Source organism: Zeus faber (assembly GCF_960531495.2).
Source record: "Zeus faber genome assembly, chromosome: 6".
Lineage (NCBI taxonomy): Eukaryota > Metazoa > Chordata > Actinopteri > Zeiformes > Zeidae > Zeus > Zeus faber.
Genome location: NC_137201.1, coordinates 32477036 through 32548674, shown reverse-complemented (window position 1 = coordinate 32548674; position 71639 = coordinate 32477036). Strand labels below are relative to the sequence as shown.

The window sequence follows — 71639 nt, the reverse complement described above, 5'->3', positions numbered from 1 at the left end:
CTGGCCCCCTGCCAGGCGGTGGCATCGCCGTGCTCCGGCGCCGGAGGCTAAATGTCATTATCATCGCCGGCGGATGTCTCCCGGGAGCCGGCGGCTCCTGGTTTTAATTCCTCGAACAGCCTGGGAAATATTTGTTGCCTCATCGCGGTAAACATCTAGTGCCGCTGCGCAATTAACGACATATATCATTTACATAGTCACAGAGCAAATTTTCATAATGTTCCCTTTATTATCAGAGGAAGAAAATTAACCCAGGAATGTATTTACACACCCGCTGCAGACGGTAACAGTGTGCTAATTGGCTGTTAGATGATTAATAAGCTTACAGCACATGCTAATGAATAGTGCGCTCGGTGTTTCCGAGGTGCTCGTGCTTTGGCAGCTTAATTAGACGGATAATTATGTATTTGTTGCTTTTGCTTTCGAGCAAATACCATCAAACATTTAAAAGAGATTAAACTGCTTTGCATTAGCGGCGCGGCGGCTCCTGAACGGCGTCTCCGCTCCGTCACCCCCCCCCCCCCCCCCCCCCCCCCGAGTTGAATGTTTTAAGTTGAAAGGTTTTGGGAAGCTGTTTACGCCCACGCTGCAGGGTGATCTCGCCGCTCGCGGGGAGTCATCAGAAGACATCTTTAGCTGTTTAGGGATGATGTACTCGTTATTCTGCTGCACATGTGTTTATTATTTTTTTAATTATCCTTAAAAAAAAACAACAGTTCGAAAAAGGGGTTTTATGGTGCTGGACTGGAGGACCTTGGACCTTAAAGTCTTGGAATCGCCTCGTTAAGCTCAGCCTTGATCCAAAACACACCGATCCATCTGATCTGTTTAAAAACACAAACCATCCCGCTGCCAATGTGCGACCGTAGCGCCGCGCAGCTCGGTCTTTCGTGCGGTTTTCTGCCGGTGGTTTTTGTTTTCCATCGGTTCTGTAAAAGCCCCAAACCCCGGCGCCGGCCGTGAATATTTGTTGCCATTCCTCTTTAAAAAAAACAAAAACCTTTTTTCCACCGCCGACACGGCTCCGAGCGGTGATCACATTGATCTGCCGTTTTAATCACGGATATATATGATTAGGAGGACGCTGCCCGAGCCCCGGCCCCCGAAGAGAGGCTGCGCTCGCACGGGGTCTGGAACAGACGACGGGCGGATCCTTCCACGCGCAACCGGCCGGCGACGGCGGGGGCCCACGCCCGCTGCTCATTAGTTCACGCGGTTTGCGTCGTTCCCGGGAACAACGTCCCCTGAAGAGGTGGCAAGAGGTTTTCTCCAACATTGTTCCCGGTTTCTCTCCGCTCGTCTGCTTTTTAAAAACGCGTCCAGTCACGCGACGCTTCGCTCCGTCTGAAATGTATCTGCGCCCGAACCCGAAGTTCGGAAGGAAAAGGAAACGCGAGCCTGTGGTCGCCCCGCCGCCACGCCCCCTCCGGGCCCCTGCGCTTTGTGACTCTGAACCGTGCCCTATCCCTCACCCCTCTTTCCCTCACCCTCGATCCCTCACCCCTCTTTCCCTCACCCTCGATCCCTCACCCCTCTTTCCCTCACCCTCGATCCCTCACCCCTCTTTCCCTCACCCTCGATCCCTCACCCCTCTTTCCCTCACCCTCGATCCCTCACCCCTCTTTCCCTCATCCTCGTCCCCTCCGTCGGGCTCGGGGTGCAGCTGAGGTGACGCCGTGCGCCGAGACGCTTTCCGCCTCGTACGGAGCGTGAGGCCGGGCGGCGCGAGCCAATCAGACGGTTCCATCTCCACGCTCTGCTTCTCCGCCTGATTAACGTCTCAAATGAGACCCGCGCGCTCCTCGCGGGGCGGATCCGCCGGGCGAGCGCAGAGACCTGGCGGCTGCACGCCCATAACTCCAAACTCGGTTCCCGGCGTCTTTAATTACAGGCGATCCGAGGCCCGGGACCTGCGAGCACCGTCACTCGGGGGGTGTGAGAGACATATTTTGTTCATGCTCCATCCTTATCAGATTAAATTTGGCTTGTTTTTCCTCATGCGTGTCCTAAAGATAATGTGTTCCAGTGCCCAGAATTATGATTATCCCGGTGGCAAGGACGGAGCGATAGAGAGGCAAAGCAGCGCGGAGTAATTAAATTAGCCCCGAACAGCTAATTGGATCAATTTGGAAGGCAGACACTGTCAAGGATAAGAGTAATCATCTATGCAATAGCGATCTTCTTTGCTCAGACACGTCTTGTTAAAAGACAAGGTGTGATCCAGAAGGTTAATGTAATTACTGTCCAATTCTCTCACTCACTTTGCACAATAACGCTAATTAATCGGAGTTCTGACAGGACAGGTGACGCTGAATTATAGTATTTAGCGCCACGTCCTGCGGAAGATGTTCCTATTATTCTTACAGGACGTTGCGGCAGGTACATGTTCAATCTTCCTCAGAGTGACGCTCCTTCATAGAGCTTTGGTATGAGAGTCATGCATTTTACCTAATAAAGCAGTGATTTACATTTTATCCAAGACAAGTTTTCCGGGCTCAGCGAGGTGTAAAAGCAGCGTAATGAGAAGGAGACTCGGCTTATGAGCAGAGCATTCATATTCATTAGCAGCGGGCATTAACATATGACACCTGTGACAGATTGGTGATGCATGTTTTATGAGTGCAGTTAATGGCGCGCCGTCAGAACGCCCGGCCTTAAAGGAGCGGCGCGATCCTGGGCGAACGAAAGCCCACGGAGTGTCGGGGGTGTTATTGATTCTCCCCTGTGTCCTATTGATCGCCGATGTTTTCATCTGGCGCAGAGCTGCTAATCTGCTGTGTATCTGAGAGACACCACAGTTCCGCCCAGTGACTCTGCTATCAATAGCCACAACGATGGATGTCATTAAATCCTCATCTCTGTGTTTCCCTGCGGCTGCGGGTGGGGGCCCGGGCTCTGTTTATGCTCGCAGTGGGTTTACTGGTCTCCTCCTAATGGGACGGGGAAGCGCCTGATATGAAAACGCAGTTTGATTCACTGCGCACATGGAGCAGGTCACACACCATAAATCCGGGGAAATCTGCTCACGTTATGTCAGCAAACATTGACTGGGGCAAATGTTGGAAGTAAATTATGATCCCATTCATGGCTGGTCGTTACTTTGAGAGGAGTAGAACGCGGATGAGGTCAACGCTTCAAAGGGGTCAACGACGCCTGTTGAATGACTGTTTTGCTGTTGACCCTCTGGAGTCTTTTTTTGTTTTGCATCTGCTGTGCATTCACTTTTCTCTTTGTTTAGCACCCACATAAACTGTCTTACCCTTAATACATGCAACCATTCCGTGGTTGTGGGGGCGGTGTCGTTTAGGCGGACACATCTGTCTTGGGTGGAAGTACGGTAAGTGGTGATCGGGGTGGCTGTGCGCCTGTTGCACGTCAGAGCAACCAACGCGCTCAGGTTAAATCAACCCATCCCCACACACACACACACACACACACACACACACACACACAGGGAGAGCCTCTGTCATGACATGTTTTCCATCTGCTCCCGGCTTGTTACATCTTGCCCACTCTCTGCAGTAAACTGGCACATTTCAACACCATTGCCTGTGTCTGCGTCGGAGGAAACCGCCAATCGGGCGGCGTGTGACAGGTGGAACTGCCACAGATTGTTTTCCCCATGGGTCTGATTTAATATTTTACCAACTCAATAAACTCCCAGTCACTGCCAATAGCCAAAATATAAGAAGAACTATAGGAAAAATATGTCTTTAATTGTGTTTATTTCAAGCGACAGATATCTGTTAAACTTATACAATATATTTTCATTGGGCAATAACACAAGTTTTCAAGCAGAGCAAGAATTTGTCGTCAAATGCGCATGATTAAAATGTCCACGACCGTTCCATTTACAGACAGAGATGTGGGTTTTGTGTGACAAGTTCCAAATCTCCGTTTGTTTCTTCGAGCTACGAGCAGAAAATGATCGTGGGAAAAATGAAAACCACGAATTCAAAGGGTTAGAGGCAGGTGAGGTGAATATTCTGTGCATTGTTTCCAGCTGCCGGGGTCCTGCTCAACGCAGGTTTTTAAAAAGACGAGGAGGAGGAGGTGGCGGGGGTGGGGGAGGTGGGGGGGTTGGGTTATCAATGAGGAGCATATTTCAACTCTGACAGGACCCCACCCCCACCCCCTCCCCCCCACCCCTCCCAGCGGTACAAGGACGGGTGACACGGGGATCGATGGTGGTTAAGGTGGCGGCTTGACAAGGACAGGAGTGGGGGAGCGGCGCTGGACTCCATTAGAGACGGGGTGGGGGAGGTGGGTGGAGGCGGGGGCGGGGACCTCCCCACCGAGAGCAGCAGCATGATAAACAGCCTCAGCTCTGATAATAGTCCAGCTGATCAATAGCCTGTCCGCCCACGGCCCCCCGTGGGACCAGAGGCCCGAGCCGCTGACCCCCCAGGTCACAGTGTGTGTGTGTGTGTGTGTGTGTGTGTGTGTGTGTGTGTGTGCGTGTATGTGTATGTGTATGTGTATGTGTATGTGTATGTGTATGTGTATGTGTGTGTGTGTGTGTGTGTGTGTATGTGTGTGCGCCCCCCGTCCTCTGACCCAGCCCTGTCTTGGAGGTGTAATAAAATCAGCTGCGCGTATCCAATTAGACGCTGCGTTTCAGCGTTTTTAGCGTCTCGGCTTCTCGTGGTTAAATCACCGTAATGAAGTAATGTGAGATGTTTGGTTTCAAACATCCGTAGCTGTGGTTTTCCCAGACGTCCTGTGGACCAACAGCTGGACGGGCGGCTCTCCGTTTTGTTAAATTTTCTGATGGGGACTTAATGACATTGTTACCGGCCAATCTATTAATGGATCAATTATAAGACATTAACCATTAAAAATATGTGATGTTTCAACTGATAGTCTGTGAATCCGACCTTTGACCCCAGTTAAGTTAGTCCGAAATGTGTGACGGGATGTGTTTAAACTGTACAGTTAGAGGTATACGGTAACGACGGCGCCCTGGCATGCCTTCTAGTTTTGTTCCAGTTTATTAGGAGGGGAAAGAACCGGAGGGATTATAAAATCCTGCAGTGCCATGATGGCTGTGTTTGATTGGGAGGTGATAAAATACATATTGTCAGGAGGATTATCCTGTGATAACAGACCGGGCGATAACCTTTGGTTTATTGTGACTGGAACGTCACCACTCAATGATCTGATCCAAGATTATAACGCATTACTTCAGTGTTTTCGCACCGTGAGGTTGGCTCCACCTGGTTCCCCAAACCTTTCGTGTGTTATTCCCCCACCGGGCTTCAGCGTTCCCCGTTGAACGCCACCACAGCAGCCGGTTAGAAAGGTACTTTTCCAAAACTCAACCTGAAAGCATCATATTTTCCAAATGAAACCCAAATTCATTCAGGATTCGGTGATAATTGGATAACAAAATAATCCGAAAAGGTGGATTGGAATGTGCGGCAGTGCAACAAAAAAAAACAGGAACAGCACAACAGACACAACAGGTCAATGAAAAACACACAAACACATGATGATGAGGGACGTGTGGAATGTCCCTTTAGAGTTCACGAAGCTGGTACGGATTAACTGATGAAATGTTATTTTTTTTTTTCATTCATAGTTAATGAATTGCATTTATTGAGTCCTAATTTAGTTTGCCAACTTTTATGGCATTGTGTAATTAATTGGTCTTGTAGCAGCGTCTAAACGAGAGCAGCTCGCCGTACGAGACGCTGGTGAGCGCACGAAGCCATGAGAAAAGCACATGTGCGAGGATGAAAGAGCGGCTGGTTGGGGCGGATTTAAGAGGAAGTAATATCACTTCAGCAAGTGGTTGCAATAAAGAAGTGTATCAGTAGGCGGGTGTGGAAAAGCACAAACTCAGGCGCTTGCACACATGCGCACCAACCCACGCACTCACAGGCACACGCGCGCGCGCACACACACACACACACACACACTCTGTGGTGTTGTCACTCACTGAGTCAGGACCACATGTCTCCTCTGAAGTCTTTCTTCCAACGCGCCGGCGTTATCTCACCGCTCCAGTTGTGGCTTCAATGGCGGTGAGACATCCTGCCTTGGAAAGTGAGACTCCATATCTTGTGCAACGCCACAAACCATAAACCGCAGGCAGCAGCTTCTGCAGCCCGGCTCGTTGCGACTTCAAACACTAACAAGCTGGAATAACATTTTGCTTGGGGTGGCTTCCCTCCACGGCTCCCAGCTGCTGGCAGAGCTGCGGAGGGGAAGAGTAGATTTATTACAGGCCTTGTTGCATTTGGATAAAACCAAACCGCATCGTATAGAAGCTGCGGGGTCGCAGGAAGCCTGATTAAAGTGTCTGCGGACGGGCACGGAATCCGGAGCGTGTATCAATCTGTTGGAAAATCAATTTGCATCCCACCGGCTTGCGCGCCGCTGTCGTTTGTTGTTGAAAGCCGTCTGTGGAATTAAATTGACATTTGAGGTTGTTCTGAAATTGCTTTAAAACGACTTGCATTTACATGAGACGGGAGACCCGGCCCCGGTGGCGGCGCCGGGGCTCGGGCCCGGGCCCTGGCACCTCCAGCGCACCTCCTTTGTCGAGATCTGCTTCACAGCTCCCTCGCCTGCGCCAGGTGTCACGCCCCTTTCATAACAGGACGCGGGAGGTGACGATAAGCCCGAGCGAAACCCTCTCCTCTACCTGCGACCGCATGGTGCAGCTGGGACGACAGAGCGGCGGTTTTACACCAAGCATGAGCTTCGGGGAAACCCATTCAAACCGGTGAATCACTTCGGGAACGAACACTGAGTCCACACCGTAGCCACTTGCCTGTCATCCGTGTGTGTGTGTGTGTGTGGGTGTGTGGGTGTGTCAGAGTCAGGAACCGAAACAAGTGCAACATCTGCAGCGTGCTGAAGTTGCACCACAACAAAAGAAAACAGGAACAGGAAGTGGGCTGGAACCTATGTCAACACGCTGTCAGTTACAACAAGGGTTTCAGGCCGTCACCCACACTGTAGAGAGGTCATGACAGTGTGTGTGTGTGTGTGTGTGTGTGTGTGTGTGTGTGTGTGTGTGTGTGTGTGTGTGTGTGTGTGTGTGTGTGTGATGAAACTGCCTGTATGTATGTGTGTGTGTGTGCATGGACCACACCTGCGTGTGTCACGGCATCCAACGTTCTTGGCGGCAACCAAAGTGAATCTATCAGCGATTGTGTTCAAATCCTCGTCTTTCCTCGGGTGAGTCAGGGCCACGCCTGCCTCATCCGGCCACACCTCGGGCTGGATGTGGAAATCCTCCGACAAGCAGAAGGCGTTACAGTGTGAGAAAGTTGTTAATGACTTTGCAGCGTTCCATATTCGCGGCCCCAAAACGCCCCTGAGGCATGGCGATATCTTCAACCGTCCCCCAATAAAGAAACGTGGTGGAGTTATTGATTGCTTTGGGCCGCGCGCTGTTTACCAGCGCGGGGCCGCAGAGCGAGACCACCCACCTGGATCTGGAGGCCGGGCCCGGCGCACCAGACAAAACCCCCCCTCGCTTTCATGAACCACATAAGAAAGGATCCGCATCTGAGAAACATTTCAGCCGGCGTTTAGACGCAGTGGAACTTACAACTCAAACATCACAGGGCCGCGGAGAGAGCGAGAAAACTTGGATTTGGCTCCGTGCGAGAGAGAGCCACGTGACTCAAACCGTCCCCGAGACGATGGTTTCCTTGAGAGAGGACCGAGGTCCAAATGTCTTCAAAACAAATATAATGGGATGAGGAGCTCGGGAGTCTCCAGGATCTTCCGCTGCGTGCGTGGGACTAGCGTGCACGGGATGGTTTGAGCCCGAGCGCTTCTGGAGTGCTGAGAAGAAATACTCGAGTAAAAGTGTGAATTCACGTGTGAATGGAGGAAGCTTTGCACTCTTGAGTAGGGCTGGGAAGGTTTTGAGACCGAGAGTAACTCCAGTCCCCGTTACACCGAGTTGATCCCGACACTTTTCAGAGCTCAAACAAGTGGTATCAAGAGACCTGGTGTTTTTGGGGCTTATACTGTGTTTTATGATTCGTGGTTCACGGTGAAGTTGTGACCTCACTGAGGGAGGAACAGATCTAACGTGGAGACCGGCAGGGAGGGAGAGACGAGGGAGGGGTGTGGCCCAGTTCAAGACATAAACATATACGGGGGAATGTCTTCCGGCGGGGTTCGGTGCACTTCAGTACAGACCATAAGCATTAAAAATAAAAAAAGCTTCACAGGCCGAAAAAAGTACAAAAAAACAAAAAAAACAAAAATCTACAAAATTTGTAAAAACACAGAAAGGTTTTTAAAATTGGTCAATTATTTTTGTTATGTTTTCTGTAGCTGCATCCACAATGACTCTCAATCATCTCAATAATTCAAACGGTTACCGAGGTGATGTGACGCTGTGTCGCCTGTCAGAAAGCTGTTAGGATCCTCGTCCTGAGCCCGGTGCACGTCTCACCTGAGCCCCAGGTGTGCGTGCAGAGATGTGGGCAATGTGTGCATGTGTGTGTGTGTGTGTGTGTGTGTGTGTGTGTGTGTGTGTGTGTGTCTCCTGGAAAGGCTAAACGAAGTAAATAAATTGGTGTTGGATGCTTATTTTTTATTTTTTTCCCTTTTGGCATTACTTTGATTTATAACTGCGAGGCGGGGAAGCAAGGCACTAAAATTACCAACGGAGTGGAGGCATCACTCGTGTGCTGTGATTGTATTGATTTGGCTCTAGTGTTTGTGCAGCTTGAGGCGTATTTTATCCAGAGCGGTAGAATAACAAAGGAGATGGGCTGGAAGTTCTCTGTGTATACCAATCAGAATTTATAGATTGCTCCATTACCCTTATTTCCCTTGGTTACTCTGGGAACATTAGCAATTATTCTCTCATGGGCTTGGCTCATAAAACTAATAATCTGGTGATTTAGTGCCTGGTGGCACGGTGCGCCCAGGCTAGCCTGCTTTAATCCATTCATCTTACCACCTATTAGTTTTATTTTGGAAAGACAAATTGCTTTCCAACAGAAAATGGGTCAATAGGTGTCCTCTTTACTAACAATGTAACAGTGTTTTCCCTCTGTGCTGCAGCTGATTATCATTCCATTTGCATAGTGTGAGCTCCCTCAATTATCTTACTTGGGCCGCGTAACAAAATTACAAATAGCTGAGGTTAGAAGAAACACTTGATCCATTTCGTTTTTCTGTTTGTGTTTCTGGGGTTTGTGTGCGTTTGTCTGTCCGTGTGCGTGCGTGCGTGCGTGCGTGCGTGTGTGCGTGTGTGTGTGTGTGTGTGTGTGTGTGTATAGGTGTGTGTGTGTGTGTGTGTGTGTGTGTGTGTGTGTGTGTGTGTGTGTGTGTGTGTGTGTGTGTGTGTGTGTGTGTGTGTGTGTGTGTGTCCTCTGCTTGTCCTGCCGAACAGCCTCCTCCCCGTGCTGCTGCCTCCTGGTCTGGGGTCCTGGTCCCAGTTGGATGCAGCCTGTGTGGGTCCAGACCTGGCGTTGTCCCATTAGCAGCAGCTCCCAGGGGGGGGTCCTGGCCCGGCCCGGACAGGCGGCTCCAGATGAGCTCATAAATCACTGCTCCTGGGATGGCGCAAGACAGTGACATCACGACTCTGCCGTCCAGCTGACTGTTCCGGAGACGCTCTGATGGAAGCCGAGACGCTGCGTTTAGAGTCTAATACAGAAAAAAGCCGCCATCCTCACGTTAGAAGTGACTGGATAAGAGAGCAAAAGATCATAGTGTACGTACTGACGGACCTCTGTATGCCACGAGGGTCTGGATTTGGCTATTTGTAAAGGCGGCTTTATTAATAGAACACAACACATATTTTTTACACAACACAGGTATTCTCCTGCTCCAGCGGCTGCTGTAAGTAGCTGTTTGTGAGGCCCAGTCAGGCTCCCACCCTCCCACACACACACTCAGAGGTCTGTGGTCACACAGCTGGCCGAGTTTGGCCGACCACTCCAACCTCACCACTTCCCCTCTCTGGGTGGGATGTGAGAGAGACGGAGAGGGGGAAGGAGGAGGAGGGACGGAGGGAGGGAGGGGGCGGGCCTCTGCCGAAAGGACGCCCCGGCTCGGCCCCTTCGCCCGGATGTGATGCACAGAACGCCGGGAGCGCAGCAAGGCGGGGCGAGGGGAAGGGCGTGTCTGCGTCTCCCAAGACGACCCCGTTCCACCCGCGGTGCACCGCCGCGTCACCTGGAGCACAGAGGCCTGTTCCCCTGCGTGGGCTTCCTGGTTTGATGCCAAACACCTGACAGGACGTCTGTTTCCGGCGCACACCACCCGCCAGCTACAGCGCTCTTTGATCCAAGATGGAGTGCTCTGTCGGCGTGCATCAGCGTCGCCGCCCTCCTTCCCAGCCGACAGCGAGAGCAAGCGCTCTGGGGTGAACGTGTCCGACTTAATTGAAGTTGACGGTTTTAATCTCGTTTTTTTTTTTTTTGTTGTTTTTTTTAATGTTGTTGACTTGCGCTAAATAGCTGAGAAGAGCTGCTTCACTGTGACAAACTGGGTCTGTAAGTGCGCGGAGGTTGGAGGAGATGCGTTTTGTCACAGGAGGGGAGTCGCGGCGGTCCCCCGGCGCTCTCGGCCCCCTCTTCCCAGCAGGATCTGCCGATGTAATCTGCACAACTAAACCCTGCATTTGCGCAGGATCCGCAGATGCGATCGGTGGCCCCGAGGTTTCCTCATGCGCTGCTATCAGAGCGGAGAGGAGCCAACAGCCCTCTTCCCCCGGCTTCGCCCTGCAACTCTGTCAGACTGCAGAACATTCGTGTAATGACATCAGAGACAGAGACAGGCGCCCGGGTCGTAAACCTAATTGGTGGCTGTCGTAAGTTAACTGCACAGCAAATTTCCATGTTCTGGCTGTGACCGTGGATGGGTGTTTGTGCAGCTGAGTTGAGTATTTTACAGCAGGAGCGTTGATCCACTTTGACGCCGCCATCGCGGCTTGATAGAGAAAGTCGTGTCCTCGGCCCGGCGTGCCGCGTGGCCAGCGGTGAGGAGGGAAATGTGAGAATAGGTGAGCGGGACATAATGAGGGGAATGATGTGCACGTTAATAAAGGATCTTTGGCTTCTTTGCTCGAGGAGCCGTTATAATGATGTTCAAGCTGCATCGGTTACGCAGCCCCGGTGGTAGCACGCAACTGGAGCGCCGCTGCCAGAGGCTCCCCCCTCTACGACCACATTTAAAAATACTGCATTCCCCTCAGCCAATCAGCTCGCGCCGTCGCCCAGGGTTAAGCTGCTTCCTGACCTCAAAGCAAGGGGTCAGCATGGGGGGAAAAACATCACACAAGAGCCACAATTGCAGCCCTCAAACATGAAAAGTCTCTTTTTATTTTTGACAGGCTTCCCACTTTTAATGGCCGGGTCTGTGTGCTGCATAAACAAACACTGAGGCTTGGCCTGCGCCGCCGCCAGCAGCGGTGGCTTTGGTGGTGAGCTGGATTACAGGCTGCAGTGGAGCTGTGGTGGGGATGGCACACACTGGGTTCCACTCAGCCGCTGTGACAGTGGGTTGAGCTCTCCAGCGGCTCAGCGGTGACTGCAGCGTTTCCAGATGTCTGGGCTGCGGCTTCTGAGCCCGCCAGTCCACACTGGAGGCTCAGTGTAGGTGTAAGATGTTTCCTACAGGCTTCTGTTCCATAATAATGACCCTTTTGTCTTTTGCACTTAGTGGTATATTGGGTTCAGTGTTTCCTACAGGATATATACTGTAAATCCTTAGTCCTGGAGAACATATAGAATTACATTACATTAAATATACTTACACACTATTATCGCAGCCATCATTTTGTCAGCCTCAGAAAAACAGCATAATGTATATGAAGCGTAAATAGTTATATCCATTTTCCCCTAAACATAACAATAATAATATTATTATTATTATTATTATTATTATTATTATTATTATTAATAATAATAATAATAATAATAATAATAATAATAATAATAATAATACCCTTTATTTGTATAGCACCTTTCATACACAACATGTAACTTAAAGTGCTTTTCATTAAAAGAAGGCATCAAATAGTCACAATAAAAGCAAAGAAAACAAGCAAAGTGCATTTATAAAGTACAATAATATAAGAATTTAAATAATGAAATACACTGAAAACAAGGTAAGAATGCGCATGAAAAGAAAAGCCAAAGCAACAGAATGCATTTCATTCAAAAAAAAAAAGGGTGGATATAACATCATTCATTTTCAGTTTTGGGCTTTGAGACCATGAAGGATCACCGACGTTCCTCAGCGCATTCTTTTCTCCTTTTAATGGAGTCCTGTACGTTACTGTCATGACAACAACGAGCTCGTTAAACACAGCGTTCTGGATCAACACCTTTTGCTTTCGTCGCCCTAACCTCCGAGGCGACAGGGGAAACACACACACATACACACACACACACACACACACACACACACACACACACACAGACACACACACAGACACACACACACACACACACACACACACATTATTCCCCAAAGCCATGTGCATTCGTCTCCTCCCGTGGTTTTAGCGCCCGGCGCTTCCATCGTCGCCGACGGTTCTTGGAAATACCCACAAATAGCCGTGTGTTTACGTTTGTCTTCATGGGATTAGAATAAAGATGATCTGATCAGATACCGTCTGACATTCTAACGTGTCAACACCAGGAGGTTCGGTGGAAAGCGATGCCGCGCTTCATGCAAAATGAGTCATGAGAAATCGCCACGGCGTTCGGAGGGATGGAATCCGCGTTATTTCCATCCCGCGCATTGATTTGCTCGCTGACAAAACGCACGGAATGGCCGGAGCGCCATCTTCAGCGACGGGATCAATTTTCCCTAATAAGGATCCCTGATGCCGGGCCGGGGCTTGCAGTGTTCCGCATGACGGATCTGGCGCTCGGTGATTAACACCGTGCCAGTAAATCCAATCTTGGCTTCCTGTGCTGGGGGAGTGATTCATGAGACTTGAGAGGCTAAGCTCTCATGACATCACTTTCATTTCTGAGGCGCCGCACCGTACGTATCGCATGTGAAGGTGTTCCATCACCTGGTGCCTTGTCCCGCATCCCAATTCTCTCTGGCAGTCGGAGAGCGGCGTCTGACGGTGTTGTTGTTGTTGTTGTTGTTGTTGTTGTTGTTGTCGTTGTTGGTGGTGGGGTTTTTTTTGTTTGTTTTTTTGTTTTTTCCGCCCGATGGAGAGATAACCCCGAGCCTTGTTAGATTCCTGACAGGCGCGGCTTGTCAATCTGCCGTTTTGAAACCTCCCTAATCGAAAAATCTCTCAGCGCGAGCCGGTGGATTGTGCGGGGGGGGTTGAACATCATCAAAGCCTCCCGTGATCCCGGCGCTGTGGCAGGTACACTGTGCTCTTTGTTTACCCTTTCCCTTACCAATCTGCTGCACAGATGGCCAACAATTATTTCTCTGTGCGCGCATTGCTGCTGGCGGCCCACCGGCTTTCCAGAGATTGGTGTAATCCTTTATTATTTATGATTGTCTGGGATTTTTGGATCAAGATTGAACACAATCTGTTGAATAGCTGAGAGGAGAGGCAGGCGGTGGAGTGGAATGAAAAGCAAACAAAGAAGGTGGAAATGAAGAAGTCAGGGCATCCATAATGAAGACGTGATGCTCTCTGTGAGCAGATCCCCTCCTGAATCCAGCACACTTTAATCCCATTAACACACACTAAATATACCATTTGTTTTAAGCTTGCCAGTGGTAGTGTTTATGCTAATAGAGCGGTGGCTCTAGGCAATTTTAGAAGACTTTTGGAGGGCACCAGCTAATAATTAGATTTAATAAGGAAGTCAATTTCTATCCTCATTTGAAATAAAAATAAGAGGCTTAGCCTCTCGTAGGAGAGGCATTAATTTGTTGATTTGGTTTCGCTTCCGCTCTCAAGGGTTCTGCCTTTATAATTCTTTAACTCTTAAAGTCCCGTGTTTTGGGAGGATTTCAGGGGAAAGCGGCGCACATCCTCACGGTCTGGGAAGATGGACGCTTCCGTCGGGAGCGACAGGAGCCCGGCTCCGCCCGGGGGGTTGGGGGCCGCTTCAGGATGGGTCATGGGGGGGGGGCAGGGCTCCGTGCGCAGGGTGGCTCCGGGCTCCGAGCCGTCCCGTCCGGCGGAGCTCATCATCCTGAGGATCATGATCCGGGTTCCAGCTGGAAGCGCTCTCTGATCTGCCGTCACAAGGCAGAGCCCCCCACCCCCATAACTTCCCCCGCTCTCATTATTCTCCTCCGCCCGGCCGGGCCCCCCCCCCCGCTCGCTCTGTCTTTCTCAACTTAATAACGGAGTGGAGTGGCCCTCCACAGAGCAGCGCTGCTCCTGGAGGTGGAAGAATCATTTTCGGGGGGGGGGGTGTCAGTCAGGAGCGCTCGTGTGGAGTCGATTTGGCGCGGAGGAGTCGAGCTATACTTCCCCGTGCCAGGAAATATGAAATGCCTCTCGGTGAGGCAGCGCGGAAACGCAGCATTTGAGGACACAAAGGTCTCACGAGGGCGGGGGGGGGCTCGCATCGTGATCCAAAACAAAACCATAGATCCAAGGAGCATGTGACCGCAGGCCGTTTGGGGAGGGGAAAAGCGGTGCCACGCCGCATTCAACGGGCATCTTTACCCTCAAAGCCGCCTTCGGGGGATATCTCTGCTCGCAAAACTGCATCGGACGGCGCCGCGCTCCGCCCACTGCCGGGGTCACCTCCCCAAAAACGCCGTGTCCTCCATGGCGTTCGCCCCGGCTCAGAACAGCTGCGGCTGCGGCGACCTGCTTTTCTGAGGACGGGGAGTCCAGGCGCGGTGGGGGGGTTCCGATATCCTGAAAAATCGATTTCTGGTATCGCCGCGGTAGCGGTGGACGGGGCCTCGGGGCTCCTTTGCGCGGTGACCCCCGTCGCCGCCGTGTTTCCCCATCGCTACGTCCCCGGCGACCCCTCGCGCCCTTTCCCTCGCTGCCCGACTGCCGTGGATCCGTGCGACGGCACTTGAATCAATCGTCATTTCCTTGAATTTAGCTGCGAGCGGATTTAACTTGATCACGTTGCTAACTACGTGTTTATACCCCGTCAGTCCACGCCATCGGTTCCACATTTGGCGCAGGTCACCGCCGTTTTGCCGTCTTTGAAGAAGCAAATCCCAACGATTCAGCCGTTGGAACCGGGTCTCAATTGTCCGTCGGTCGCTCCTTTGAAAATGTGTTTTCTGCCAGACGGTCATGTGAAGTCATTCCCATATCATGTGTATTTAATCACCAACCATAACCCAATTTAGCCCCAAAGAACTTTAATCACATCATCCATTTAGCAAAATGGATTAGGGTAACAAAATCTTTTTGTGAAAGCACTGGTTCCCCTCAATCAATTAGCGGCGCCGGAACCTTTGATCGGTCGGGAATCGAGCCGCTGCGCGTTATTTGCGTCCGTGGACGTGGATCCCGTCCGGGAGGGGCTTCCAACATGGCGCCCGGCCGCCCGCCCGTTGGGCCCCCGACGCACCGTGATGCGTGCACTCGGGCTGTCGCGACGCTGCGGACGCAGGAGGGATGCGGCTGCTCTGGATGGAGACGGGATGCGGGCGGGCGGCTCTCCGGCGGGGAAGGGGAGGAAGTGTTGATATGTCCCACGAAACACTCGAGCGCAGATTTGCCGAGCAGCGCGGCGGAGCGACCGGGTGGGAACACGCCGGGACCGGGACGCGCCCGGGATGGTGTTTCCATGGAGACGCCGCCGCCGATTTAGACCGAGTTCGTTTTAATCTGCTTTGTTTGGGGAATCGTCATGTGGGCTCCCTTGATATTGCCAACCATGTGTTGTTTATTTCATCGGATATTTTGTTTTTGCAAAAAGTACCCAAACGGCTTCATGGCTCCCTTCCACCAAAAAACAGAATTTTCCTAATCCTAACGGACGCACGGTTCTCTTCTCTCTGCTCACGTCGTGAACAGCTGAAATCTCCTTCATCTGTGATCTTAAAGCGAATGATTTCAAACGTACATCCCAGGTAGAGCACGCTCTCTTCCTGCAAAAAGGAGGAAACATGCCGTCTCACACGTGGCTGAGTTTTATTTGTTTAAAGGCGACGTCACCAGCAAACAGGGCGAACGTGACCACGCAGGACCTTTCGCTCCTCAAACAGGTTCTCGGGACCAAAGGCTTTGTCAATGGCCCCGGTGCCTCCGCCCAAACTTATCGCCGAGATGGTGTTGGCTGGCGACCGTCGCCCGCGTGTCCTCTGAGGCAGCGTTTCGGACGTCTTTTCATGTTTCGGCTCAGTCTGCATTTTTCTGCCTTGATAAGAACCACCATCCTGTTTGCATTGATTAGTGTCTGATGAGTCGCTGTGATACAAGACGGGTTATTCAACTAACTACTGCACACTGGGCCCTTTGTTGAATGGAATGTGTGTGTGCGTGCGCATTGTGCGTGCGTGCGTGTGCGTGTGTGTGTGTGTGTGCGTAAGAGACGACAGCCAAATGGTTTACATACGCCTGTGATATGCATGTGTTTTGGAACCTGCATGATACACATGCAGATGCTTTGCGGTTCGCCTGCGTCTTCCGACACGGCCGCCCCGCCCCCCTCCCCCCCGCGGTGCGAGCTATGCGCCGGCCTCCGCGGGAGCCGGGCGCTCGTTTTCTGCTCGGTGAACAGGCCAAGGGGCCCGGGCACGGGGGACAATCACCAAAGTCATTTATTAACTGCAAGTCCCGTTAATGAGCCAATACTGTGCAACGGCAAACACAAGCGGTGCAGCAAACACAAGGCCTCCGCCGCGCCGCGGATCTTCACCCTATTCCTGCGCCGCGGAATTTCGATTTTCTTTTTTTTTCCACAGAATATCATCTAGGCGTAAGGCCATTTATTCTACATATATTCGCGCCGTCTATGACAGCCACGGCTTCCCTTTCTGGCCTTTCTTACTCTGCAGCGAAACAGAAATGACTTCAAAGTCGCCGTTCATCGAAAATGAGTTTGCGGGATCCATAGGAACTGCGCGCCGAGTGAATTCTTACTAAAGTGGGGACTTCTGTAACGAATTAGAGCCACCTCTGGCTGGGGTTTCCGTGTAAATAAACAGAGTGGAGGTCTCGCCGGGTGGAGGGCCCCTCTCCCCCCAGGGGCCGGCCCCAGCCTTTTGTTGTCTTTAAGCCAAGCACTCTCCATTGAAAAGCACGGCTGAGATTAGTCCGCCAGCCCTTGTGTGTGCTTGAGTTTCTCACAGAATGCCTCCATACTTTTGGAAATAACACAGTGATCCCACATCCTCAAGGTGGCTGGGGGTGGGGGCTGGGGGCCAACCGCACAGCCCAGCCTCACCATAACACAACAAAATGAGCTCAACTTTATACTCAATACTTGATTTAAAACATTTGGTTTTCACATAAAGAAGTCACTTAGAATGAATGAAGGAAACACATTAAATTGTCCTCTGGTTTTATTTAGCGGTGGATGTCCGTTTCATTTTGGAGTTTGCTAATTACGACGTCAAAAAGTCGTTACTCTCCCCGGGTTCCGCGAGCGCCCGCGTTCCGCACGACAAACCTCCCGCTGACGCTGCGCTTTCACCGCAGCTTAACCCCGGCATTCATTGTACTACGGCGTTATTATATTCAGGGCGCACACGGACGGGTCAGAGGGCGTGGGCCGGGATTCCGGCGCACCTGCGCCAGCCGCGACCGGAACGCGATCCGGCAAACGGGGCCCGGAGGGGGCTCAGCGAGGAGAGTCGGAAAGGGACGAGAGCTCCGTGGATCCTGCAGGGTCAAGGCCGCCCGTCGAGCGGCGGCTTCGATAAGACTATCAACACAAACATTCGGAGACGTGACGCATTTGGATTATTTTAGACAAATATTAACGTTGGAAAACGACATTATTATGATGTGCATGATGCCAGCTCGCTCGTGGGGGGGGGCGGCCCCCCCACAGAGCGGCTCCGGTTCCACGTCAGACTGTGACAACGGCTCCCATATCAGCTCCGCTCCGCCTGGAGGTTTGGGTGACTGGGCCGGGAGGGCCAAAATAATCATTTCGCAAGGTGGACATTTTATTAATCTGGCAAATTTCCTTTGTGTCACACACGTGGCGTTGCATAATAACTGACAAATGATTTGCACAGAGAAGGGGAGTTTCTGCGGACGACGGCGTTCTCATGGAAAAACAAAGTCATTCTCATGCAAGGGGGGTACAACAAATGTGCACGTCCTATCAAATATGGACATTTAATTTTCAGCTAGTCCACCGTCGGCCCGAGGAAACACGGTAGCGTGCGTGTGCACAGTGGGTCGCCACGGTGGGATGTTAAAAAACAGGCCGATTGCCCCCGTAATGAAGGCACACGGGGCCCCGCGCCTTCATTACAGGAGCCTTAGACGCGGGAGAAAACCACAGGTCACAACTGTTGGCGTGGCGCTCGCTGCCTTTGTTTAACGCGGTGCTGCAGGCCGCCTGCGCCGAGGGGAGAAGCCGTTGGAAGCTCGAGAAGCCTCCGCCGCCTCCGCCGCCTCCGCCGCCTCCGCCGCCTCCGCCGCCTCCGCCGCCTCCGCCGCCTCCGCCGCCTCCGCCGCCTCCGCCGCCTGCGCGCGGGGCGGCGGAGCAGCGCCCGGCCCCACGTGGTGCTGATTGACGCGCGGCGCCCTGAGTGACAGGCGCGGGGCGGCTCGACCAATCACGGGCCAGGCGGTAAGTGCGGCGCGCGCCCATTGGTCGGGAGGCCTGGGAGCCGCAGGGGGACGGGGGCCCCACGTGGGGGCAGAGCGAGGCTTCCGGACGCGGGCGGGAGGTTGGAGCCGTTTTCGCGGAGTCGGTTCTCGGTGCTTCACTGCGGCGGAACGAGTCGACTCCACTCAGCTGGACGCGCCTTCCGCTGGATTCGGCGCGTAGTGAGGGGGGGGGGGGGGTCCTCAAGAGAAACAAGTTGATTCAAGATTCAAGGGGTTTATTCGTCACATACATATACATACTTTAATACATATACATACTTTCATACATGTACATTCTTTAATACATGTACATACTTTCATACATATACATTCTTTCATACATATACATTCTTTCATACATGTACATACTTTCATACATATACATACTTCCATACATATACATACTTTCATACATATACATACTTTCATACATATACATACTTTAATACATGTACATACTTTCATACATATACATACTTTCATACATATATGCAGTGAAATGTAATGCAACGCACCCGGTTATAACACACAATAGGTCCTAGGAAAAATGTCTTTCTAAAAGACCAACTAACTGACTCCTAAAACGTAATACAGTAAGTCAAATACTTATAGAATAAAAATAAAAATATATAGAATAAAATAAAATACAATAATATAAAATGAAATAAAATGGAATAGATAGAGGGAATATGCTTATGTATGTGGAATAGGCAATTATGTAAATACCATCCGTCAAAATGGTGTATTTAGGCGGAGCAATGCAAACGGCGGATCCCACAAGTATTTCAAGAAATATTTATCCAGCAAATGATTGATGTGGAATGTGAGTGATGACTGTGACAGGAAGTTATTATTTATGACGCTTTTTTCTCTCCTCGCACTTTGGTCCTTCGCGTTCACTGTCAGTGACGGACGCTCGCCCACGGTTCTCCCTGAGCGACTCCTGTCTTCCGAGTCATTTGAAGGATCCGTTCGCTGCGGACGAGTCGTCCTGCGTCCTGCGCAGACATCATGGCCGATGTTCGCACCAGACAAAGCAGCTCCTCGTCTCCTTTCCTCTCTCCTCGTATCCTCTCCCCCTCTCCTCCTCTCCTCTCCTCGTCTCCTCTCCTCTCTCCTCCTCTCCTCTCCTTTCCTCCTCGTCTCCTCCTCCCCTCCTACCCTCTCGTCGTCTCCTCCTCTCCTATCCTCTCCTTTCCTCCTCTCCTCTCTCCTCCTCTCCTCTCCTCTCCTCTCTCCTCCTCTCCTCTCCTTTCCTCTCTCCTCGTCTCCTCGTCTCCTCTCCTCCTCTCCTCCTCTCCTCTCCTCGTCTCCTCTCCTCTCTCCTCCTCTCCATTCCTTTCCTCCTCGTCTCCTCCTCCCCTCCTATCCTCTCGTCGTCTCCTCCTCTCCTTTCCTCCTCTCCTCTCTCCTCCTCTCCTCTCCTCCTCTCCTCTCCTCCTCTCCTTTCCTCCTTTCCCCCGCTCCTCCTCTCCTCCTCTCCTTTCCTCCTCTCCTTTCCTCCTCTCCTCCTCTCCTCTCCTTTCCTCCTCTCCTCCTCTCCTCTCCTCTCCTCTCCTCCTCTCCTTTCCTCCTCTCCTCCTCTCCTCTCCTTTCCTCCTCTCCTCCTCTCCTCGTCTCCTCTCCCCGTCTCCTCTCCCTGACGTACAGTCTTTACGTCGCACTGTCAGACATGACGTCTTGTGCTCCGTGTCTGGGTGTTGAACGCCTCCTTCAGGGTTTTAGGCTGAAACTTAAATCTGTTGTTTGCAACGAGATTTAAAGGATTTCCGCAGGAAGACGAACCCAACACCGAGCACCGTGCACGAACACCGAACACACCGAGCACCGTGCACGAACACCGAACACACCGAGCACCGTGCACGAACGCCGAACACACCGAGCACCGTGCACGAACACCGAACACACCGAGCACCGTGCACGAACACACCGAGCACCGTGCACGAACACACCGAGCACCGTGCACGAACACCGAACACACCGAGCACCGTGCACGAACACACCGAGCACCGTGCACGAACACCGAACACACCGAGCACCGTGCACGAACACACCGAGCACCGTGCACGAACACCGAACACACCGAGCACCGTGCACGAACACCGAACACCGAACACACCGAGCACCGTGCACGAACACACAACACACCGAGCACCGTGCACGCCATACAGACCGAGCACCGCGCGCACGTGAAATCAACCTGTACTGGTTTCCCACGTCACTGGGCCCTGGACATTGTTTTCTATTTGTATTGTATTTATTTGTTGTTGTTGTTGTTGTTGACTAACCCCCCTCACATTAGCGCGGTTGTTGTTGTTGTTGTTGTTGTTGTTGTTGTTGTTGTTGTTGTTTTGTAATTTTCGTAACGCAACGCGGTGTCTCGTAAACCCGCGGTGACGTCACGTCGGTTGACGACTGACCCCCCCCCACCCCCCCCCCCCACGTGGGGCGGTCGCTCTGGGATTGGCCGGCGGCGCAGAGCGGCTCCGATTGGCCGAGGTGCCGGCGGAGTGGCTGTGATTGGCCGGGACCGGGCGTGTCACGGGAGCCCGGCCCCGCTGTGCGTGTCTGCGTGCGCGCGTGTGTGTGTGTGTGCGGGCGTGCACGCGGCGTCGCTGGTGTGTGTGCGGCGCCGGGAGCTCGGGCAGCGGCGGCGGCGGCGGGAGGAGGAGGAGACGTGAGCGGCGGCGGCGGCGGAGCAGCACCGTGCTACGCGGCTTCCCCCCCCCCCCCCACCGACGAGCTCCAGCCTCAGCGCGGAAGAAAAGAGTCCCGGACGCGGCGCGTTGTGGCGGCGGCGGCGGCTGTTGTTGTTGTTGTTGTTTTTGGGGATTACTCGCCCGGTCGCCGACGGAGGGAACCGAGGCCAAACGGCGAAAAGCGGCAGCAACGCGCCCGGACTCTCTCGGTCCGTCCCAGCGGCCCCCCCTCCCTCCTCGCACCGAGCCGGGGCTGCCGGGCGGAGGATGCTGCCGGAGACCCGCGTCCAGCGCCGCGGCTGAACGAACCGGGAGCTGGTTTCATTTTCTTTTCTTTCTTCTTCTTCTTTTTCTTCTTTTGTTTTTCGGTTCCCCCCTCCAGAAAAGCTCTGCCGAGGACCGAGCGACCGCCCGGTACGTAGTCACCACGTCGGTAGATCCGCTTTCACCGGGCGGCGGAGCTCCGCGTCCCGTTCGGGGCTTTATACCACCGAGGCTTTTATTAGATGCAAGCGGGGCTGCTTCAGATGGATTTAACTTCATTTTATTTATTTTATTTTATTTTTTCAATTTAGGATTTTATTATTTATGTAATTCATGATTTCATTATTTTATGAATGTAGGGAAAATGCTTCCTTCGACCCGAGTTGTTTTTCTCTTATTTAACTTTCCATGACCAATAATAATAATATTTATAATAATAATAATAATATTAAATGCTTGTTGTGCTGGTGTCGATTTTATTTTTTATTTTTCCTTCCTTCAACCTCCAGATCAAACGCGTCGTCCGGGATCCTGTACCAGGGCCTGATCCCCACCACCACCACCACCACTCTCCACCAGGACCACCAGAGTGACCCACAAACCACGGACCCACTTTAAGATGTATCCACAAGGCCGACACCCGGTAGGACGCCGCTCCACGTCCTCGGCTTTTACACCGGGGGAGGTTGTCCTCCTTGACCCGGTCGTCCTGTCACCCGTTCTCACCCTTTTCACTTCATTATATTCATGTATTTTGCATGGATTACTACACACATGATGTGATAGCACCATGTTTACGCAGCCAGATACCATCCTGGTGGTTGAGACAGATATTATGCAAGGCGACAGTGTTGTCTTTGTGTAGAAGTGTTGTTTTATTGTCTGTGTGACAGCCCGTCGAGGTTGTTCTACTATAATATTTTTTACTTTTCATGGTAACGTATGCGTGCCTGTGTGTTGCCGGTGTGATATCATGTGATTTTACCACCCTCCTCAGGCTCCACATCAGCCTGGCCAACCTGGCTTCAAATTCACCGTGGCAGAGTCTTGTGACAGAATTAAAGACGAATTTCAGTTCCTTCAAGCCCAGTATCACAGGTAATGATTACGGACACGTTAACATCCTGGGGTGTGTTCAAGCTAATATTTATCAAGTCTGGTGAAGTGGAGAAAGTACAACAAAGGCTGCAGTTTATCCTTTGCACGGTGTGCTCAGGGGGTTAGGAGCGTGTGATTTATTGAAGGGCCGGAGACGCCTGAAAATTGACACCTTCCCTTCTATTTTAGTCTTAAGGTGGAGTACGACAAGCTGGCCAATGAGAAGACAGAGATGCAGCGTCACTATGTCATGGTAAGATTATATGACAATGCTGCGCAATTGCAGCACACTCCCAAATTGCGAGGCCTGTCATAAGACCGGGTCGGTGCGGAGCTTGGGCCTTGCCGTTGTGTTTACCTGCGTGGTTGTTAGGCTGAACATTGTCAGGTACAGGCCTGAGAATTCCCCCCGAGGGGCCCGGTGCTGCAGCACGGCTCCTTTTGAGAGCGCCCCCCCCCCCCCCCCCGGATCTCCAGGGGTCAATGACTGCAGCGTTGCCCTCTGTGTGTGCTGATCTGATTATTCTCCTAGGAGACCCCACGCTCAGACGTATGCGCGGCTATAAATTAGGACTTAGCCGATAGGGGGCTGGGGGGCTGTGCAGCGTGTGGGAAAATGCACCACTGCAAACAAAATGGAGGACAGAGAACACGCCACTGTTTATATCCTCCAAAAGTGGACAGCATTTTAGCATCCAGCTAAATGATCAGCCTGCCTTCTGGCCATATTCTCGCGACGGCTCGGCTTTAGCCAAACAAAGATATGTCTGTGACACCGACATTTTGTTCAGACATGACGCAATCAGTGTTCTTCTATTGTAGTTTATTCTGTTATCCTGGGTAAACACACAGGGGATGACTTAAACCAATACGCTGAGACTTAAGTTAAACATTCTTTTCACAGGGAAAAGGCATGTCAGGCGGACAGGGAGAAGGTTAGGTAAACATGTTGGGAAGTATCCCACAGCCAGCACGGCGTGTCGGGTTACGCCACCACCGTGGGGCTCTGATCTCAGACAGAATGGCTCTCTTGTTTGAGAGTAATTTTCGAAGAGGCTAATGGAGTGAATAATGCATTGGCCTCATCAGATAGACGCTGCCTGGAAAGCCATTTCTGCCCCGACCGCCACTTGCGGGCTCGGCGGATTACATTTCAGCCAGACGGGACTGACCTGGCTCGAAATATCAAGAGTGTTGAGCAATTGCGTTAAGCTAAGTAAACGGAGATGTTAGAGATCTGAGGGTTTAAGGCGCTGATCAATACGTCCAACCCTTTCGTCCTGGAGTCCGCGCCTCACACAATAAGATATCGACAAGATATTGAATCCCCCCCCCACCCCCCCGTTTGTCAGTCCTGGAAGCCCTGATCAAGCAGCCTCTGACGATATGTCGCTTTATTCTTAAGATGTTAAATAGCGTCGGCGGTACAAAGCTGACGTGTTCACATTGTTTGTTTGTGTGCTTATTGGCGCGACAGCTGATGTTTGTTTTTCGTTTCAGTATTACGAGATGTCCTACGGCCTGAACATCGAAATGCACAAACAGGTAGGCGCCGTTATACACGTTTATTCATACCCGCGCTCTCCGGGCCGCTGCGGCGTCGGTCGGAGGCTGCAGCAACTCGGTTCCTGTTCTGTGAACTGAACTGAGCTGGAAACACAAAGGGTCACCGCCCAGAGCTGCTGCCGCCTCCATGTATGAAGGGTTTAGATACGATTAAAGGCACGGTTTGGCAACTCCAGTCTTTGACTTGACGATTATAGGGAGATAACCCCGGGAATATACATGTTTTTTCCTCTATTTTTAAGGCGGAGCGTTAAACGGGGTCCTTTCCTCCGCCTCATTCTGTACCAGTGTCTAAATGCTCCATGTGCTGTAGGTTCCACCGTTATATTTAATATGCATTGCTACACTCTGGAGGATCAATTGCCTTGACAACCATGAAGAGATGAGGATTGTGTGGATGGTTAATGGAGATTGGAAGCAATATGGCCGCCGTGGCCGCCTGGCCTGGTTAATGACAGCGATGAGGGCACAGCGTTTTGTGGTAGGGGGTGATCCATCAGCGTCTGGACCGGGTGTCACTCTGCGACATGTCTGTCAGGGCCGGGTCTGCTCTGATAGGTCCTGTCAGGCACTTATCTCCTTCCAGGGGAGGGAGAAGGGGGAGCGAGGCGACTAGGGGAGGGGGCGGGTGGGCGGTGGGGGGCGACAGGCCGTGTAAACAGGTTAATCGACTGATCCATTTTAGCGCCTGACTTTTATCAGGAACCTCAACAGAGCTGATGGAAGCACTTGAATAATTCATCAACGGGGCCCTAACCTGATGAACGGACTGTTTGTGAGCAAACAGTGTGGGCCCCGGCCCCACGCCCCCCCTCCCCTCCCCAGATTAAGGCTGGGGGGGCGGGGGGAGGAGAAGGGGAAGACAGGGAGTGGTTAACAGGCCCGGGTTGGGGCGGATTATTGGATGCACAGAGGCGTATTATTTTCCTGCCTGGGGATTTAGTTTATTTTTTATTTATTTATTTTTTTATTTTTTTACTGGGGAATCCATTCCTCGAACTGTGCGTTTTTCATTACTGCGTGCAGACATAATGCGGATTTCTCAACGCACCCAGCGCGGCTCCGATGGGCCGATGTGGTGCTGTTGTCTGATCCTCTGTCAGGTGGCGCTCTCTGTGGAAACATGCAGCTAATTTCTGCGGTGCGACGGCGACAGGTAATTACTGTCTGCTGTTAATTTCCATGAGCCGCACAGTGAGAGCGTCCGGGGGAGTTTGGTGACGCTCAAACCATTCCGCTCGCTCCCTGCCAAGGTAGAACCTGTGTCGCGTCAGCCGTCCTAGTCCTGGTCCTGTGCATGTCCATAGGCGCACAAAGAACTTGTTGAGGGCTGAATCACTTGTATTTAAGGTTTAAAGTCAGTATTTTCTGGTAAGCCTACTGTCTGACGTATTTTGTTAGAAAAACAAACTTGGGCAGCTCGTAAAGGGAATGTACCACCTTATCAGCGCTGCTTGTGTCGTTAAGGTTAAATTATCGTAATGATCCGTCCATTTGGTCAGGTTCCTGCTCTTACTCAGGCTAGATCGATGCAGGCAAATTTGGATGTCAATTAGCAGTTTGGCCTGGACCTGGCTGCTCATTAACAAGGGCTTTGTGCTACGTTCAGACTTTGTGGAAGCTTGTCATCAGCCATTGGCTCGGACGAGGCTCCGCTGAAGTACAGACCTCAATCCCGTGGCTTAAGAGAATAGGGGACAAGGAGAAAATACTGTCATCTTAGACAAATTGGAGGCCCTCTAAATCTGACTGGGTCAAGTATTGTTTATGATTGGACCATGTGACCAGAGCCACCAGTTGTTTTCCGTGTGTATTTAATGCTCATCAGTGTCTCACTCCATTCTCCCATCACTGATAGCAGCGGACAGATGGCTTCCTGCGCGCCGCTGACAAGCTAGCTGGAGAGTGCTCTTAAAGTGGTGCTAGACAGGTCCGAGTACCTGTAATTGTGTAGCAGAGCAGTCTCTCAAGGGCCAGGCTGTCATCTGCTTAAAGCGACAACAGTCCATTTTTTTTTTATCAGCCAGCAAAACTAGAAATCCTCCTAGCTCTGCTCTCTATCTATTTTGACAACAGCGGCCAGTTGGACCGGAGCCTGTTTCCATGTCTTTGCATGTTGTGGAGTGTGGAAGCAGACAGTTGTTTGGGGAAGGGTGAATTGGCAACCTCCTGACCTCTCTCAGCCAGCTGTCACCATGACACTAAGCTTCAGAGGAATGGACTGCGCTCAAGGCCTTTTTACAAATCCTGTCAAATGTTCGACTTCTATTGACATGGCTTATCTCAACAAACAAGGATTATATCAGCTCTGCTGCTTTTCAACCATTTCTGAGGGCATTCTTGAGCCCTTCGTAGAGCACTTACTATGCAGCATTAATGTGAAATACTCTTAAAACGCACATCCCAGCCTTTGGTCGCTTTATTGGTAATGATTACATGTTTGTCACAGAGGGATGGTTGGTCTGGATCTGTTTTTCCCTGATGGCACCATGTAATGGAACCGTCTTAGTGAGAGGGCCGCTGTGCATTCTGTACCACACGTTGCATGCACGTCCTTCAGCTTAACGTCCTTCCATCGATAGAACTTCATTGTATTTCTCCACTGGTCTGCTCGTCAAAGGACAACATGGCCGCAGTGGTTGGGTCGGCAGGGCTTTTCCTCTCCAATCTCCCAGGCTCTGCAGAGGTAATATGTCTGGCTGCTAAAACAGCCTGCCATTTCTTTCATGTGCGATAAATAAGCCGGCGGTCCACAGAGTACATTGTGTGTGTGCAGCTTGGAATGGGAAAAACTAGAGAGAAAATCCCTGTGATGTGTTCTGCTGTGGCCCTGGTTTGAACTGCACATCATAAATTCCATAGATGATGCAGCTTTGCCGCTGTTATTGTTCTGCCGCTCCGACCTGCGAGGCCGCCGCCTGCCGGCCCCCGTCCCTGGACGGGGCAGGGGAGCCTGGGTGTGCGGTGTCTTAATGCGGGGGAGCGGATCTCGCCCCGCCTGCACCCCCCCCTACCACTCTCTTCATTCACCATCCGTTTGCTCTGTTTATCTGATCGACAGGCTGAAAATTCAATTTAATGACCTGCCTCCAAGCACGTAATATGATTTTTAAACCCTGTTACGGTCAAGCAGAGGTTCCATTTGCATAATGATCCCGGCGAGATAGGGCTGCTGCCGTTGCCATGGCGGTGGGCAGACGGGCAGAAGAATGGAGGTTGAAGGAGATGGATGGATGGGAAGAGGGGGATGGGGGCGCGGGGCTCGCTGAGAAACCACCCCAACGCCAGTCCAGTAAAGATCAAACCTCTCAGAACACTGTTCTCTAATGGTTATTGATCCCAGGCGGAGGTGCAATGCTTTAAAGAACATTATAGTCTGGGCTCTTTGCTTAATCATCAGTTATACAGTGTAATTAGAATGCCATATGTAAATACATGTGAAAGTGTGGTCGGTGGGGCTTGCGTCCTGGGTGCGGCCGGGAAGTCAGACTGAGGTTAACTCCAGGACATGAGTGCTGCAGATGAGGGGAAGGAGGGCGGCGCTGAGAGGATGCTCTTAACACGACAGCACTCTGCCGACTCATATCCGTTTAGCATGGAGTGCACTCTCAGCACAGATGTGCTGTGTCCCCCTGGGTTCCGCTAATGTTTTAAATATTTCAAATGTCAATATCACGCTGTTTAGAGGATGTTGAGTCAAGCAGTTCTGATTGCCGCAGTAATTGACTTAATCGGTGTAAACATTACGGGGGGGGGGGGGGGGGGGTGTTGTGGAGCCACTGTGTTCGGGGCTCTCAGCGTCTCATTCTGCTCCTCTTTTGTCTTTCAGACGGAGATCGCCAAGCGGCTCAATGCAATTTTAGCTCAAATTATGCCTTTCCTGTCTCAAGAGGTGAGTTTCCAAAATGGATAAGCGTCAGTCAGCGGTCGTTGTTGTTGTTGTGCTGCTGCTCGTTTTGTCAAGAGCCCCACTTTCACCCTCGACTCGTTTAAAATCTAAAACCTTAGATAGTTTTCAATATTTGCAGGCAACGTGTTGTGGCGGTTGTGAATATCAAGTGTGAAATTGACAAGTAAGACAGCGTTTGTGAGTGACTGACGACTGAGGTGTTTCATGTCCATACGCTGATGACCAAGTTAATACTAGTGAACAAGAAGCCTCCATCAATTCAATATCGAGGGTGATGTTTTTAACCAAAATGGCAAGAGAAAACAACACTTGATATCATACATTTTTTACAATCACAGCACATGTAGTGTTCATGTCCTGAATTCTCATGATTTACTTAAACAAATCCAAGTCGTTGTTTAGACTTGGATATAAATAGTTTAGCGCTATAATGATGAGCTTCTAACTCATGCCCTTCCTTCTCTTGTGTTTCCTTCAGCACCAGCAGCAGGTCGCTCAGGCCGTCGAGCGGGCCAAGCAGGTGACTATGACAGAGTTAAATGCCATCATCGGGGTACGTGGACTTCCCAATCTGCCTCTCACCGTGTGTATACCCCCTTTATTCCTTTATTCACCGTTCAGGGGCAAACCTGCACAAGCAATGATTACTTAAATCTTCTTTTGAAACTATTCAATGTAGTCCGCACTGAAATGCTTAATAACCCGAACCAAACTATTCAAAGGTAAAGTGCAGGTTTGCCCCTTCCATACATTCTTTAATATGTATTGTAAATATATATCTATTTTTTTGTTCCATTGTAATGTTTTAAAGTGCAGAAATGAATCCACTCCATACTGCGTATGTGTAAGCAGCTGCAGCGATGCTCTCGGTGGTGTCTTCACTACCTTGTTGTGTCTTTATAAATGCAGCCAGGGAGCTCTTCAGACCCCCTACTTCCTGTATTGCTTTAATTGGCTGAGATTTTAACGAGGAGCCTCATCCCTCACTGCTGACCCGGATCGCTGTGGGATTAAAGCAGAGGGTGAAGGGAACGCAGCTTGAGTCGGCCATTACCACAGAGCAGTATGGCCGCCGCTGCCCCGAGCGGCCATCTGTTCCTCATCGATCAGCCGCGACGACCCCCTCCCCCCACCCCCCTCGAGAACTGATTGGTTTCACCCCCAATACAAACCTGCTGTTATCAGTGTTCTTATTACTTAGCATGCACAAAAAAAGCCCGACCTGAATGGCTGTTTAGACGCCCAGAGGCACATATTGGAATTCAATTTTTACCCCCGTGGTGACCTTCCATTCCATAATTGCTCCCTGGAATTTCTCTGAGTCGGTGTCCTGAGGTGACGGAGAGCTATTTGTTTTCATCTGCCTGGCCGAGGCAGATGTTTTATCCTGCCATTGGTGGAACAAACGCTTAACTGATGCGTTTTAATAAAAGTGAATTAGGTCGTTGCTCCCGGGTTTATGGTGTTAGATAGTTAGAGCCGCGTGATCTTGTGGCGTTAGTGCATTCTTACTTGTCATTATCTACAACTTCAACAAGTGACCACACTATGAGTCAACACGGTGGAGTATCCATTGATGGTTTCTCAATTCTGTTCTTTGTAGTGCTGTTGAACAGCCGCCTCCTCCCTCTCACCAAAGTCCTCCTGGCTGCACTTGTCAATGAGGGTGAAAATGCAGCAGTGCTTTACGGATACTTTTCTATTAGTAATTCATTGAGGCGAGGCCGCGCAGGCATGCCAAAGACCTCATGCATATTGTAGAGCAAGGTGGGGTGAAGGGAGCGTGCCAGGCAGGCGGGCGATGTGCAGGAGCCAGATGCATTGCTTATTGATGGAGCTGAAGGCCATTAATAGGATGCATCTAGGACAGCTGCTAGTTTTGTGATTCCCTCTGGCTAAGGTAGCGCCGTTCGATTTGAGATGCCGCTCCAAATCGAGGTGAGCCAGTGGCACGTTATGGGGTGCAGTGGTCCAAGGTTCTAGCGTGCGGGGTCTGACCTGCCTGTCTCCTTCCTCCCCAGCAGCAGCACGCTGCCTTCCCAGCTTTCATGGTTAGTGACGTCCACAGACAGTTCTGTTTCTAACCCCGTGCTGCAGCTAATGGAGCTGGTGTGAGAACACACACGCTTGAAATGCTTGTGCATGTTGCATGACGCCATCGCAGCCAAAGTGCCTGCTTTTCACTTGGTTTACTATGGGAGACGGTCCTGGATTCACTTTGTTTGGCCTGTGAGCTTCTCTTTAAACTGGAACGTTCTCCATAGCCGTAGTGGCGCTGAGGAGGAGGGGAGAGAAAAAAAAAAAAAAAAAAAAGAGGTCAAAGTGGAGGTCTTTATCTGGGAATATTAAATTAGAGCGACTAGGACAGCCCTCCTTCCTTTATTTATTATTGTCTCCAGTTCTGCCCCTCTAATGAGGCTCCGGCTGATCAGCCATGCATATTACCCATCAGTGCCTCATTAAACACAATGAGCAAAGATGGCTCTCCCCTGCCAATGGCTCCTTAATTTCCCTCATGGACATTATATTATAACTCTGCCACACGCACACCCGAGTCTCCCTCTGTCCCCAAGTCTTGCGCTCTCTCACATGCAAATTTTATAATTGGATTGATGGCTGCTCTGGTAGAGGGCAAGGTTGCAAGTTCAAATCTCCAGCGGTAACACTATTTTATCATTCTGTAATCTAGTCAATTCCACCAACTGTGCAGATAATGTGAAAGGCAATAAGCAATTAAAATTCCCCTCCAGACAGATATTACCACATATTGTGGTAATTTGCGCCCCCATAAGTCCTGCTGAATAATCCTGTCATCGGCTGGAACTATGAATTCCAAAGCCGCTCGGATCGCTCCGTGACGGTCTTCATGTGGAGGGAGATTCAGCGTCGAGCTGCCACCTCCTCACCGTTAAATGATCTAATGTTCCTTAAATGACCATAAATGGTCACTGATTGAAGTCGGTCTTGTAAAAGAGGGGCGGTGCATGCCATAACGGCAGCTGAATTATTCAGCTGGCTTGTAGACAAGTAATAAATTGCTGATGTTTTTATTGGTGTCTTGGCTAAGTATTATTTAACCTTGCTTTAAACTGCTTACTTCCATACTGAGTGCCTTTTAACTCCCATCCATTTCCCTGTGCCTTTCAAATATTGATGGGGAATATTGGAGGCTTGACTGAGTGCCAGCATGGGACCCTGGTCTTGGCTGTTGTAACAGCCTTCTAGACACACACACACACACACACACGCACACACACCACACTGAGCTAGCTCTAGCTTCTGGCGCTCACCGCTCCCTTGGTCTCTCAAAGTTTGTGTGCAGATGACTCATGCGCTGTTAATCCAGGAATGTGAATGTGAGAGGAGTAAATAGAGGCAGGCTGTGTTTTGAAGTGTTTAAAAAAGCAGGTAGTTGTTTAGTCCACAGGCTGACACATTTCTGCTGCAGCTCTGGGAAGGCTTCGCTCTAAGAGGATTGGCCAACTCGCTGGCTGCTGAGGAGTGTTTTTCTGTGGAATCCTAACGCGGGAATCCTTTTGGAATTAGCCCGCCTGGCTGAAATGCGGTTTAGATCTTTGGCTTCAAGAATGCGGTATAACGTAGTTGTGCACTAACTGAATGCTATGAGACTCCATGCAACATGTGTCACGCACCTGACGTGTTGAGCAGTGGATTGTTAGGCGTGGCCTCTGCCTTGCTTGGGACTTACGCCGCCCTAACCCCAGAGTGGAAATAGCAGTGGGAAGGGATCGCTCACTGATCCTGACAGTAATAGAAGTGTGAATGTGCTAATATCTGTGCGCCCCGCAGAGCAAATGGGGTTTAAGTGACGGGCGCGTGTTTATCCTGCGGCGTCTCCTCGCCCTTTCCCTCCAACCCACTCCGCCTCTCCCTCCCTGTCCTCTGCAGCAGCAGCAGCTCCAGGCGCAGCACCTCTCCCACGCCGCCCACGGGCCCCCGGCACAGCTCCCCCCGCACCCGTCGGGCCTCCAGCCGCCCGGCCTCCCCCTGGTGACGGGGGCCGGCTCGGGCCTCCTGGCGCTGGGAGCGCTGGGCAGCCAGGCCCACCTGCCAGTGAAAGACGAGAAGAACCACCACGACCTGGAGCACAGAGGTGGGTGGGGGATCCGGGCCACCAAGTGGGCACTGATCAGCCACTTCACGAGGTTAAATAGGAAGTGCAGTGTGTGACTTTTCTTTGCACTTTTTAATACTTGTGTGGACGAGTGAAATTCAATTTTATTGTCTTTACACTGCACCGGAGTACACGAGCAATAAAAAACAAACATGTAATTTCCCAACGTTGCAAATGGGCCAGCAAAGAAATTAGAACATGTGAAAAAGATGTTAATAAAACTTTTAAGATAAAAATTCAATAAATCCAGTAAATCAAATCTGGAATAGTAATTCACTGTGCAGGGATTCAGAATCCAAGCAGCCCGAGGTGGTTGGAGCATTCTCTCTGCTCACATTCTGCCGGGTAATGAGCTGCTTCCATCCCATAACCTCATAATACTCAAGCTGCTCAAGCATTGCACCTTCCCGTTTTATCTCTCACATACAATAATAAGCTTTATTTAATCATCCGCACTGGATGAGATCATGATCTCTTACTTTGCAGCGAAACCTGGAGACAAATCTCAAAGATAGAAAAACTGGAAAAAGTCAATTTTATTCATATTCTATAGAATTAAAATTCACACAACACCAACAAAAATAAAATGATAAGTGTTAAAAGAAACAGCGATAACTTAAAAATCCTCCAGTGTAACGAGCCACTCCACCATACAAGTTCCTCTGCACTTCACTTGTCCTGTGATCCGGCTCCGCGGTGATCAGATTTGAACTCAGTTAAAGTCATTTCATATCTGTTGTCAGACTCTAACCGGCGTCCCTCTTCCCTCTTTTTATTTTGGATCGTCGCCTTCCGCTGCGGTCCGCGCCGTAAAGAGAGCACGGTAAGTTATTTCCTCGCGTGGGGAATACCTCGTTTTGTTATCGACTGTCACATTTCAAATTCTAATCCCAAAATGATGTCGATAAAGTCTTTCCCACGGCGGCGTTGATGTGCTGCTGATTGATGTGAAATGAGGGTTGAAATGTGACCCCTTGTGCATTTGATCAGGAGGGGAAATGACTCGTGTCACGCCACAGAGATTAGGAGCTTTCTAATATCATCACAATTAAAGAAAGACTTTCGGAGGACGTCGCTTCCTGAAGGATTTGTATACCAGCCCACTCTGTCGCTTGCGATGAATATAATATGCTGTATGAATACAAATGCAGGATTGTTTTGGGTTTTCTCTCTTTCTCCATCCTGCCTGACTGCGCCTACCAAGGCATTTTATTTGAATGGCTGTGATGGTTCTGTTGGATTTTGTTTCTGTCGGCTGGGCGGGCTGAATGGGTGCAGTCATGTCTGAGGAAATGCAACTCCAGAGGCGATTAGTAAGCCTGTTATGTTGCTGCGCTCTTGTCCCAGGTCATCTGATAGCGGAGTGGTGACTTTGGTTAATGAGTCACACTAAGCATCTCTTTAAAGGTCAGCCATTGTGCAGACACACACTGCCCTTTGCCCAAACTGCTAGTCCGTCACTCTTTGTCCGCTTTTCCGGGACGCCGCCGCTCCACTCCGAGGAGGCGGACGCGGGGACTCTGCCTCTTTCAGCCAGACGGCAAACTCCTCCGACGCCCTGCTGGACACCTGCCGGGCTCTTCCAATTCCGCCGGCGTTGGGAGTGAGTCGTTGTCCTCCTGTGTGGGAGCCACTGGCAGGACATAGATCCTGCTCTCTTTATCTCAGCGCCTAAAGCCCGCCGTTAAATGCCAAATGGAACTGACATGGTGCCCGAGCGTACCGTGGCAATCAGTGCCCACACACACACACACACACACACACTGTCCCACCCTCCTCCCGTTCTCACTCTTGGGCTGGCCGACTCCAGAGAAAGAGCCTCTGTTCAGCCACAACACACTGCTCATGTCCCTCTGAGGCTGTTTGTTGTCCAGTCATGAGAAGGAGGAGGGCGACGAGCTTGGAAAACAAGCCCCGTCTTTCAGTTCAGATAACAACCTTTTCTGTTGTGTGGCCAGCCACAGGCTGGTGTGGTCGGTGGCGTGGTACTGTAAGGAGCTGGCCGGCGGCGCGGTCTTAAGGGTCCGTGGTGTCTGTAGTTGTGTATGTGAGGCACTTTTAGCATGTTGAGTTGCCAAATAGTCCTCTCAGCTGGCACTGGGTGAATGATTCATTCCTCTGCCTTACTGTCAATAATAAAATGGGAATGAAGCCATTTTTTTTCCCCCTCCTTTTCTCCAGAATAACTCCATATCGCCGTCAGAAAGCCTGCGCACTGCCAGCGAGAAACACCGCAGCTCGTCTGACTTCAGTCTGGACTCCAAGAAACGCAAAGTGGAGGAGAAGGACAGCATGAGCAGATATGTAAGCCTCCAGAGAGAGCGACGTCATGTTGCCCCGGAAACCGCTAATCTGGCTTTGAACATTAGCCATGTTGTCGGCCATTTTGACGTATTGTTTACCATGGCTCTGAGCGCTCTCCGACTGTTCTATTGATCCTGAAACATCACTTTTTATACAATATCTTCAACGATCGAAGGCTCTTGTCATTCATTGGATTTGCAGAGTTTGTTGCCATCTTTTGTGATTTGTTGTGCAACGTTGCTTTAGTCAAGAAGGATCTTTTGCTCATGTAATAAGACAGATATTCAGATCCATGGCAACATGTCAAAATGAGGGTAAATGATTTTGAAACAAATTTTCGCATTAATTTTCACAGGACAGCGACGGGGAGAAAAGTGACGACTTGGTCGTGGACGTTTCCAACGAGGTGAGTGATTTGACAACATGAAAAATGTGCCATAAATCCGCCCGCTGGCTGAAACCTGTGCCGCGCTCCTCCTAGGACCCGGCGACCCCACGGGCCAGCCCCACCCACTCCCCGCCGGAGAACGGCATCGACAAGCCGCGCCCGCCAAAGAAGGACACGCCGAACAGCCCGGCCTCGGTGGCGTCGTCCGGGAGCACGCCGTCCTCCAAGGCCAAGGAGCTGAGCCATGTAAGGCACCAGGAAGTTAGGAGGGAGAACAAACCAGGACAGGAAGGACTTAAAACGGGGGTAGGGTAGATGTGTAAAAAATACATCTGGGACATTTCTGCAGTGGATTAGGAATGGCTGTCAGTGCTTTAAGTGCATGACTAAATGTCAGGGATAATGTTGTCCTTCGCCGGGATCAGTCAGGTCTACTGTTAATAGTTCAGTGTATTTAACTATTCCGCTGCTTCGCTCAGAGATTAAAGCCAAAGCAAGTGAGGGGATAAAAATGGCTCCATCTCCATTGTGGCTTTAATAGGTTTTGGAATAAATAGGAGTTTATAGCTCTGTAGGACTGTCGGGGTTGTCAGAATTGGATTGGATTAGCCTCGGCTCGCTCTCAAATTGTCGCTTCGCACAGCGCCCGGTCCCTGGATCCTGAATGCGTCGCTTTCTCTCTCCCTCCGCAGAACGACAAATCCTCCACTCCCGGCCTCAAGTCCAACACTCCCACCCCGCGGAACGAGGCCCCCACCCCTGGCACCAGCTCCACCCCCGGGCTCAGGCCCATTCTGGGCAAGCCACCAGGCATGGAGGCTCTCGGTAAGTGCTTCCCTAAATCCTCCCTCTGTGACAAACCCATTGCCGTTGGCGATTCCTCCCGGCGTTCCACCGCCATGTCACATGGTCGCGCCCTCTTGTTCTGTGTCCGCCCGCAGCGGCCCCGGCTCTGCGGACCCCCCTGTCCATCGCGGGGTCCTACCCCACGCCGTTCGCCATGATGGGCCACCACGACATGAACGGAGGTCTGACCAGCCCCGGGGTCTACGCCGGCCTGCACATCTCCCCGCAGATGAGCGTTGCGGCGGCCGCCGCCTACGGCCGCTCCCCACTAGTGAGACCACGCCCCCTCTCTTCTAGATAGGACGGATGCACCGTGAGGGTTTCATGGTGACCACATGATTGCCCAAAGTCTTACATTCTGTCCCTTTCTAGGGTTTTGACCCCCACAGCCACATGAGAGCGCCGGGCCTCCCAGCGAGCTTAACGTCCATCTCCGGCGGGAAACCGTGAGTATCTCCGCAGACGCACAAGGTTCCGGCCGAAACACACGATCGGCAGCTCGCCGGCAAACACGCTCCTCCCCTCGTTCCAGAGCGTACTCCTTCCACGTCAGCGCAGACGGCCAGATGCAGCCCGTCCCCTTCCCGCCCGACGCCCTGATCGGCCCCGGCATCCCGCGCCACGCCCGGCAGATCAACACGCTGAGCCACGGCGAGGTGGTCTGCGCCGTGACCATCAGCAACCCCACGCGGCACGTCTACACCGGAGGCAAAGGCTGCGTCAAAATCTGGGACATCAGCCAACCAGGCAGCAAGAGCCCCGTGTCCCAGCTGGACTGCCTGGTGAGACGGCCTGCACTTTGAGCGGATTTAGACTGAGTAGCGGGGACGCAGGCCGCGTTCCAGCTGCTGCCTGAGAAAGAGGAAATTCATGAAATTCCATTTCTTGTCATAGTTGATGACTGACAAAACACAAATTACAGCAACAAAATGACATCATTTACTCCTGCATCACAACTTATTTGTAGCAGGTTATAATTTGGCAGTGCAGAACTGTACAAAACATGACGATTTGCAGTGGTGTAGTTATTTTTTTGCCGTAGCGGGAAAAACATTATAATTTCAGAATCTCCAGGAATTTATTTTGTCCTTTTCCGGGAGACTGAGGCAGAAGCGGTCTGCACAAATTTGGACATTAATGCGAACTAACACAAATAAATGATGGAGCGCTGCCACGTTCCAGCCCCGACACCTGATTTGATAGAGCTGCAGCTCTGTCACCTTCTTGCAAGGCCAACGACGCTTTAAACGTACTTTCCTGCCACGAGCCAATCTGCTGAGTGTCATGACTGCCTCGGAATGCATTTAATTCGCTGCGTATTATCGCCGTGGCAGACGTGACCGCCACCTCAGTCTTTAGCGCCTCGAGCGCGCCGGTATTGACGTCCTCGTTCCTGTGCACCACAGAACAGAGATAACTACATCCGCTCGTGTAAGCTGCTGCCGGACGGCCGCACGCTCATTGTGGGCGGCGAGGCCAGCACGCTGACCATCTGGGACCTGGCGTCGCAGACGCCGCGCATCAAGGCGGAGCTCACGTCCTCCGCCCCCGCCTGCTACGCCCTGGCCATCAGCCCCGACGCCAAGGTCTGCTTTTCCTGCTGCAGCGACGGCAACATCGCGGTGTGGGACCTGCACAACCAGACGCTGGTCAGGTGGGAACCGCCGTCAACGTCTGACGCCTGGGCCAAAACTGTCTTATGTTTGTGTCGATATAAGAAGTATTACCCTGAGACCCGCTGAGGGAGTCCATGATGACATCGCAAACGAACATCAGCTCTCTGGACGGGAAAGTAACAGCAGGAAGAAGAGGGGGACGAGGGGGTCCTCTCTCCCTCTCCTCTTCTTGGGGAAACCCCTCTGACCCTCCCTCCCCGCTCTCCACGCTTGCAGACAGTTCCAGGGCCACACGGACGGCGCCAGCTGCATCGACATCTCGCACGACGGCACCAAGCTGTGGACGGGGGGTCTGGACAACACGGTGCGGTCCTGGGACCTGAGGGAGGGACGGCAGCTGCAGCAGCACGACTTCACCTCGCAGGTACAACTGTGGAACTGTGGCAGTACAGGCACCTTTTGATTTTAGCATATCGTATGTGACTCTGGTGTTACCACCTACTTCGGAAGGACTGCCTCACTGACTGACCCCTGACCCCCTCCAGATCTTCTCTCTGGGCTACTGTCCGACCGGCGAGTGGCTCGCTGTGGGCATGGAGAGCAGCAACGTGGAGGTTCTGCACCACACCAAGCCCGACAAGTACCAGCTCCACCTGCACGAGAGCTGTGTCCTGTCCCTAAAGTTTGCCTACTGTGGTACGAGCGTGCACGCGTGCGCACACACACACACACACACACACACACACACACACACACACACACACACACACACACACATACACACACACACACACGCACATTGCAGTGCAGTATCATCTGGGAATCCACATTGACGTTTCTGAACTGGAAAATAACAGATTTACTCACTTTTAAAGGGAGCATGTAAGGCAATCCAGCATCCTTTATTACTTTATTATTATTACTGTATTATTATTATTATTATTATTATTTATTTGCTATTCATAGGTGTCAATACATGCTGTAGATTAAAGAGACTGTCAAACTCACGCACACACTAAACAATCTCTCCCTGGATGGACCGCAGCTTAGCTTTTGTTGCTGTAGCTGCACAGTCCTTCATGCGGGTGGAGGCCTCTCCCCGTCTGCCTCCATCTGCTCGTTTCAAGGCGCTCGTCCTGACTCTCCTGCCGTCTCTCTCCCCGCAGGTAAATGGTTTGTGAGCACGGGGAAGGACAATCTGCTGAACGCCTGGAGGACTCCTTATGGCGCCAGCATATTCCAGGTAGGCAGATCGATGGGTCCTGTCTGCTCCTGCTGGAGGAGAAGGAGGAGGAGGAGGAAGGGCGCAGCGACCGCTATGTGACGGAGCTTCTCTATCAGTGAAAACCAAACCTGAAATATTGACCCGGAGGAGAATTCCTTTCGGACGAGCTGCGGGTTTTTTGCTTTTCAGCAGTTTTCCCTCTAGCCTAACTCCAGATTTGGTTCAGGGCGTAAACCGAGGCCTCGTCTCCTTCCATCACCATGAGTGACACACGAGGGTCAGTCTTTGTGGTTGTGGAGAACATCAGCCTTTACTTACTCACTTACTTGAAAAGGCGACTGAGGTCATTGTGAGCGTTTTCTGAAAACGTTGAGTCGTTCAGCTTCTCAAAGCGCTCCTCTCCGCCAAAACCTCGGGCGCAGGAGCAGCCGTTTCCCATCAGATTCCGTACAGAAGACGCGGCGGAGGGTTTTTGGGGCGGAGGGGGCGGTGACGCTCGGCGTGAAGGGACGCTGACGTCTTTATTTCCTTCTTTCCCCTCAAACAGTCCAAGGAGTCCTCGTCCGTCCTGAGCTGCGACATCTCTGCCGACGACAAGTACATCGTGACGGGCTCCGGGGACAAGAAGGCCACGGTGTACGAGGTGATCTACTAGGACACTCCGGGACGCCGGCCCCTCCCTCTGCCGCCCCACGGCAGCGTGGACGTCCCCGGGCGGCGCCGGCAGGGGGGACCGGAGCGGACCGTACCGGCCCCTCTGTTGTGGCTGCGGGGAGCGTCTCTTTCCTCCATCGTCGTATGACTAACACGTGTACAGAGCGAGCGCATCTCGAGGAGCCAGAGGAAAAGATGGTCTTGCTGTTTTTCTTTTGTTTTTGTGTTCATCGGATTCTTTTTTTTTTTTTTTTTTTACGTGGAGATGCACTTCTGTGGCGCAGCCAGAAGCGGCGCTTTGCTGCGGAGCTTCTTCCTGGAGGTCCTGTGAAAAGTGTACATAATGGAGTAATAAAAGGCCTTTTATAGATTTATATTTTGGTGTCCAGTTACGCTTGTGATGGTTCTTTCTTGTTCTTTTTTTTTTTTTTCTGTCCCATCTGGGAATTGGAAATTAGATTAGGACTTTGTGAGAGGATATTCTATTTCAGTTCTTACCCCTACTCTGCTTTTTTTTCATGCTCTTTGTCCAGGATGACCTTTTTGGAAATCTAATTTGGAATTTTTTTTTTTTTTTTTTTTTTCCCCAAACATCTCCTCTATTTGCTAGAAAACACACGTTTCTCCGTTGGATTTTAACGGTGGAGAATTCTGGGAATGTGCTTTTCCAGTCACCTCTAATCTCCAGCCCCGAACATGAACTCCACATTAAAAGTATGGATCTATTCTGCAACTCTGGATGCTTTTTAAAGACGTTCCAAAAGGTTTGACTACTGTGCCCCCCTCGCGAGGACTGACGGGGCGCGTGGGGACCCCAGGAGGTTCTGTTTGTCGACCCCCGTGAACACTGGTCGCTCTCAGCGGAATCACTTCTGGTCGTTGATCCGGAAGCGCTGCGAGAGCGTCCTTTGAATCTGTGACTGATATGCCACGCCTACGGGACTAGGCCAAAACCGACGACCAGATCACGCGTTTGCCCCGGTTCCTCTCTTCACGACTCCATCGATCCCATTGTAATCTTCTTTCATAGACGCTCATGGTCTCCGCCCTCTAACACTTCAAATCTTGTAGCAAACACTTGTCATCGTCACTAAGGATTGTACAGTTGTTGATATTTCAATAAACTGTTTTTTTTTTAATATAAAATAATCTGACTGAATTCCTGTAGCTCTGTTGCAGTACCTCATGAAAAAATTGGGCCACGTGGTATAGATTTGTACTGATATTCGGTGACTCAACCAGAGAATGCTGTGACTGGGTAGAACGCTCCAGTCGACGGAGACTCCGGGTGTGTCCTCCTGGGGGCGCTCTGCGGGTCTTTCTGCAGGTGTAAATGGCTGCAGGGCCCCATGACGTGACGTTAACATTTGAGATGAACCGGCTGAGACTTAAGGGTTGGAGTCCCCTTCCCCTTTGTTTTTATATGACCGCATCCGCTTGGAAGCCAAGGGAAAAGTCCTCATTTAAAACACGACACTAACAAAGACGGGTCACTAGTTCCTTACAGAGCCCACTAGTCAGCCGGGAGAGCGGACGCGGTTCAACTTTGTTCTCCGGTTCATTTAAAATAGAAGATCTTTGTTTTTCCCGATAGGGACGGCGGTTCCTTTTTTATTTATTTTTTTTTTTTGTAGGTTCTCCCTCCGTACGTGCTGTGCTGCCTACTTCAGAGCCTCACAATGAGGGTGAGGGTTTTATGCAGAGCCACTTCAGGAGGATGACGTAACCACCGCTCTCCGCTTCTCTTGAGTGGTCTTTTGGTGGTCGAGTACTTTTGAGCGGACTCGGCTGAATGGGCCCGGTCCCTCCACTCCACCGCGAGGCTCTTCAGGCTCCGTCCCTCAAGCCGCGCGGCCCCTCATAGCTGCCTCTTCAGAGATGTTGTTGGGTTACAGAAGTCCGGCCGGATGCTTTCAGCATGGAGCCGGACACCGCGCTGCGCTCTCACGGGCCTTATTTGTTCAGCCCCAAAGTCTTTCTCTTTCCACATCTCTGAAGTTTGCACTTCCTCAGTGCGTTTGTTCCGCCACTGCCCCCCACCCCCCCCCCCCCTTTTTTTTTTTCCTATTTTCTTCTTTTAAGGAGAATTTCCCTCCCTGCTTAATCAACCGGTGTAATATTAGGAGATGAAAGACCGCACCTGTAAGGGCCTGCTGCTGGACACTGAGGTCTCCATTTTCCCTGGTGCTGATCAGCTCCTCAGAGCAGCTTTCAGCAGCTTCTCATGTCGTTCTCCCTCCACTCTGGAAGGAAACGCGCGGTTTCACCGCAGCCATAGCGGTGCATCCTTCAACCCCTCTGTAGGAGCCAAAATGTAAATACTCTACAACATGGAAGAGCGTCCGTCGTGCCAAAGTGCGGATGTGCACATGCTGCATCAGTGCTTTTCTCTGTTTTTTTATTTTATTTTTTTTTGTTGTCGTCGTTGGATTCCGCTGCCAGCCATTGATCGCAGTCCACCAGATTCCTGGCCGGCTACTTCTTTTGGCTGGCACACTGCATTTCTCCCCCTCATCCATCAGATGGAGAATCAGTGCTTTTTTTCTCTCTCTCTCTCTCTCTCTCTCTCTCTCTTTTCGAGCAAGCGACTGGCACCATGCTGAAATGCAGAATAATAATCCCCTAATCACCTGAATTTTGCCAGTCTTGGGTTTTTTTTGGAGTTTTTTGTTTTTTTGGGTTTTTTTTTTTTTATCTGCAATAGATGTGAAAGCCCCCAGTGCCTGGTGATTACAGCGTTTGATCTGGGTAATAATGTCTTTACTGTTGCCCTGCCCAGGGCCTGGAGGCAGCGGCTCTAATCCACAGTGCATTCTAGTGGAATCGCATTACACAAAGACCACCAGGGCTCTGCCTCCAGAGAGGAGGGCTGGGGGCGGGCGGGGGGGGGGGGGGGGGGGGCGGCAAGGAGGAGGTTGCCATGGAAACGGGCTTTTCTCTCTCTTTCCTCTCCCTCTCTCTCTCTCCCTCTCTCTCTCTCTCCCTCTCTCTCTCTCCCCCCCCCTCCCCCTCCCCCTCCCTCTCTCCCGGGATAGATAAGCAGAGGACAGGTTCTCTGTTTACTTTCCACCGGCCCTCCAATCCCTGAGCAGGCTGAGCCCTGATAACACGGGGTCTGTGTAGCTGACGACCGCTGGAAGCAGATAAGACCCCCCAACCCCCCGCGCCATCACCGCCCCCTCGCCCCTCCACCACCCCCGCCCCTCCACCACCCCCACCCCCACTCTCCAACCAGGATGAACAGACCTGGGAGCCCCGGATTCATTTGGATTAGCCCGGATTGCTGCCGCCGCGGCCGCTGTGTTCTGACTACTGATGTTGACGAAAGCCTTTACATGAGGCCCCGATGTTGCGGTTCAGCTTGTGGAGTCTGGGGCTTAGCGGCGGAGCGGGCGGGCGGAGCGGAGCGAGCGGGGCGGGGCCGGTAATGGACTGGCTGTCACTTCACATGTCGGCCGCACGGATATCTCTCCACGCCGGGCGGTTTTGGTTTGGTCGCGCTGCAAGAGTGAGCGCGGCGCCGCCAGGCCGCACGGTCCGGGGGCGTTTCGAGGGACGGGGAGGACGCTGCTTCGCGCCCCCCCCCCCGCCCGCCCGCCGCCGACGCCACCCCTGGCGGCGAGTAACTCTGAAAAGGCGAACCCCTGTCAGGGCATTCCTTTGTGTCCTCCCAGGCACCCACCGAAGGTCCTGTAATTCAATAGCAACAGTAATTCGATTTGTTTGATACTTACACTGCGAGCGGCGACGGCCTTGAAGTGGAGATCACGACGCCAACAAGACGTCCTTCATCTTCGGCCTTTTATTACATGTTAATTTTATTTCCACACATTATTTGATGGAGGCGCAGCTGGAGCTGCAAATCAACCCATTCCGCGTTAACTTTCATATAAGTGTGACCGCCATAGATGGGGGTTGTTGTTGTTGTTGTTTTTTCCGCCTGTTTCCTCTTGCAACTCACCGCTTCATACACGATTTGATCTGAGAGTCACCGCAGCTCGTAGCTTGGTTCTCAGCGGGCGCTGCTGTGTTTTGATGTGTATCTCGCGTCCAAAAGGCGACGCTGGAGGAGCGCAGAGAGCGGGGACTTTGATCTGAAGATTATCCACCTCTTGCGGCCTTTTTATGTTGGGTTTTTTTTGTATATTTATATATATATATATATATATATCTTTTTTTTTTTGGAGGAGCTCTTGATCATCGGTGGAGTGGACGTGTGATCCCTCGCATTCCGCTGCGAGTCTCGAGTGTCGTCCTGCAGCTCCGCAAACCCCCCGAAAACACAGGAAAAAAATAGTAATAAAAAATAATAATAATAACAACAAATGCTCTGACAAAAGGAGGCTTTTGTATCATGTTTGGCGAAATTGCATAAACGCTTTTCTCAATGCAAACACACACCGTTAATACGTTTTATTCATGATACTTATTCAATGCGTCATGAAGATATCAAAACAAGCAAAAGCAAAAAAAACAAAAAAGAAACGACACACTCCCCCCCCCCCCGTGTTTTAACGTCTGCTCTGCTGCTTCTTCCCCCTCTCTGCCTCGTCCTCTCTGCCTCGTCCTCTCTGCCTCGTCCTCTCTGCCTCGTCCTCTCTGCCTCGTCTTCTCTGCGTCGTCTTCTCTGCCTCGTCCTCTCTGCCTCGTCCTCTCTGCCTCGTCCTCTCTGCCTCGTCTTCTCTGCCTCGTCCTCTCTGCCTCGTCTTCTCTGCCTCGTCTTCTCTGCCTCGTCCTCTCTGCCTCGTCCTCTCTGCCTCGTCTTCTCTGCCTCGTCCTCTCTGCCTCGTCTTCTCTGCCGGCGGCGGAGCGTCTGTTCGGGGCACTGAAGCCGCCGTCGCTCGGGGTCCCGACAAAAGCAGAGCCGTGTTGGACTGAAAAGACGGGGGGGGGGACAATCTTTCAAATGGATCTCTCTCCCTCCCTCTCTCTCTCTCTCTCTCTCTTCGAAAAATGTATTATGACATAATCATGTTTTGCGCCTAAAAGCCCAGGGGAGCCCCCCCGCCCCCCCGGCCTGAACAGAAACAGCAGTTGTGTGTTAATAGAAGCCAGAGGCTCCGAAACCCGAAGCCATTCTGCTTTCCGCTCTCAGCCGGGAGATTAAAGCCGGGAAACATTACAGCAGGCTGGATAATTGCCCCTGTGTCTCCAGCAGACAAAAGGCAATGCTCCGGCAATTCCCCCCGGTACATCGTCAAGGGAGACTCAAGGATCCTTCAAGGCTGCAGCAAATTGTACAATCCTGTCCAACAAACTACCAATCTCTGGATATTATGAGGCTCCCATATATCCTTTGGCCGTAATGACAGCGTGCACCGTTGTAATGGAGTGCGGCCGTAAGACAGCTTTTTGTGAGAACCCTTCCAATAGAAAAATGACTGCCTGGCTGCTCAGCCTGCTCCTTCTTCACCCCCCCCCACCCTCTTTGTTCCTGTTTGTATTTGGATTTATTCCGCCATCGTTTTTTTTTTTTTAGTTTGTTTTTTTTCCTTCCCTTCCGTGCTGAGTGCTGGCTGCTGCCACCACCGGATGATTGCAACCTTTGCTCCTGAGGGTCCGGTGCGTGGAGAGAGCGGAGGAAGGGAAGGAAAAAAAAAAAAAAAAAAGAAAAATCTGCAAGCAGTTAATGAGTTGCCACCATGGCTGCTGCTCAGGGCTCCCACACATTAACACAGCCTTTTGTCAGGACTCCCCCTGCCTCCCTCCCTTCCTCCCTCTCTCTCTCTGCTGTCTCTGTCCTCCTCCCTCCTCCTCCTCCTCCCTCCTCCTCCCCCCTCCTCGGCCCCCTTCACGTTTCTCCCGCTACCTGTCTGCTTCACGCTCTAGTGGCTCGGTGGCGGAGCGCGGTTCATGTTTGGAATTAGCCATTTAATGAGAACAAAGGAAATTAATTGGTGGTTTAGGCCTAATGAGACGCCTGTGAAATTAACGGGGCCTCGTCAATAGAAACAAATAAAAAAAATAAAAAATAAAAAAATCCCCGGGCTTGTTATTGAGGCGCGTCGCTCCGACAAAGCTTTTGACACAATAATGAATAGCGGGTCAGAGGAGACCATCTGTGCTTTTTTTAAACCTCTGCAGGAGGGGGATGGAATGTTGGCTGCCTCCTAGAGATGGTGATAAAAGAGGAGAGAGAGAGAGAGAGAGAGAGAGAGAGAGAGAGAGAGAGAGAGAGAGAGAGAGAGAGAGAGAGAGAGAGAGAGAGAGAGAGAGAGAGAGAGAGAGAGAGAGAGAGAGAGAGAGAGAGAGAGAGAGAGAGAGAGAGAGAGAGAGAGAATACAAAATACAAAATTTGCCCGCTTTTATTCATCGCCCTCCAGTATGATACCGCCGTCTCACCGCACTTACAAAGGAAATACAAAAAAAAAAAAAAACAGAAAACGGGGGCATTTGCATGTGAAAGGCGCTGGGACTGTGAGTATGCGTCCAGAAAGCCAAAGAGCTCTGATTTCGAGGGATATTTAACCTCCATTCAGGAGGCAACAAAGGCAAGGCTGTCACGCCGAGAGCCGGGGTTCAGTCTGATTGGAGCTGGGGAGGAGGAGGAGGAGGTGGAGGGGGAGGGGGAGGAGGAGGAGGAGGAGGCGGGGGGGAGGAGGAGGAGGAGGACAGGATCACAGACCTCATTTGTTCCCCCTCTTTACTTTAGCGTGTCTCTATTCCCACTGAAGAGCAGCGTTTCCTCTCTGGTCCCCCCCCCCCCGGCCCCGCCCCGCCCACCGCCTCCGCCCTCAAAGTTGTAAATGTTCAACCTGAGGAATAAATTGTCCTGGAAGGCGGGCGGAGCGGTGATACGTCTCCATCGCGCTCCGTGACCTTTTATTTACTGTGGGTGCGAGCGGCGTCGTTACTCACGCCGTGCCGCGCGCCTCCCCCCTGCTTTCTAAGATCCGCCCCCCCCCCTCCAGAAGTCGTGGACGTGATGGAGGTGATGGAGGTGATGGAGGTCCTTTTATCTGCACGTCTTGGGCCCGTCCAGCGACCACCCGGCCACCCGGCGGGCCGGCCGCTCTGTTTGTGCGTCGCAGAGACGATGTTTGCTTTGCTGCTCTAATGAAATATACAAGCTGTATCTGTGAGCGAGGGGTCAGAGGAGCCGCGTCTGCGCTGTTTAGCTTCTCTGGGGCGGAGATAAGGAATTGTTTGATGGGGAAGAGAGGAGCGAGAGCGATTTGGGTCAGCTAATCTGATTTACGGGGAGCTGGTCTGGCTGCTGCGAGGGGCAGTAATTACATAGAGGGATTAGAAAGCCCCCCCCCCCCCTCCCCCAGGCGGGGGGCAGGGGCTCCGGCCTGAGAACCGCTCCAGCGTGAGGCGGCAACAACAACAGCTTGAGCAGCGCCCGGGCGCGGATTATAAAAACGGCGAAAGACGGCGTCGTAAACAAAGGCGACATTTGGGCGACGGAAGAGCCGCTGTGCTTGTTTACGTGTATTTGCATCTGGTGCTCAGACTCGGCGTCCCGCCCCGGCACCCCGCGTGGCTTTGGGTGGGTGCGGGGGGGGTGGGGGGGGGGGGGGCGTCAGTCCTCCTCCGCTGGCGGGCTCAAAAAAAGCCGCAGCCCGATGACGGCGCCGGAGCCGTCAGGTGGGGTCCGCGGGAACGACCGGCCCCGCTCGGCCGCCGTCTCTAAAGTGCGCCGGGCTAATCCACTCATGGCTTTGTGCGTTCGGCGCCGTGAATCGCAGGGCACCCGCTTGGATGCCCGCGCATAAATTACCGCCACGGGAACATGAAGTGCCGGGAGGATTTTCCTCAACGATCGCCAGCGCTTTAAACGCTTCTGCTTGAGCGGTCGATGCCGCCCGGCCCATTCAATTATTCAGCGGTCCGTCCCTCATTAACAAAATTCTGACCTTGACACGTCTGCCCTATTTCTTTCCCCCTGACAGACCCGGCTCTCTGGGCGGCCATGTTTGCCCTGATATTGGCTGGGAAATCCATGCATATTGATAAGTTGTTTGCGGTGTAATTGAAAATGTCAGTTATGAGGCCCCGCGCAGATAAAGGTCGGCGCCGAGAGTAAAAGCCGACAGGCGGCCGCGCGGCGAGCATGTATAATGTGGGGCCACGGTCGGAGGCGCCGCTCCTTCATAGACTTCTATACGTCTCATTTTGGATCGGTTCACCCCGCGCCATGAGGATTTGTAATTACCCAGGGAGCACAACGGATGATTTGTTTGGCGGCGGCGGCGGCGGCAGCCAATCAGGCGGCAGCTGTCATATAGTTACATGGATTGGTGGCCACTTGATTGAAATTCTAATCTGTTTCCAAAGGTCAGATTGTTCATCATTCATATTGCATCATCTGGGTAAACACTCACGGTTCAACCATTCAATACGTCTTATGAATATGCCCATTATGTGGGTAACCCCTGACCCCTCTTTTGGGGGGGTGGGGGGGGGGCGTGGTCCTGTGGACTGTCCAGGCTTCGGGAAGAGCCACCGGGACGGTGCGGTGGAGCCGCCTCGCAGGGCTACTTAACCTGACCGGGACCCGGGGTTAAAGTGCTCGCCGCTATTTCCACGTAAACAAAGATTCGAACCTCAATTCCCAGGAGCCGCGGCCCCCCACGCCCCCGCGCCCCACTGCTGCACCGGGCGCCCCCCCCCCCCCGCAGGCCGAGTGGCCACCGCCTTCTAGTTCTTTAATCGATTGCTAATGGGTTCAATTCCGTCGCTGAGGAGCTCCTTGGAACCTGGCCCCGAGACTGAATGAAGCGGAAATACCATTTGCGGCTTCATGAGCCGTTCTACTGCAGCCGGAGCCTCCGTCCGGCATGCTCCACGGCGCAGCGCGAGGTGCTCCGCGGCGCAGCGCGAGGTGCTGCGCCGCTCCTTGATGGCTTTTGTTATTTGGGGCTCTATCGCTTCCCTCTCTGCGCTTTCCATTTGCGCCGCGCCCTGAAGCATTTACATCCCCTTCGATCTGCTATGAAATACCTTTGCTTTGCCGCATTTTTCACAATGCATGATTTGTAGGGTAATTACCATAGTATACGACGTTTCACGCACGGAGGCCCGGCAGATTTCGTGGCGTCCTCGCAGCCGCGGCGCCATTCATCACGTTTTATCAGCCGCATGCGCTAAGGATTACGTTCCTCGTAACCTGCCTCGTGAGATCCCAGCGGTTTGTAGAGAATATGGAAACAACCGACAACAATGGGGAAGTCTGCCGCCACCGCCGCCGCGCCTGCAGAAGCTGCGGCGGCGGATTCCCGACGAGAGGCGTTGGCTTCCTGCAGGTTCCTGCCTTCCTCTCCTCTTCCTCTCCTCCTCCTCTCGGTGCTCTCTGACTTGCTCTGGCTGAAATGCGGAGCTTTGCAGCCAACGCTGCTCTACATATCACAGGCGGTCCCAGCAGACATGTGCTCTTTGAAGCGTTTCTGGGCCAGGGATACGAGTCTTGTTTGTTCAGTACTTCTGGGGAGAGAGGGGGGCGGGGCGGGGGGGGGGGGGGGGGGGGATAGAAATAAATATGTAAGCTGTTTTTTATTTATTTTTATTTTTTTTACTACGGCAGAGTAACAACATTCTTTGACGTCTCAACAATAAGCCTCGTAGTACAGCGCTCGCTGCCAGATGCCTTGATAGAATCACCAGTGTCAAACAGGAAGAGGAATAAATGCTTCATTGAACCGGAGCTTAGCGCGGTGCTGGTGGGAGGGAGGCGGCGGCTGCGGGTGTCAGCGCTAGGAACGGGTTATTCTCAGCCCTTCCGACGAGCGCTCTCCAAGATGTAGCGTGAGAACAAAAAAAAAAAAAAAAAAAGCCCGGCGCGCCCGGCACAATTGTCTCATCGGCAGCATCTAATCATCTGTGCAACGGGAGGAGGCGGAGGAGGAGGAGGAGGAGGAGGCCGCAATCAGGGAAACTCCTCGCTTTGGGCGGCCGGCCCCGTGCTCGTACTCTCGGCACAAAGCAGATGTTTGTGTTTGTTCTCCGAGGCTCATCTTCCCAGCGCCAAGTAGAGTATGACAGGATTTACATGCAGGCTCCTAATCTGTGTAAGCGAACCTGTTTCGGGATGTAATTCACATGGTATGTCTTTTGATTCGGATTAGTCCGGGCAATCCTCTTACTCGGGCTCAGTATAACTTATCACTGACAAGGCCGTCTCGTGGAACACTGCAAATCCTCCTATCCACCCCTCCCAGACTTCCAACTCTTAATTCTAATCTGTCCAAATCTGATCTGAGACTTCGACTTCCAAATACCTCTTGAAAGCCACGGCTCAAGCTGAAGTTCATACTCGGCCTTTGGATTACGCAAATTGAGGTTAGGGATTTTCGGCGTGGTCTTATGTCTCAGGCTGAGGCGGCCTGGAGCTTGGGTCTAGGTGGCGGCTCCGCCGCGGTTTGTTTTTTATCGTTTTATTGTTCGGTCTGTACGAACGCCAGGAGGCTTTGAATAAATGATGACGTTTCTGTCGCATGTCATCCCTAATTAGTGCTGGTAGCCCAACATGGAATAGTTAATGAGCCATTATTCCCATTGTCTTTGTGTCGTAATCCCTTTCATTACGACTGTCTCATGAAGGGAAAAGAAAAAAGAGCGATATTTAATATCACCGAGCCGTTGCTTATGAAAACGTTATGCTTTTTTACGATATTCAAGACGCCGCGCATTGGACGGAGACGTTGCGTGAAACGAGTGAATCCACGAGTCCCAATCCCGACCTCCAAAGGTTCTTTATAATTCAATAAACAGGATTTGAAGTAGAGCGGGCTTGCTCCACTTTCTGCCCCTCCGCCGGCAGGCCACAAACGGGCTCTTATTAAACGCCGAAAGATTATTCCTTAATCTCACCGAACACATGTTGGACGGAATAAAAGCAATTTTATTTCTGAAACAGTGCTCCACGCAGCTCACTCGCTAATCTCATCCGCGCTTCTTTCCAGCGAATGAAAAGTCTCGTTAGCCTCGTTGCCCAAAGCCGGCGTGAGTGTTTGTGGGAGACAGGAATACAAAGGTTTAAAAATGGGGTGATGATAATAATAAAAATAATAAAAAATGTAAAAATTTAAAAAAAGTTTTGGGTTTTTTTTTGGGGTTGTTTTTATTTTATACCACCTGTTTACAGGCCGACCGCCTCCGACTTCCCAAGGACGGAACCTTGGCAGTCTGAGAGGATTTGAGGCAATGTTCCTGCTCTTGGTGAGACAGTGGTGTGAAGATGACGATAAGCCAAAGCTGTAAATCCCCGACTCAGCGTCTTATCTGGCGCTGCTGGCCGCGCCGCTCGCTTTAATGGAGGCAGCTCAGTGTCTGGCCCGAGCCGCAATCGCATTAAGGTTCCCCTTCACCTCAACCGGGCTCCACGTCGGCTCTGCTGATTGAATCTTATGAATATATATATATGTATCATCTTATGTATAATATATCATCTTGGATTAATGAATCCCTTCATCCCTTTTTATTTATTTATTTATTTACAGATAATTGCTGCTAAAGGAAGGAAAAAAAAATCTCTGGCCATATTAAAACATATTTTGGGAGTTATTCATCATTCAAATGTATTGAAAATAGTATAGTCATGCATATTATGTCTGACCTTGTAGCAATGATGAATATCAGGCAGTGTTTTTTGGGGGTTTTTTTGTGAATGTCCTGAGCTGCTGCTTCCTCCTCCGTGCTGGACCCTGTTGCAAAGTGTGCACCCGTTCTGCAAAGCTGCTGTAGTTCTGCTGTTATCTCACACACACACACACACACACACACACACACACACACACACACTCTGTTTGCTCAGGTGCTGCCGCGCTGCAGCGGTGAACTCCTGTGCAGACTTTAACACTCCGCTGCCTCTCAGGCAAATGCCAAAACAAATCTTGTCATAATTAGCGGTAATCCTGCTCATTACCGTCTGCTTAATTATCCTATTAATAGCAGAGAGCTTGTTTGCTACACAGGCAAATGTTTGTTCCTAAATTAGCAGACAAGAAGACAGCTCCATTGTTCAAACAGCAGCTTTGACAAAGCAGAACAGGCAGGATTAGCGGCGGCTCTGACAGGCGGCGGGGCAGCGCCGTGTTATCTACACACTCAAACGCACACACATCAGAGCGGAGCAGAGTCACGTCGCCGGATCTCCGAGCGGCCGCACTTCGCCCGGCTCCTACTAAGTCACAGAATACATTGGGTAATGGTAGTTATGTGACGTGCGTGATGTATGAGCCTGGTATTTCCCTTTATCGAATCAAAGTGTTTACTCCTCCGTTCAGCCATGTGAATGGAGGCAGCGTCTCCCTGTTAATCACAACCGGATCCCATTGCACTTCTCTGACCTTGGAGCGGCAGACGACCCCGCTGACTAGCCCTCATTACCTTGCAGGTAACAGGACACTAATGTGGCCTCACAAGGTTCCGTGACTTTCAAAGGGAGAGTTGTGCCGCGTCCAGTCCCGTAAGGCGATAGGCTGCCGACGGTGAAAATGCGGCGCTTAGTGAATCGGATCCGTCTCGGCCGCGCCGACCCACTTTCCAAACTGCGCCGCCGAGCTTTTCGAGTAAATACAGCCAGGGCTGAGAGCAAGGTGGAACGCGGCCGCACGGCCAGCGCCGCTCGGAACCCGAGCGGGCCCGACACCTCATGCTCCACTGGGCCAATACATTATAAATGACCCCCACTCCACCCCAACACGCACCATCCCCCTATACATACACAGCACCCTGCACGGCCGGAGTAAGCAGAGCCCGCAGCGCTGTCTGCCCATTGATGTACAACACTCTGCCCTTTGTTCCTCAGCCGCAAACACACTTTCCGCATTAATATTTCAACAGAAATGTACTCCGTGCTCGTGATTTAAAGCCTTTTCTTGTTAACAATGCTGTTTTCTCTATTCTGTTGCAATGAATTATGGGGGGCAACTCGTCAGGGAGAGGGCGCGCCCATAACATTACAATGCTGCTCTGGGTAAATTATTACTTGCAGGAAACACATGGGCCTTAATGTGATCTATTCCACACGTTTTTCCTGAGGTTGCACACGCAGCTATTTGACAGGAGCAGGCTCTGTTTACCGTGCATGCAGCGCCGCATGCCTAATGTGTGTGTGTGTGTGTGTGTGCTCATATGTATATGTGCATATCATCCTCTGCATGATTGCCCATGCGTTTCTCTCAGATCTGTTTGTTGGGTTTCACGAAACAGGCGGCCACGTGATGCCGCTTGTTTGTTCTTGCTGTCGGAGGAAAGGCGGCGATCAATGGATATCCCCTGCAAGAGTGAAACATGACAGACATAACGAAAGCCTTTCATGGGAGACGGATGAATTATTCATGGGAGCGCTCTTATGCTGCGCTTTGTTGTGTCTGATACAGATGGGATTACAGAAGGCTCCATCTTGGAAACATATGAAAGATTAATTTGTAATCTGGGACACTGCTTGCTTACAAAAGGACTAAATAATGATTTGAGTGAGAGTGGCAGGATCCGGGGGTGGAGGATCCTCTCAGGAGTCCGGCGGCGCGCAGCCTCACCTGACGGGTCTGAAGGAACTTCTCAGAAGAAAGAGGAGCGCGGCGTCTTCCAGCTTCCTCACGTGACTTTGATTGACTCGATCAGTCAAAGTCCCTCCCTCCCTCGGATGAAGCCCGGTGATCCGGTACACGGCAGCGGTCATGGAGGCGCTAACAAGTGTTTTGCTCAAGGGCAGCGGGGGCCGGCAGATGCTCGCTGTCACACAGTCCCGCGCCTCATCACGAACATTTAGCGTCCTAACAGTAATGCGTTCCCGCGGCAACGCGTCCTAACAGCCCGGCTAATGACGTGTTGCATCGGGAGCTGCTGGGTGTTGTATCGCGGAGCCTCCAACCTCCATCGCCGTGTCTTTTCTGCAGATCCTTCCTACAACGCTCCGGGGAGACGTTCCCCAGATGGCAGAGGCTCCGGAGTGGCACCGCTTGTTGTTTCTGATGAGCTGTGCACGTACAAAGCAGAACATCTGGAGCCACCATGTGGCCCATCCATTTGGCCGGGCCCCACACCTCCCCGAGCCAGATGCACCCAAACAACTGTGAGCTAAACAGCATGAATCATTCATGGAGGAGCACCAGGGACCTGCCAGACACTTTGATTGGAAATCTGAAAAGCCCATGAATATGCACGAGACATTAAGCCTGCTGGAGGAGATGATTTGTCAAATTGCCTGTGTTTCAGCAATATGGAGGACCCCCTGTGGCTTTCCTGATTTGAAAATAAAGAAATGTAATGTCCAATTGCTGTAATAAGTCAATTATTAAGAAATTCGTCAGGAACACACGCTTAATGAGGCTCTACAGAAGTGTATTTGTGATTCCTATTAGTGTTGTTTTTCCTGTCAAGGATGGCGAGACCGAACGCGGAATGAGGCGGATTCACACCTGTTCCAGGCTTCAGGGGCGTAAACAACCGTCCAAAACGGAGACACTTTACATCTGATATTCAACCTGAGAAGCATGGATTCATCTGCGAGAAATAATTATAAACCCACACACACGACAAAATGTTGTCTTTTGCAAAATGAAATCCTAGTTGGCGGCTGGGAAATGGATTACACTGCGTTTCCACGTCTTCACCTGCGAGGTGAGCGGCAGCGCACGCTGATGCTGGGCTTCCTGTTTCACGCTTTACTTTATTCTTTATCTCAGCGTTTCAAGTCATATCTGATTGGATTTAAACAAGGCAGTGAATAAATAAACCCCACAGAACAACTAACACTTTGCTTGCATTGAGGCGATGAGTACTGAGGAGTAGTAGTAGTAGTAGTAGTAGTAGTAGAAGTAGTAGTACTCATAGTAGGAGTAGTAGTAGTAGTACTCATCATAGTACTAACAGTAGTACAGTACTCAATAAATAAACGCCTTGTCGTTGCTCCCATTTTAATTTGTGCAGAGGGATGTCAACAAACATGGCAGCATGTGTGTGTGTGTGTGTGTGTGTGTGTCTATGTGTGTGTGTGTGTGTGTGTGTCTGTGTGTGTGTGTGTGTGTGTGTGTGTGTGTGATGGTGGTAACCTCCATAAACAGAAGACAAACAGGGAGCAGGAATGTGCGCTCAGCAGCGATGCCGCTCTGGCTCTAATGAGATGGGCTCTCGTCGCTAATGAACCCGTCCAGAACTCCGGCGCTCGTTCATCACCGCACGCAGAAAATCGAAATGAGATCCGGACGCCAGCGCGTCAGCACCGACTCTGCCAGCGCCTCTATCGCAGGGACCGACCACTCGGGTTAGTGGTGTGATTTTAGAGGGTTTTTTTGTTTTTTTTTCTCTCTCTCAGAATCACAATCAGAATCTGGTTTTCAGGCCAAGTACGTTTTCGTGTACAAGGGAAGGGGATTTGTCCTGGTTCTAACTGGTGCATTGTCGTGTAAACAGAGAACAAACAGAGAGAAACAGAGAAAAATCAATGTATACAGAATATATATAAGTGTTCTCTACACCAGATAAAGATCAATTACAAAAAACAACATCTGTGGCAGTAACGGTGCAAGTATTGACCGGGTATGAATATGAATGTGGTTTTTGTATTTCTGTAGATAAATAATAATAATAATAATAATAATAATAATAATAATAATAATAATAATGATAATACAACAGTATAGACGGGATAATACCTGAAGGGTGAGTCCAGCTTATTACAGTGTTATTATCATATATTGCAATAATTTGTCCCATCATACAGCGCTGGCCTGTCTTTGATGAAATATTAAGATGAATAAAGTGCAGTTTGTTTTCACGGCTCCGGAGCGCTGAGCGGGAGGTTCCTCCCTTTCCTTCCGCTGCCACGCGTGCCGGCCAGCTGACACCACGGTTTGAACCCCGAAACATCTGGCGGCGATTATCACATCATAACAAAGCGTGTCATTCCGCCGTTCGGTGAATAATGCACCTATTACCTGTGTCCTGTTTTATTTCAGATTAACGATGGCTTATCAGCGGGACGCGGCGTTGTTGCGGCGCGCGGGGCACGGTCCTTCTGGTTAAACTACGCTGCTTGTTCTATTTTTCAGCCGTTGAATGGTTTTCTGGTGCAAGACATCGCTTCCTAAGTCGCTGCCGTACAACATGTTTCAGGGTTATTGGTTAAAAATGTTGAGTCATAAAAAAATGGACTTATTAACACCCACTTCCTCTTTGCGACTGAGCGACTAAAGCCTCTCGGTGTCGTATTTCCAGTATATACAGTACAGTATATACAGTATATGAGTATATACAGTACAGTATATACAGTATATTAGTATATACAGTATATGAGTATATGCATTTTATACAGTATATGGGTATAGACAGTACAGTATATACATTGTTTACAGTGTATGAGTATATACATTATATGCAGTGTATGAGTATACACAGTACAGTATATAAAGTGTTTACAGTATATGGCTATATACAGTATATGAGTATATAATTATAAACTGTACAGTATATGAGTATACACAGTATATACAGTAGATTTGTATATACATTATATATAGTATATGAGAATACACATTACAGTATATACAGTATATGAGTATACACATTATATACAGTATATATATATATATATATATATATATATATATATATACCAATAAAAAAAACGGCTGCGCTGGTTTACAAATACGCTGTGTTGTACACCAAGCCTGCTGACAGCACAGGTCGAATATATATATATATATATATATATATATATATATATATATATACATATATATATATATATACATTTACATTTAGTCATTGATCAGACGCTTTTATCCAAAGCCACTTACAATTATTCAAACAGCGACGGACGCAGCCATCAGGAGCAATGAGGGGTTAAGTGTCTTGCTCAAGGACACTACAGCATGCTAGCAGGAGGAGCCTGGGATCCAACCAGCAACCTTTAGATGACTAGACCACCAGCTCTGCCTCCTGAGCTTTATTTATACCAATACAATTCAATAAACAAATATATCTCATATATAACAGCTCCAACAAGTCAATAAAGAGTCTTTACATTGCAACACTTCCAAGGTAATTTTGGTTCTGTAAAGAAACCTTCGTACGTTTGTGTTAGTTTTCCCTCAATTGAAAAATCACAACTAGGATTTGTTATGTCTCTGGTTTTCTTTCTTTGGACGTTCTGCAGCCGCTGCGGAGCCTCGCGAGGCTCTGGATCCTCTGTTCGGCAACTCGTTCACATCGCGTGACCCAGTCGCCAAACAGGTTCTCCTCCAAGAAATCAGTTCATGATGTGGTGGCACCGCGTGGAGACGCTGTAGACGCTGGAGGTGATGGAGACGCTGGAAACGCTGGAGGTGATGGAGGTGATGGAGATGATGGAGGGGATGGAGGGGATGGAGGCGCTGGAGACGCTGGAGACCCCGGAGGTGATAGAGGTGATGCCACATTCATTCGTGCCCACAGGAAGTTAAGGTTTGTACTGTGCATCACAGCACATTTCTACTCTATCTCTACTCTGCCATGTTCATTGAAACTATAGATACATCTGTTTATTTAGCCAAAATACAACATAATAGTAATTACAATTCCGTCCATTATTTGACGTTGTTTGTTTTCGATGGCATCAACCTGTTGAATGATGAACCAGACGTTGTAGATTCCAGAAGCGGTTGAGACCAAGAGTTTACTGCTGCAGCAGCAGGAGGGAGGCAGACCTGTTGCAAAGTCAAATATTGTGACCCCCCACAGAGCCAGAAGGGTGGTGCTGCTCCAGGCTCCTTCTTTGTTCATTCTGCGTCAGGGTGTGTTTTGTTTCTAAGAGGCAGATAAACAGCCTTTATTCCTCTCTGTGAAAATTCAATTCTGCTCCTCTGCTGCAGTGTATTAGGCTCCAGTTTTACTGCATTGACGGCAGCTTTCAACTCCCCCCGTCCCCTTTGGGTCGACATCTAAGCGGCGTAAAAAAACGGATTAAGATTACGGCTTGAAATGAGTCATCACATTAAACTCCAGATGGAGTTTACAGTTCAAAACAGATTATAAATATTGAAAAAGACATTTTTGTCTTCATTTTTGGGGCTCTTCAAACGCTGCAAAACACGACACACAAAAAATGCAAAGGATTGGAAAAACACAAGTTGTTGGAAGTTTCTCTCGTGAATAGTGATATGTCCAAAATAAACAACATGGTGATTTTTCATTTTGTTTCTTGTTTTTTACCAAACAGACACAGATGCCGGCGGAACCACTGATCAGACGACCAGTCAACTCCGAATATGTTACACAAATGGAAACCGGGTGTGTCCAAAAAAGCCTTCACAGCCATGTTGATTCATTGTCTCCGGTACATTTTCTACAGTTACACATGTTTCGGGGCCCAATTGCAACGTCGCCCTGGAGCTCGACCCTTCACGTAAACACCCTGCAGACCTCACATTTGAGTCACAACTGGAAAGCGCTTTTTAGTGGCAATAACAGTTCAGTCATTCCTCCGTTTTCTCCGCCCGTCTCTGGGATGGCACTTCCTGTTGCACCGCCCTGCGGCGCGGCCATAGCGTCCATTCGCCCGTTGGGCCTTCGGCAACCGAGCGCCGCCTCTCCTCCGGTCCCAGCGCTGACAAAGTGCCGCAGTGGCTCAGGCGGCGGGCGGGCGCGGGATGGAAACCCAGCGCGCCTGGTGTGTCTGGCGAGGAAATGAGCGGCGAGCGCATGAACCGATCGATGCCTTTACTCCTCACTTATAATGACAATGTATTGACTTTTTAATAACTGCTCGTATTTCAGCCCTGCTAATCATTTTGACCCTCTTGAAAATGGATCCTCAGCTCTGTGTGTGTGTGTGTGTGTGTGTGAGTGTGTGTGTGCGTGTGTGTGTCAGTCAGTCGAAGTGCTCCTCGCCGCCTGTGGATCTGTACAGAGCTTTTTTTCTCCCTAATCCCGCCGCCAAACCAGACTTTCTGCCGCTGTAAGGTGGGTTCTCGCTTGTAATTGAGAGCGGTGAGCGCTGGAACCGAGCCGACAGGTTGGAGGAGGCGTGGCCGACACACGCCGCGCCGCTCCGGGCGACCGGCCCATGAATAAAAGATGGGCTTTGTATTGTGTGCAGCGGTCAACGACCAGAATAGCAGGGCTGCCAAACACACCGGCGAGCGTTTTCATCTCCCTCCGTCTCCTGCCAGAGGAGAGGGGTTCAAGCTCTTCACTCTCCATCACACGCTAAGTGTGGGAGAAATGTGCCGCGCGTTTTGTGCGATGTGCGTTTGGCAAAAGAAAAAGTCGGCCTTGGCAGAAAAAAAAGCCAAAAGGGGAGAATCGCCAAGAAGATTTCGGAATCAGAACGAGTTGAATCCCCCAGGGGCATTCAAATATACCAGGGGTTTGTCATGGTTTAGGATTGATGCGAGTCTCAGAAAAATACACAGTAAAATTATCATAAAATAAAATAAAATAGAATAAAAATAAGTAAAATTGCCAACGACAAATAGCCGTTATCGGGTGCTGTGCAGATAATCATTCCAGTACGAGCTGAACCTCACAGGAATGGGTCTTTTCGATTTTTTTACGACGGGCTACTTGTGCAAAAATGCACCCTGAGTTAATGTGCCCGGAGAAACCGGCGTGCGTTTTTTAAGAGCCATGTACGACGCACGTTTGCCAAAGTAAGAACCACCGGTTGCCAGACTCTACGTAGATTCTCTTTCCAATCCAGTCTGAAAGCGTGTCCCCCTCCAGAAACACCACGGCAAGGAGGCGGACGCCGAGCTTTTCCCCCTGGGCGGCTCCTCTCTCCCTCTGCCGAGCGCTGGGAGAGGGAGAGGCCCGCGTGTTAAGTGTCTTATTAGCAGGAAATGACTGCATGGCAGACGGGCGCGGGCTGTCACCGTGCCGCCGTCATTAGAATAAGCACAAGGAGCTCTTGTCGTGGATGGAATCACATTTTAATCCCCGCCACATTATTACCGCGGTGAGGAAGGTCAGCACTCACTCGCATTTAAGCAGGAATAAACCCCCGTGAGAGCTTATGATAATGTCCTCCTTCAGTCGAAATATTGGTCATATTTTAGTTTCAAGCTTTTCGTAGAATACAGGGCAGCTAATGAAGAGCCTAATGTAATGCAGCTGTGCGGGGACACCATGGTAACCATGAATAATTCAGCCTACTTGTACTTTGGTTTCCTGGTCTCGGGAGGGTTTCGCCTATATTGTCCATTATGACAGTCCATTATCCAGCCTTCAGCCCGCTGGCTCTCAGATGGGGCGCAGAACCCATTTGTTACCCCTCTTGCCCCCGGTAACCTTCAACCAGCCGGAGTGAATGATTGAGACTATACCGTTATATAAACATGAGAGCGAGAGGGTGCAAGAGGCAGGAAAACGAGGAGACCCTTCCACCGGGGAATTTACGGAGGCATTTCCATTTCATTACAAGTGCATATTACACCTGCCTCCGAAGCCGCCACGCACGCTTTGAATACAGATGGCGCTCGCCGCCGCGCTGCGTTATCTCCGGCGACCGTGTCCCTTTTTTAAACAGGCATTCTGCCGGTTTCTCCAAAATTTCTATTCATGATGATTTGGAAATTCCTCCGCAGCCCTCCCGCAGCACAAATCTCGTCTCATGCATAATCCCGAGGCAGCGGAGATCCGACGTGTTGTCATTTATGTCAATTAAACACCGTTCTCACCGTGCTTTCGGTAACGGTGTTTTCACTGTGCCGTTTCAAAGGACCCACTTTGAAATCAGCACAACATCCATATGCAGAGAACATTTCGATATTTGCACTATATTGCTGGATATACTATTTAATCTTTCATACATTTAAAAAAATAAAATAAAAAACATGAATTCACAAAAAATATGTATTGTTTAGCAATATCTTTTTGATATATCAGAAAAAAGTAGGAAAATTGTATTATATTTCACATATTTCACAACATATTCTTGTATTACATGTATTACAAAATATCTGTGGAGCTCTTCCATATTTTCAATGGTATTGTACGCTCTTGAATTTTACCCTGGGGATTAATATTACATTAAATTAGATTCGATTTTGGGGGCCTGGGGGGGCCGGGCGGGGGCTTCCGGGGGCTCGCTGTTGACCCCCCGTCTCAAATCGATGACTCTGGCAGCTCCTAAATCAATGTGTGTTGCATCTCAGAGGCTCGTCAGTGGACGGTCCACAGGGAGCATTAGAAAGCGAGGCAGGGCGAGCGAGAGAGGGAGCGAGAGAGAGCGAGAGAGAGCGAGAGGGAGATAGAAACCCAGGCATAGGAACTAGTCAGGTAGTCACCAGTGTGATTATCCCCTGCTAACCCCCCGAATCCAAATGTGATCCGATTGAGATAATTGCTGATTGGAATCACCAGTGGACCTCCTCCGTTTTCGGCCCTTAGAGCCCGACGCTGCGCCCACGTCACGCTCTGGGGCTCGAGATTTAGCCAAGAGCCAATTGAGACTGATGTCTGTGTTGCGGCGAAGGTGGCCGGCCGTGGCCCCGGGGGGCCGGCTGGGGTAATCAGGGCTGTGATAACGTCTCCGAGGCTGGGGCTGGGGGGGGGGGGGGCGTGGAGCCTGTGGGCTGATCCGGGGGGCAGATATATTTATCTAGGTAATGAGAGCCCAAACACTGGGACCCTGCGGGGCGGGGGTGGGACGGGGGGCGGGATGGGGGGGTGCAGGGACGACCCGCCGGTGCCATGGCAGCGAGGTCCCTGCGCTGCTCATTAAACTTCCATCAGCGTGTGGTCGCCATGTTCCTGCCAGGCGCTCCAAAGTGCCCGTTATTAATTCATGAAAGCACACCGCACATGTGATTGAGTCCGGCGAGCAGCGATGCACGGAGGCACGAGAGATGGGAGGGTGGGGGTGGGGATGGGAGGGTGGGGGTGGGTGGGGGTAGGGATGGGTGGGGGGGTTTTTGTCTGCGTCTGAACAGCCTCCAAGCCCCCGCCCCCCGCCCCCCGCTCCCACTGGCTGTGTGCCCTTGAAAAAAGACAGAGACACAGATACAGTGTGTTGTGAAACATTAATAGCCTGTGCGCTTCGCCTCCAGCAGGATGGAGGGCGCACGGCTGGTCACACTGTGCGTTCCCTCCACATGCACGGTTGTGTGCGCGTGTGCGCGGGCGTGAGACATAATACGTGCATCTGAGTGTCTGCGCATGTTTACATTTCCCGGCTAATTTTCTGCATTTCCCTTGAAGCGCCTGTGTTGTTTTTGGACGCCATGCACATCCGGTGCGCCTGCTGTGTGTATGTGCAGCCCCGCTCCACGGACGTGCACTCTGAGCCGGCGCAGGGTGGGACGCTTTTAAGAGGAAACAGTAAATTGGCCTGGATATGGATTGTTGCAATTGAATTTAAAACATTAGCTCCAGGATAATAAGGGTTGCTACAGAGGGAGCGGGGGGGGGGAGGCTAGGAAATGCATTTTGGTCGTTAGGCTGCGGAGGGATGGGACTAATGGTGTATGAGGGTGGGCTGCAGGGGGGGGAGGGGGGTTGACGCCGATGAAAACCATTTTTAGGATGAATGGGTTGTTTCAGGGAGAGGGAGTGAGAGAGAGGAGGCTGGAGTGGGAGGAGGGGGGGGCTGCGACATGATTTCAAATGAAACATCATTGTGGGCTCTGACATGCATTATGCCTCCCCAGGCTCCGAATCTCCGGCTCATTTTCACGGGGGAAAGGACGGGGGGGGGGGGGGGGGGGGGGGTTCGCCGTCACAGTCTGAGCCGGGGAAGGTTGGCCCCGGCTCCTCATCTCACGGCCAATTATAACCGCTCCCCTTCCAAATCCTTCCCCCAGCTCTCGGAGGCAAATCTCTCCTCGCCCCCTGGCTTATTGTGACCCTTACTGCGGCGTCCAATTAACAGAACGTTCCTCTCGTCTTCCTCTTCGCCGGCCTCGCCGCGCCGGCGTGGGGAGAGCGGCGTGATCGTTTTACAAGACGTGATTCACGGTGACGCTCGTGGGAGCCGCGCCTGCCTTTTATCGCGATTAGAAGCACAGGACATAAATCCGGCGCTTCATGCGACGCCGAAATGAGACGAATAAACAACTGTCGAAGCGGTGTTTATAGTCACTGCTGTTTAACTCCCTCGAAGATGCACCCTGACGGCCCAGCGCAATTAAACCGGAGCCGTAATAACATAAGGCTTTCTTGACGATCTCACGCCGCCGCGGAGAAGTGTTATTTGGGGTTTAGAGGAAAAAAAAACAAAAAAAAAAACACCCGCACCTTTCCGGGGCTACGAGGGAGACATCAAGACGTTACGGAGACGGCGGAAAAAGGAGGAAGGGAAAATGGAATGTCAGCTCGTGAGAGAAAATACGTCAGCCGGCGTTTCGTTTTAGGCGGTAATGCAGTAATGCAGTGGTGTAAAACCCCGGAGCCGCTGCTGGTGATTCCATGTAATTAATGCGTCTCTGAGGCGCAGTAAGCCGCAGTGTTTATGAGATCATTAGACCAGTATGTGGCGGAATTATCGCATGAGTGGAAAATGTAGTAGTAAATTAATACAAAAAGTTTTCTCTCTGGTGTCAGACAAGCCGTTATTATTTCACATGTATACACAAATTTAATTATAGGCGCGACCGGCTATTATTATCTTGTTTTTAGATGTTATTAATTGGCTGTTGGGATGATGTTTGAATTACCAGTGTTGTGTTCCCCTGTGTGGCGCGCAGTACTAGTTTTTCTCCACAGAGACCGCGTTGGGCCTGTTTGCCTTTATACAAATGTAGCCCGACGCAGCCGCGCTCCGTTTAGGACCCGGTGCTGGACGACCAGGCTCTTTGGGCCCGGACCGAGTTCTCTGTCCGCAGTGTGTTGGGGTTTTTTTTGTTTTTTTTGTACTATTCAGACCCAGAGCTGCTGGTGTTGGCGCCCGCTCCTCGGGCCACCTGGCGCCTTTGTGATTGGCCCGGAGCGCACGGCCGGAGCGCCGGGAGGCCGCGGCGCAGGGCTCTCCGCTCACAGCGGCCGGGTCGTGTCGTGGTAGTAGCCGCGTCGGAACGGCAGAGGAAGCGCGGCGGCGACTGTTTGTCCGCGCCCCCCCCGCGCTCTGAGATACGGAGGATACTGGGATGGGTCAAATGCAGGGAACTAAATCCCCCCCAGAGGGATTAATAAAATATACAAAATACAAAGAAAATACACAGCTACAGTGTCCGTCTTTATTATTAAAGGATATGTTATGGTTGTTTTTCGTCCCAGGCCTTTTCATGGAAAATGTTCATGTTGGTTCCCATCATTTATTATCTCGCTGAACCATTTACATTTGTGCCTGTGATGTTCACAGGTTTACAGGTTTACCTTGCAGAAGAGATGCTGACCTCAATGGGACTCAAGCAATGGGAAAATAATAACAATGAAGAAACGTACTTTCAGTCCACTTCCTACCAGAGAGACACACGTTGTGCCATGTGTCCATAGGCTATAAATTCCTGTTATTACTAATTAAAAACAATTCAATGAAGCCATTACTCTGATCCTGGTGTTCCAAGAAACAGTTTAGTTTTAGTTTTAGTGGAACTTAACTCCTCACGGGTACAAATCCAATATTTCTCCCAATATTTTGACTTTTGCACTGATGTGGAGGAGAAGCTCTGTGGTCACATGACGCCTGACGCAACCGATATAACCTGGAACCTGAAACCTGGAACCTGGAACCTGGTGAGGAAAAATGCCCTGGAATCCCCACGGTCCAAAATGTGAACTCACATTCAGTTGTGAGTAAAGCTTTACATTTTTCGACACAAAATACTTTGGTAACTTTGTGCGTGGCGTGTCGGGCCCCACGATGTGCCGGTGATGTTGTTTTTGGTCCCGGTGGGAGGCAGATGGCTCCGGCCACAGCGCGCACGCACGGCGCTGGCTGTGCACATTCACCGTAACGCCTCCCTTCCTCCGATTAATCAAGCCGGCCTCAGTTATTTAAGGCCTCCTATTTATCACACCGGATGACCGAGGTGATAGATTAAGGTTAAAGGAAAGTTTACGGGATTTGAAGAGCAAAAAAGGATTGTTGCTGGAGCGCGACGTGGCACTGTCGTCGAGTTAAGCCCTTTAAGCCCCGATAATCACTTACAGATCACTAAAGCTTATTTGTCGCAGGCTTTCCCTTGCGACGTGACGTGGTTACTCGCTGAAATGCACACGGGGCGCTGGGCGAGTCAATCAGGGCCGAGAAAAAACGTACGCGTTTTTTTTTTTCCACATTTCCCAACCTCAGGATCGGCGCCGCGCCCTTCAGACGACCTCACCGTCCGGCGGTAACGGCGAGCGGAGGCGGGGGGCGAGAGCATCGCCTTTGAGGTACGCGAGCGACGGCGAAACCCCGCCCCCCCCCCCCCCGCCGGGTTGTTTTTTATAATCAGAGGCTGTTAATTCACCGCGGTGGAGCGTCCTCCCTGGGGTCCCCTCGCCAGTGATTGGGGCGCGGGATGCGAGAGCGGGCGCGCCGGCTTGCGGCAGCAGGGAGGCGAATCCGTGTGGGATCCGGACGGGGTTTCGGTCCCGCCCTGTGCCGGGTCACTTCTCTGCAGGTATCTGCATTCCTCCGTTTGTTGTGCGTGTGGAGCTGGGTGAATGTAACGTATCACAGTCATTGGTTTGACAGGTAATCACCAACTAAAATGGCGGTGACAGCTCTGTCAGTTCTTCTAGCCGAAGAAGGAGCTGAACTCGGTGACCGGTGCACTGAGGAGGTTCGCTTTCGTGCTCCGGCGGAACGGAGATTCGCGGGAGCAGCGGGGCGGGGGGGGGGACCCTCTGCCGTGTGACAACACGTCCCGGGTCGCTAATGAGCGCGTGCACTCGGACCAAATGGCGCTCTGCTAAGCGGGCGGGAGGAGCCGCCGTCCCCTCCGTCACCGCCGCCGCCAGCTGCTTCCGCACTCTGACAGACGAGAGCACATTTCCTGGAGGGGAGACGCCGAACCGTGGCCTGCCGGGTAATTTGGCTGCCAGTCATAGACGACGGGGTCGCCTCCCCCGGGGGAGGCCTGCTCCCTCCTCCACCCACCCACGCGCACCCCACCCCACCGCTCCCTCCATCCGGCGCTACGTGTCTTCAGCCGGATCCTTGATGTAGACTATTCCGGCGTGTCAGCGTGTTCGCCCGTGCGCCGAGGGGGTCAGGGTCAGGTTTACTCTAATTAATGGCGCTGAACTTTCAAGGCGATGCGCAGCTCTCCGAGCGGAACAGCCCGGCTCTATATTTAAGTCCTGGACACGCCGCGGTTATTTAGAGCGAGGGACGAAAGCCAACAACTGATTTTGCTGAATGCAACTGAAAAGTGCAGAGGGAAGCCAATTCTCCCGCCAGCATTTAGAGCTGGTATTAAACATATTGTAATGGTTTTTATTAGTATAGAACTCCTCCTCTACTCTGTGGAGGTTGCAGGTTGGCATCTTCCAAATCCCAAAAAGGACACTGTGCACAGAATAAAAACGAAGAGAGACTTTCGACTTTTACTACACTTTTTACTCGACTGCATTTATCAATGATCTATCGAACTTCTCATTCTCATTAAGTTAAGTTATAATCAGGATCTGCACGAGCATCATCTGCAGAATCAGAGTGACAGTAATACGTCATATATTATAGGTTCCGTTACACTGGATGTGTCAAGTGCTTTTAATTTTAATACTTTAAGTACATTTAAGAGCAAGTACTTGTATATTTTTTACTTAAGTAGAAACGCCATTGCAGTACATTCACTTTAACTACAGTAATTTTGTGTCAGTGTATTTGTACTTGGTACTCTCGTACTTCTTCTGTATCCGGCTCGACGCTGAACATTGTACAAAAGCAGACAGGCGTCCACTAAGGGTATGATATATATGTATATATATATATATATATATATATACTGTATATGTGTGTGTGTGTATATATAGATACATATACATATACACATATACATATGTGTACAAGTACCTTTTGGAGAGATACTACAACATTTGACAATGAGGGCCCAATCTTTGTAAACACACTCTAACAATGTGTCACCTGATTGCCGGCTGATCCTGCAGCAGGGTGTCCAGCACCATCAGATACCCTGCGGAGAGGAGGTGTGTGTGTGTGTGTGTGTGTGTGGGTGTGTGTGTGTGTGTGTCTGTGTGTGTGTGTGTGTGTGTGTGTGTATGTGCGCGTGCGTGTGTGTGTGTGTGTGTGTGGTGGGGGGATGCTAAGGGCGGGGGGGGGGTTGCACAGGAACCAAAGGGTGCTGAAATTTGTACTCTCTTAAGACCCTCGTCCTCACCACTTCTCAGCGGGGTCCTGTTACCACCCCCAGCTCCCCCCCACACCTCTCCTCCCCCATGACAGACGAGCTGCCACGGCAGCTGTGGGTTGGAGACGCTTGTCAGCAGGACGATCGCGTGTCCTCTGTGTCTGTCTGCCCCCCCCGTCCCTCCCCCCCCATCTGTGCCGCAGCCGCCGCGGCTGACAGCCGGCATCAGCTGATTATCGCCGGCGTGGCGGTAAAAGGAGCCGCCCTGGCAGTGGCAAGTGTATGACCCGCAGGACCCACAGGACGGCTCGTATCCAGTGACCGACACTTCGTCCACCCCCACCCCAGCCCCCCGGCCCGGCACATTAGCAATCCGCATAAGGTTAAAGGTCAAACCCCCGCCGCCAGCACCATGCGCTCCCCGTCAGGGGGGCCGCTTTACGTCTTTGGCCCCATCGATTGAGCTCCGTGGCTTCTCCGGGACGCAGCGCTGAGCGAGGCCGCCCGTCTCCACCGGAGGCGTCGAAACGCCACGTGAGGCCGCCGCCCGGCGCTCGTCGGGTGAAAGCGCCGCGTCAAAACACGTCGTGGTGCTGCGTGAAGCCGGGTGTGCCAGCGCGGCTCTGGGAAAAGTTATTTTAATCCCCCCCCCCCCCGTTGTTTGTGTATTTTGAGAATCTCTGAGAGGTTAGCGCCCCCCACTGCCCCCCACGGCCCCCCAGAGGGACGGCTGGTGTCCGGTGTCGAGCTGAATTAAAGCAGTGTCAACACATTGGTCCAGCCCGGCTGAGGCCGGCGCCGGCCCTCGTTCATCTGCCGCACTGACGTACAGAGCATCCTGCGCGGGGACGCACGCAGAGACAAACCCTGAGAAATGACAGATAATTTGCTGTTTCCCGTGTTAATTCCCAGAATTACTTTAATCATCCGTTGAATTATAGATGACTTGGTTTCTCGGCATGTGTTTGTTTTGTTGGCAACGCAAATATATGAACAACTAGTGAATTATATTTTTTATTCATGCTATCTTGCACATCAAGTCATTCTTATTGTTCTGCCTAAAAGCATATTAAAGCGGCACATTCAATTATTTACCACAATTATTCTGCTGGATGAGGCGTGCGTTGACTCTCCGTCCTGAACGAATGCATGTTAATGTCTGAGCGTTGTGCGTGTTGACTCTGGCTCCTGTTGCGTAAAGCGTCTGCTCCCCCCCCCCGGGGGACGCTCGGCGAGCAGCGCAAACCTTTTTTTTGTTTGTCGCCGTGGGTTTTTGCCGGCACCCTGCTCGTTAGGCCGCTGAAAAGGGCTCGCGTTTAGCCCCGGAGACGGCAGCTTGAAGGTGACATCCGTCGGAGGAGGCGGAGGAGGCGGAGGAGGCGGAGGCGGCGGGGCGCTATAAATACACGGTGGCCGTGACGGCTCACGGAGGAAGCAGCTGAGCGGAGGGAGCCGCGCCGCGCCGCCGACCTCCCGGCGACCCTGTCACTTCCGCAGAGGTCTTAATTATTCCGCGCTGGCGGTCTCCTTCTGCTCGCTGCGAGGGGCTCCGACGCCGGGAGGAGCAGGGAAGCGCCGTGACTGCGCCGCGACGCGCAAACCACCTCCACTCGGCCTGTCAACAACACGCCTTTCTTTGCCTGATCCGCCATTAATATTTTGATTTGATGCACACATTGCTCCCCGGGGCAGCCTGGAGGGAGTAATTCTCTGATCACTATCCACAATGCACTGTTCATCTTTTGCCCATTTTCCCATTGACTTTCATGACTGGAATGCTTTCAAAATGCTCCCATCTCGTAGCATTTGTTCCCTGTCTACATCCATCAGCTGAACATTGCACAGGATATGGTCTTTGCGACGATGTTCTCTCACTCTGTTTTACCCATAGAGTCCCTCTTCAAGAATAGATTGACAGTCACAGTTCATAAAACAACTAATTTTATTACATGGTGTGAATTATCACATGGTGTGAACGACCTTTGTCGGTTCCAGTGGCCGGTGCCGCTATGAAGGTGCATCTTTAGCACCGTCGCAGGCTTAATACTAACTTATAAATGGGGTTTAGCGTTTCCAGACTCGGGTTGCAACGCGGTCAAGGACACACACGCCGAGCCCAGTCACAGCCACATGCACAGACATATGTCCACGCACGCATTCATGCACACAAACAATGCAAGCGTGCAACCCTTCTCTGGCTGGATCTGGGCTAGACTGGGGGATGGGAAACACTCAGCTCTTGAATTCATGTAGCTATATTACTGTATATGGTTTATGCAATTTTTTCCAGTACACAGTATATGTGCATAATATGCACATATACTGTATTTTATATAAATTCATTCAAACTTGCACAATTTCCTGTCAGAATGTGAATTGTGTTTTTTTCGTTAGTTTTTTTTTATTTTTAAGTTTATTTTATATTGACATGTTTTTCCAGATTGTATATCACCAAATTCTTGTTACCATTTAGGTCTATTGTATATTGTCGTTTTTTGTATTGTTTCTGTTTATTACTGTATAAATATAACCTATTGTTGTGTATGTGCGTGTGGTGTGTATGTGCGCTGCTGTAACGTCGCAATTTCCCTCTGGGGATGATTAAAGAATCTATCTATCTCTTTCACAAGCGCAAAGACACATCACCACACTGCTTGCACACACACACACACGCACACACACACGTTTGTTCGTAGATCAGATTTCGTCTTGCAGGAGCGTGCACAGCTTTGTACGTGACATTCTGCCGTGCCCGTTTTCCTGACACTTTCCGTTTTACTCCGCACTGCTGCTCGGCGGTGTCCCCGCCGCCCGCCACAAAATCATTGCTCACACTGTTCCTGCTGAGACATAATCAGCACTCTGCGCTGACAGTGACTGATACTGTTGTGGTGCATTTATCTAGGCCCAATTTTCTGTGAATGTGTGTGTGTGTGGGTGGGTGTGTGACTCTGTGTGTGCTCACACACTAACTGGCACCGGTGGATAGATTACCTAATACAGTCCAAGCGCGTTATTAGACCCCAGGGCGCTGGCTAAGTCACTCTGAGTTCTGTTGCTGGCCTTTTAATTATTCATCAAGGTATTGCCTGGGATGTAACCTCAATTAGTGTGGCTGCGGGGGCAGGTCACGTGTTGTTAACACCGGGATGTGATCAGAGCCACCGCAGGGACGGCTGCCAGGAGGCACAAGGGCTCTGCGGTTTGGCTCCGCACCCGACGCCGGTGATTGGCTGACATTTAGCGGCAAGTTGGCGTTGCTGTCCCTCCGCGGGTCGTATGACCGGCGTGGGAGCGGGCGGAGGAAGCGGACGGTCCGTCCCTCGTTTTTCCCCACTGGCCAGGCTGGCGGAGGAGGCTGGTGTAAATATTGTGTTGACTGGTGTGATCACTGTGCTGTGAGGGGCCTGAGGACGCGAGGGAGGGAGGGAGGGAGGGAGAGGTGGGAGAAGGAGTGAGAGGAACAGCTGAAGATTTTAATGAGCATGGAGGAGGGCGAGGCGGAGCCCTCCCCCCCCCGGGGGCCCACCTGCAGCGGGAGGCAGGCGGAGCACCTGCAGGCCTCAGCCCGAGCAGACGGAGGTCTGGGGAGAAGGACACCTGACGGGAGTGCCGCAGGACCGGAGGGCGGTGCAGCCCAAACGTGAGGAGACTGCGGGTGTAGAAATCTCACTTTCATTCCCTGGAAATGAAACCAGAGCGGAAAAATACATCCAGAGCGACAATTTCTGCCTCTCGATGCGATACGAGATGAAAAGATGAAAAGATGTGCGACGTGTTTCCTCTGTGACATCCTCGAGTCGCAGCCTGCCTTGCCGGTGGATTTGATTCGGGGAGGGTGATCAAACGTCCCGTTCCTCTGCCGCTTGGTGTTGATCTGGCGCGGCCGCCCCACGGGCCTGCGTTGCCCTGACAACCATGTCATGCATATCCAGGTGGTGATAATGAGAGCGGCTGTCATGGCGATCTATGACTAACAGCACTTTCACGCTGCGTTAAATCAGAGTTGTTGCCTTGTTAGTGTCTGCTCCCTCTGGCCCCTCCAAGCCACTTGCACGGCTCCCCAGGCTCCGCCCGCTCCAGGCTGGAGGACGACTGAGGCTCATACAACTGTCACCACAACACATGTACTTTTATCTGAAATATATACTTGATATACACATACTCACTTTATCAGTATCCAAACACACACACAAACACACGCAACAATCCATTGTTTCTCAACTGAAACTACAGTATAGTGGCCATTTTTAAGTGTTATAGTATAGTACATTATAGTATAATGTTGTACTAAGTACAGTATAGTATACTGCACTAAGTACAATATAGTATAATACTGCAGTAAGTACAGTATAGTACACTGCACTAAGTACAGTATACTATAATACTGCATGAAGTACAGTATAGTTTAAAACTGCACTAAGTACAGTATACTACACTGCACTAAGTGCAGTATAGTATAATACTGCACTAAGTAAAGCATAGTTTAATACTGCACTAAGTACAGTATAGTATAATATAGCACTAAGTACTGGATGTGGTGAGGGAGGACATGCCGACGGTTGGTGTAAGGGAGGAAGATGCGTAGAACAGAAGGTGTTGGAGGCAGATGATCCACTGTGGTGACCCCTAAGACAGTACAGTATAATACTGCACTAAGTACAGTATAGTATAATATTGCATAGCATTGCACAGTGCAATATATGTATTATAGTACAGTATGGTATAGTATAGTGCAGTGAAGTACAGTACGGTACGATATGATATAATATAGCACAGTGTAGTATAATATAACATAGTATTGTTTTGTATGGTATAGTAAACATATATATATAGTATACTGTACATATATATTTATATCCACACACATGTGTATATATATATATAAAACCCGCTGAAACTGGAATACAAATATTTATTAAATAAGGGTTAACAAATTATAACGTGTCTGCAACATTATATCGTGCATGTTTTATATACATGGATTGTGTTCATACCGTTAGCTAAGCATTAGCATACGCTAGCAGTTAGCATTAACTTCATCCAAAATGTATGATGTGTATGATATTTGTTTCAAATCAATCATGTGCTTGTCATCTCTTC

At 51.0% G+C, this 71639-nt stretch overlaps 1 protein-coding gene across 1 annotated transcript; it reads left to right on the top strand.

Annotated features, from left to right (window-relative positions):
- Nucleotides 1-21296: 21296 nt before the first annotated feature.
- Nucleotides 21297-39960, top strand: tle3a (TLE family member 3, transcriptional corepressor a). The gene is made up of 21 exons (XM_080002237.1): nucleotides 21297-21783; nucleotides 22143-22276; nucleotides 22631-22731; nucleotides 22921-22984; nucleotides 24232-24276; nucleotides 28127-28189; nucleotides 28686-28790; nucleotides 30229-30258; nucleotides 32117-32338; nucleotides 34524-34646; nucleotides 35002-35052; nucleotides 35128-35280; nucleotides 35727-35859; nucleotides 35976-36151; nucleotides 36253-36326; nucleotides 36413-36662; nucleotides 37287-37534; nucleotides 37773-37920; nucleotides 38042-38192; nucleotides 38663-38739; nucleotides 39269-39960. The coding sequence occupies exons 2-21, from the start codon at nucleotides 22253-22255 to the stop codon at nucleotides 39374-39376; spliced, it is 2346 nt and encodes a 781-aa protein (XP_079858363.1). The 5' UTR covers nucleotides 21297-21783; nucleotides 22143-22252; the 3' UTR covers nucleotides 39377-39960.
- Nucleotides 39961-71639: the final 31679 nt, after the last annotated feature.

Excerpts from the sequence above, each read along its gene's own strand:
- tle3a (XM_080002237.1), top strand. The coding sequence starts at position 22,253 with ATGTATCCACAAGGCCGACACCCG. Across the intron at positions 35,860-35,975 it reads ACCAGGCATGGAGGCTCTCG|CGGCCCCGGCTCTGCGGACC; the intron begins GTAAGTGCTTCC and ends GTCCGCCCGCAG. Across the intron at positions 37,921-38,041 it reads AGCACGACTTCACCTCGCAG|ATCTTCTCTCTGGGCTACTG; the intron begins GTACAACTGTGG and ends GACCCCCTCCAG.